Source organism: Coregonus lavaretus (genome assembly GCF_964263955.1).
Source record: "Coregonus lavaretus genome assembly, chromosome: 3".
Taxonomy (NCBI): domain Eukaryota; kingdom Metazoa; phylum Chordata; class Actinopteri; order Salmoniformes; family Salmonidae; genus Coregonus; species Coregonus lavaretus.
Window position 1 is genome coordinate 71,685,719 of NC_139990.1, and position 72,089 is coordinate 71,757,807.

A 72,089-nucleotide genomic window follows, 5' to 3' on the forward strand; every position below is an offset into this window, starting at 1 on the left:
CAATCCTGTGATGCGATATGAGGTGTAAATCTGTTTGAAACCTGATTAATTGCATGTGGGGGACACGTTGATAAACTTTACAGTGCTGTAAATCATTGATTTTCTGGTCAGTTTATCTCGAAGCGCTTATACCCCATTGCCAGTACATTATGTAATTGAGGGAGACCTTTCCAACTGAAAACCATTTAGAATTATGACCTTTTTCTCATGACTATTTCTCACTCCCTACCTTTGTTTCTCCCTGTGTCTTCCTCATGTCCTTCTCCCCTCCCCCTCATTTATCCTCTCCTCCTCTCATTGCCTTCCTCTTTTTCTCATCCTTCTCTTTTAAAGGTTCCTGAGGTGTGTGTTTGTGAAGTTGGGTCCAGTCAGTCCCCCGTCCTCCAGGAAGCCCCGCTGGCCGCAGAAGTTCAGGGGGAGGGCAGCCAAGGCAGGGCTGCAGTCCTGGGCAGGGGGGCCTGATGGATGGAAACCATTAAGGGTGCAGGGCACCTCCGGGCCTGGGTCAGAGAAGGCCAGGCTGAGTCTTAACAGAGAACCCCATTAGATAAATATGTTTAACCTGACAAGAGAGGGCGAGTGTAACCTCCCTTATCCTACCAGACCACAAGCATGTGAACCAAAAACCCCACGTCAACGGTAATACAAGTCAACCCGCTCACAGACATGTGTAAGGGTAGGAGACCATAGGCAATGGGGGTGAAGGGGTGTGTTTGGTTATGGTCTGTGGTCTGTGGTTGGCAGGTGCCAGTCAGGCCAGAAGAAGCCGATCCCTGAGAGGGAAGATATCACCATAGCCTGGTCGGGCTGACAGCTCCATGGTTCCTTATTGAAAAATCAATGTCCATTTGTGCGTCCAGCTCACCTGGCCGCCTGCCAGCTCGCTTGAAGTCACCTAATGTAGCCTGATCCTGTTACCTGATTCCTGATTCGCTGAGCCAAAGTGACTTTGCAGCTGAAGTCATTGTTTTTCCTGGGAGCGACAGGCACTAGCTGTGGCTAGCCACTCTCTGTGTTGTTGTGCACAGTCCACACTATAGCAACGGCCCTCCTGACATGTAGTGATTAGGATTACCTTGTTGTTGTTGTTGTATCATCCTTCAGTAAAGCCCTCATTCCTACTGTAGCAGTCCTGTGTCGAAAAAGTATGTTTTCTTTCAAATACTTTAGGCACACTTGATTTAACTAGCCCACCGTGCTGGATGGGCAGGATTTGCACTTTGGGGACTATTCTATTGAATCCATTGTGCCAGGAAGGCGACTGAAAATCAAGCACATCTAAAGTATTTATAAGAAAACAAATACTATTTCAACCCAGGTAAATGTAAATCAAGCACAACTAAAGTATTTAAAGAAACTCCAGGTTTGAGGCATAGTCATTATTGGTAAATATTCCATTGTGAATTTTGCCTTAGGCAATGGGATAGTAAACTCTTCATCCCTCATTGGATTACATTTGATTAAGTATTCTATTATTATAGAATTATAATAATATAATGTGAATGAATAGGTATACCCTATTAGCTACAGCAGCACTGCTTGATCCAAGGTAGATGAAACATCCAACAATAAAACCTAGATCCAAATGAAAATACTAATAACTCAGAATGGGTGAAGCTATTCCAAGTAGCAATTACAAGATCCAGAAATGCAATCCTCTGGTTTACAGTATATTGTGTTCCTCTCCACTCAAATAAATTAGATTTGAATGAAGAGTTTGGAAGTACTTTGCTGATTTACCTTTACTGCATGGTGAACTCATCGGATGAAGGGGTGGGGGAGGGGTGTGTGTGTGTGGGGGGGGGGGGGGGGGTGAAGGAGTAGGAGGAGGATGGGTTGTGATTGACTCATTGGGCAAGGGGGGGGGGGGGAGAGAGAGTAGGAGGAGGGATTGATGATAGGGTAGCATTATGAGGGAAAGAGCTGGGAAAGGGTAGGGGGACAGAACTCACACCTTAGACTAGGAGTTGAGTGAGTAGTCATGCTGTACTTCGCTCCGCAGGTAATATGACACATTACATTACAATGGAACGATTTGATTAGTGTAATGTTAGCTAGCTACATAGTTGTATTTGTATCAAAGATAAAGGTGTAGTATAGAGAAACTATCGAGGTTAGCTAGCCAGCTACATTCGTTCGCAGCGACGCCGTTTTTCAAACAAAGTCAACACCGCAGCCATTGCTAGCTAGCCAACACTACCAGCTAGCAGTACTGTAGCAACTAAATACAATATAATTTTAGCCAGCTACATTCGTTCGCAGCGACGCCGTTTTTCAAACAAAGTCAACACAGCAGCCATTGCTAGCAAGCCAACACTACCAGCTAGCAGTACTGTAGCAGCTAAATACAATATAATTTTAGTCAATGAGAATTTTGCAACATAAAGCTTCCCTTTCTGAACATTCGAGATGTGTAGTCCACTTGTGTAGCTAGCATGACTGACTTTGTGCTAGCTAGCCAACGTTTAATTATTGCTGCGTTATGAAAGGAACTAGACACGGACACAAATTATCTGATAGTGTGTTAACACACTATTGGTAGTTTGTTGTAACCAAGTATTGGTGCTAAACCATGTGTTATTGGATGCTAGCATGCTAGTTAGCTATGGCGTCATAGGATACGGTGCCCTGGGCGGTTTTCATGGAAGAATACTGTACCAAGTTAGCTAGCTGAATAAAGTAAGTTAGAGTCTATTCCTAGAAACATTGAACCGCTGTAGTTTACAACAATTATAATTTCTAAAGTGGAAGTTGGGAGAGTTATATTCGGGTGTTTCAGTGAAACAATTATTGTTTCTGAGGTGGAAGTTGGGAGAGTTATATTTGGGAGTTGTGGTGAGGGAGGCCCCGCTCTCTCCTTTCCCAGATGTTTAGTTCATTTCATTCCGATCTCCTCTGCATTATTGTAGCCATTTGCTGCAGCCTGTCAACTATGCCTCTGCCTATCCCTGTTCTCTCCTCTCCGCACAGGCTACACAAACGCCTCACACCGCGTGGCTGCTGCCTCTCTAACCTGGTGGTCCCTGCACGCACCACCCACCTGGAGTTCCAGGTCTCAGGCAGCCTCTGGAACTGCCGTTCTGCTGCCAACAAGGCAGAGTTCATCCCAGCCTATGCTACCCTCCAGTCCCTCGACTTCTTGGCGCTGACGGAAACATGGATTACCACTGAAAACACTGCTACTCCTACTGCTCTCTCCTCGTCTGACCATGTGTTCTCGCATACCCCGAGAGCATCTGGTCAGCGGGGTGGTGGCACAGGAATCCTCATCTCTCCCAAGTGGACATTCTCAATTTTTCCCCTAACCAATCTGTCTATCTCCTCATTTGAATTCCATGCTGTCACAGTCACTAGCCCATTTAAGCTTAATATCCTTGTCATCTATCACCCTCCAGGTTCCCTTGGAGAGTTCATCAATGAGCTTGACGCCTTGATAAGTTCCTTTCCTGAGGATGGCTCACCCCTCACAGTTCTGGGGGATTTCAACCTCCCTACGTCTACATTTGACTCATTTCTCTCTGCCTCCTTCTTTCCACTCCTCTCCTCTTTTGACCTCACCCTCTCACCGTCCCCCCCTACTCACAAGGCAGGCAATACGCTTGACCTCATCTTTACTAGATGCTGTTCTTCTACTAATCTCACTGCAACTCCCCTCCATGTCTCCGACCACTACTTTGTATCCTTTTCTCTCTCGCTCTCCTCCAACACTACTCACTCTGCCCCTACACAGATGGTAATGCGCCGCCGCAACCTTCGCTCTCTCTCTCCCGCTACTCTCTCCTCTTCCATCCTATCATCTCTTCCCTCTGCTCAATCCTTCTCCCTCCAATCTCCTGATTCTGCCTCCTCAACCCTCCTCTCCTCCCTTTCTGCATCCTTTGACTCTCTATGTCCCCTATCCTCCCGGCCGGCTCGGTCCTCCCCTCCAGCTCCGTGGCTTGATGACTCATTGCGAGCTCACAGAACAGAGCTCCGGGCAGCTGAGCAGAAATGGAAGAAAACTAGACTCCCTGCGGACCTGGCATCTTTTCACTCCCTCCTCTCTACATTTTCTTCATCTGTTTCTGCTGCTAAGGCCATTTTCTACCACTCTAAATTCCAAGCATCTGCCTCTTACCCTAGGAAACTCTTTGCCACATTCTCCTCCCTGCTGAATCCTCCTCCCCCCCCCCCCTCCTCCCTCTCTGTGGATGACTTCGTCAACCACTTTGAAAAGAAGGTTGACGACATCCGATCCTCGTTTGTTAAGTCAAATGACACTGCTGGTCCTGCTCACACTGCCCTACCCTATGCTTTGACTTCTTTCTCCCCTCTCTCTCCAGATAAAATCTTGCGACTTGTGACTGCAGGCCACCCAACAACCTGCCCGCTTGACCCTATCCCCTCCTCTCTTCTCCAGACCATCTCCGGTGACCTTCTCCCCTACCTCACCTCGCTGATCAACTCATCCTTGACCGCTGGCTATGTCCCTTCCGTCTTCAAGAGAGCGAGAGTTGCACCCCTTCTCAAAAAACCAACACTCGATCCCTCTGATGTCAACAACTACAGACCAGTATCCCTTCTTTCTTTTCTTTCCAAAACTATTGAGCGTGCCGTCTTTAGCCAACTCTCTTGCTATCTCTCTCAGAATGACCTTCTTGATCCAAACCAGTCAGGTTTCAAGACTGGTCATTCAACTGAGACTGCTCTTCTCTGTGTCACGGAGGCTCTCCGCACTGCTAAAGCTAACTCTCTCTCCTCTGCTCTTGTCCTTCTAGACCTGTCTGCTGCCTTTGATACTGTGAACCATCAGATCCTCCTCTCCACCCTCTCCGAGCTGGGCATCTCCGGCGCGGCTCACTCTTGGATTGCATCCTACCTGACCGGTCGCTCCTACCAAGTGGCGTGGCGAGAAGCTGTCTCCGCACCACGTGCTCTCACCACTGGTGTCCCCCAGGGCTCAGTTCTAGGCCCTCTCCTATTCTCGCTATACACCAAGTCACTTGGCTCTGTCATATCCTCACATGGCCTCTCCTATCATTGCTACGCTGACGATACACAACTAATCTTCTCCTTTCCCCCTTCTGATAACCAGGTGGCGAATCGCATCTCTGCATGTCTGGCAGACATATCAGTATGGATGACGGATCACCACCTCAAGCTGAACCTTGGCAAGACGGAGCTGCTCTTCCTCCCGGGGAAGGACTGCCCGTTCCATGATCTCGCCATCACGGTTGACAACTCCGTTGTGTCCTCCTCCCAGAGTGCGAAGAGCCTTGGCGTGACCCTGGACAACACCCTGTCGTTCTCCGCTAACATCAAGGCGGTGACCCGATCCTGTAGGTTCATGCTCTACAACATTCGGAGAGTACGACCCTGCCTTACACAGGAAGCGGCACAGGTCCTAATCCAGGCACTTGTCATCTCCCGTCTGGATTACTGCAACTCGCTGTTGGCTGGGCTCCCTGCCTGTGCCATTAAACCCCTACAACTCATCCAGAATGCCGCAGCCCGTCTGGTGTTCAACCTTCCCAAGTTCTCTCACGTCACCCCGCTCCTCCGCACACTCCACTGGCTTCCAGTTGAAGCTCGCATCTGTTACAAGACCATGTGTCACGGTTCAGACAGACGACCAGAGGACCACAATTGCGTCACACCAGAAAGTTTATTAAACTTAAGGGAAAAGGGAAGTAGGGAGTGAATGAAGGCTCCAGGGGTAACAGGGATCCCGTCCAATGTGCTGGGTCTGTGCCCCCCCCAGTGGCAGCGATGCGTCCTATGAAGCCGGTGGTGGGTGGTCCAGAAGTCCTGGGGGGGGGGAGACACAGACACAACAGGGCGGAATGAAACCAGGCAGCAGTACAGTTCAAGGGAAATCCAAAATACGTAGTAGCAAGGCAGAAGGCTGGTCAGAGTTACCGGGATTGAAGAGTAGTCAGGAGTCGTAATGGCAGAAGCAGGTCTGGATCTCCTGGGGCAGACGAGTATCCAAAAATCAGGCAGGTCCGGGGTCACAAAACCAGGGTGAGACAGAAGCGCGAGCAAACAGGTTCCGGGTGTGAGCTTTGCAGACGATCTGACACCGGAGAGCTGAAAGACAGGGCCTTAAATACTGGGAGAGGTAGTGGGTAATGCAGCGCAGCTGGCAGAGTAATTAGAGCAGAGCAGAGCAGGGACAGGTGGAGCTAGTTAGGCTGAGTAGAGAGAGTGGTGAGCAGAGTGGAAGAAAATTAAGGTGGTAACCCGGTGGAGTGAGAGGCTCATGACAGAACCCCCCCCCCAAGGGACGGCCCCAGAAGTCCCAAGAGCAACACCACGCCGGGCGGGAGGAGGGGAGCCGGAGGAGGGCTAGAACTCCTCCGAACGGTCCGAGTGAACGTCCTCATCCTCGGAGGAAGCCGGAGGGCCGTGGTCGGGAGATGGGACAGGTCCCGAGACAGGATCAGGCACAGGACAGGAAGCCGAGCGGGCAGGACGGTTAGGGACCCCTCTGGGGCGGCCCCTACGGATTGCAGGTTGATCAGGATGCCGTTGGTGGAAAGCGGTGATGAGAGTCCTATCCACAATCCGACTAGCTGGCACCCAGGTCCTTTCCTCAGGTCCATAGCCCTCCCAGTCAATGAGGTACTGGAGACCCCTACCCCTCCGTCTGGACCGAAGCAGGCGGCGGACGGTGTAAACCAGACCACCATCGACGAGCCGTGGAGGAGGAGGACAAGGCGCAGCAGGGACCAGCGGACTCTCATGGATGGGCTTAATCTTAGACACATGGAAAGTGGGGTGCACCCTCAGGGAATTAGGCAGTTGGAGCCGGACAGCAGTTGGGCTAATCACTCTTATGATAGGGAATGGGCCAATGAACCGAGGTGCCAGCTTCTGCGACTCCACCCTGAGTGGCAGGTTCTTCGATGACAACCACACCCTTTGACCAACATGGTAGGTGGGAGCAGGAATTCTCCGACGGTTGGCCCCGGTAGTGTAGCTGGCAACGGATCTGAGGAGTGTGGCTCGGGCTTGTGACCAGGTGCGGCGACATCGACGGGCAAAAGCAAGTGCAGATGGGCAAGTAACCTCCTCTTCCTGGCTGGCAAATAGAGGAGGCTGGTATCCATAAACACATTGGAAAGGGGACATACCGATGGCAGAGCAGGTCAGAGAATTGTGTGCGTACTCCACCCATGTCAATTGCTGCGACCAGGAGTCGGGGTTGCGTGAAGTCATGCATCGCAGTGCCTTCTCGAGCTCCTGATTAGCCCGCTCTGACTGCCCATTGGATTGGGGATGGAATCCGGAAGTCAGACTGACTGTGGCTCCCAGCAGGTGACAGAACTCCTTCCAAAAAGCGGAGGAGAATTGTGGACCACGGTCAGAAACTACATCCTTTGGCAGTCCGTGGATCCGGAAGACGTGTTCCAGGACCACCTGGGCGGTCTCCTTGGCGGTTGGGAGCTTGGGGAGGGGAATGAAGTGTGCCATCTTGCTGAAACGGTCAACTATGGTGAGAATGACGGTCATGCCACTTGAAGGGGGCAGCCCCGTGACAAAGTCAAGGGCGATGTGAGACCAGGGACGTCTGGGCACAGGCAGGGGCTGCAGCAATCCGGCTGGGGGCTGGCAGGACGACTTGTGTTGGTTGCAGATGGGGCAGGCTTGGACGAATTCCCGTACATCCTTCCTCAGAGAGGGCCACCAGAACCTCTGGGCGAGCAGGTTGTAAGTGCGGGTGGAGCCAGGGTGACAAGCTAGGCGGGAGTCATGTCCCCACTGAACGACCTGGGACCTCAGGTCTTCGGGGACAAAAAGGCGGTCAGCTGGGCAAGTGCTGGGACCTGGCTGGTTACGGAGAGCCTCCAGCACCTGTTCCTCAACAGCCCAGGTCAGAGCTGCAACGATGCAGGGACTTGGCAGAATCGACACAGGGTCCTTGGAGGGGGTGTCATCCTTCTGGAATTGACGGGAGAGGGCGTCTGGCTTGGTGTTGCGTGATCCAGGCCGGTATGACAGAGTGAAATTAAACCTGGTGAAGAACAGGGCCCAGCGGGACTGCCTGGAGTTCAACCGTTTGGCCGTGCGGATGTACTCCAAGTTCTTATGATCGGTCCAAACGAGAAATGGAATGGTGGACCCCTCCAGCCAGTGACGCCACTCCTCCAAGGCAAGCTTCACAGCCAGCAGCTCACGGTTCCCTATGTCGTAATTGCACTCAGAGGGGGACAACCGACGTGAGAAAAAGGCACAGGGATGGAGCTTCCTATCCTCCGCAGCCCACTGAGAAATCACAGCACCAACTCCCACATCCGAGGCGTCCACCTCCACAATGAATTGCCGGTCCACATCAGGCATCTGGAGGATGGGAGCGGAGGTGAACCTCACCTTGAGGGTACTGAAGGCTTTGTCGGCTGCTGGGGTCCAGGTGAAGGGTTGCTTGGTGCTGGTTAGAGCAGTGAGAGGGGCAGCAACGGTACTGTAGTTCCGGATAAACTTTCTATAGAAGTTAGCAAACCCCAGAAACTGTTGCAGCTTCTTTCTGTTCTCCGGAACTGGCCATGAAGTGACTGCTGATACTTTGGCAGGATCCATTTGGATACTTCCCTCTGCCACTATGTACCCCAGGAAGGCCACTGTCTTGACGTGAAACTCACATTTCTCTGCCTTGGCGTAGAGGGAATTCTCCAGAAGACGATGAAGGACTTGCTGGACATGGCGGGTGTGTTCAGACAGGTTTCTGGAGTAGATTAAGATGTCATCCAGGTAAACGAAGACAAACTTGTTTAACATGTCCCGCAGTACATCATTCACTAGAGCCTGGAACACAGCAGGAGCATTGGTGAGACCAAAAGGCATAACCAGATACTCGTAGTGGCCTGTTGGTGTATTGAATGCGGTTTTCCATTCATCTCCCTCCCGGATCCGCACTAGGTGGTAAGCGTTTCTGAGATCCAACTTGGTAAAAACAGTGGCTCCCTGGAGCAACTCAAAAGCAGAGGTGAGCAGAGGCAGAGGGTAACGGTTTTTCACTGTGATGTCGTTGAGTCCCCTGTAGTCGATGCAGGGGCGAAGAGATCCGTCCTTCTTCCCCACAAAGAAGAAGCCAGCACCAGCAGGAGATGAAGATGAACGGATTAATCCTGCGGACAGAGAGCCATTGATGTAGTCCTCCATGGACTTTCTTTCAGGAGCAGACAACGAATAAAGACGACCCTTTGGAGGGGCTGTTCCAGGGAGGAGGTCGATGGCACAGTCGTACGGTCGGTGAGGGGGCAGAGATGTGGCTCTTGCTTTGTTAAACACCTCTCTGAGACCATGGTAGCATTCTGGGACATTGGAGAGGTCAGGAGCGGAGTTAGTAGGTACTGGCCGAGGGGGTAGTGCGGCAGCAAGCAGGCAGGTTCGGTGGCAGTCCTCTCCCCACTCCCTGATCACCCCGGTCACCCAGTCGAGCTGAGGGTTGTGCCGGCGGAGCCATGGGTAACCCAGGATGAGGGGTTGGCCTGGAGAGGGGAGCAGGTGAAACTGGATAGTTTCTTGATGGTTTCCGGACAGACCCATCGAGACCGGGGCCGTGACATGAGTGACCGATCCGAGTAAGTGTCCGTCCAGTGCCCGGGCAGGAATAGGAGGTGTCAAACGGAGGTTCTCCAGTCCCAGTTGGCGTGCCAGCTTGATGTCCATTATGTTGGCTTCGGCGCCAGAATCCACCAGAGCAGCCAGGGTGTGAGTTGAGTCAGAGAGGCGGAGGTGAACTTGCAGCAGGGGTTTGCGGTCGGAGGACTGGATGGTCATAGAACTCAACCGGACTCCCCCTATGCCCGGTGAGCTTCGGCCCTTTAAAGGGCAGGTTACCACACGATGTCCATCACCTCCACAATAGAGGCAGAGGTTTGAGGTGAAGCGTCGCTGGCGCTCTGCAGGAGTGAGAGAGGCTCGCCCAATCTCCATAGGCTCAGACTGATCAAGCTGACCTGGGTGAGTGGCAGTAGATGACAGGAGCCCAGTCGGATCTCTCCGAATGCCGGTAGTAGGTGGACCTTGGCGCCCCCTCTCACGACGACGGGTCTGTATCCTTCTGTCGATCCTGACAGTCAGTGCGATGGCTTCATCAAGAGTGGAAGGCAGTTCATGGGAGACCAACTCGTCCTTGATATAGTCAGCCAAACTATGGAAGAACGCGTCCACCAACGATGGTGTGTTCCAAGAACTTCGTCTAGCCAGGGTTCGGAAGTCGATGGAATGGTCTGCGACTGTACGTCTGCCTTGTCGAATACTGAACAGTTCACGAGACGCCTCTGCGGTTGGTGAATCCAGGTCAAACACCTTCAGCATCTCCTCAGCAAACAGGTCGAAGGTTGCACATGCGGGGGTTTGACGTTCGAACTCTGCTGTTCCCCAGAGTCGAGCTCGGCCCGTCAGGTGAGTGATGGCATACCCAACTTTAGCCCCCTCCGTGGCGAAGGTCCTTGGCTGCAAGGAGAACTGAAGTCGGCAGCTAGTCAGGAATGGCCGGACCTGGGTTGAATCGCCGTTGAACCGCTCGGGGTTTCCAATCTTGGGTTCCGGAGCAGCGGCTGCAATGACCGGGGCAGGTAACTCGGGGGCAGGGCTGGTGGGCAGACTGGCTGGGGTCAGGTTGGTGAGGAGTTGAATGATCATGGCGAGTTGTTGTTGCTGCTGCTGGAACTGCTGCTCATGCTCATCGGTTTCCATGTCGGGGAAAGTGTGCGCTGAGTCCATAATGGTCAGATCGTACTGTCACGGTTCAGACAGACGACCAGAGGACCACAATTGCGTCACACCAGAAAGTTTATTAAACTTAAGGGAAAAGGGAAGTAGGGAGTGAATGAAGGCTCCAGGGGTAACAGGGATCCCGTCCAATGTGCTGGGTCTGTGCCCCCCCCAGTGGCAGCGATGCGTCCTATGAAGCCGGTGGTGGGTGGTCCAGAAGTCCTGGGGGGGGGGAGACACAGACACAACAGGGCGGAATGAAACCAGGCAGCAGTACAGTTCAAGGGAAATCCAAAATACGTAGTAGCAAGGCAGAAGGCTGGTCAGAGTTACCGGGATTGAAGAGTAGTCAGGAGTCGTAATGGCAGAAGCAGGTCTGGATCTCCTGGGGCAGACGAGTATCCAAAAATCAGGCAGGTCCGGGGTCACAAAACCAGGGTGAGACAGAAGCGCGAGCAAACAGGTTCCGGGTGTGAGCTTTGCAGACGATCTGACACCGGAGAGCTGAAAGACAGGGCCTTAAATACTGGGAGAGGTAGTGGGTAATGCAGCGCAGCTGGCAGAGTAATTAGAGCAGAGCAGAGCAGGGACAGGTGGAGCTAGTTAGGCTGAGTAGAGAGAGTGGTGAGCAGAGTGGAAGAAAATTAAGGTGGTAACCCGGTGGAGTGAGAGGCTCATGACACCATGGTGCTTGCCTATGGAGCTGTGAGGGGAACGGCACCTCCGTACCTTCAGGCTCTGATCAGTCCCTACACCCAAACGAGGGCATTGCGTTCATCCACCTCTGGCCTGCTGGCTCCCCTTCCTCTGCGGAAGCATAGTTCCCGCTCAGCCCAGTCAAAACTGTTCGCTGCTCTGGCACCCCAATGGTGGAACAAGCTCCCTCACGACGCCAGGACAGCGGAGTCACTCACCACCTTCCGGAGACATTTGAAACCCCACCTCTTTAAGGAATACCTGGGATAGGATAAAGTAATCCTTCTACCCCCCCCCCACCCCCCAAAAAACATAATAATAATAATAAATAAAAAATAACATTGTAAAGTGGTTATCCCACTGGCTATAAGGTGAATGCACCAATTTGTATGTCGCTCTGGATAAGAGCGTCTGCTAAATGACGTAAATGTAATGTAAACGTTAGACCAGCTCTAAGCCCCCTTCCCTCCCCTTCTCCTCCCCATCACTGTACACTGTGCATGGCTAACCATAAGAGCCACGAGCAGCTACAGGAGAGGGTATGTGTGTTTGTGTGCGTGCGTACATGCGCTCTGCACTGATCCTCTGGAGTTTACTTAGCATTCATCATCAGGATGACGTAGATGCCCGTCTGTATGGAAATGACATACGTTCAACATGTCAGAGTCACACAATTGTTTTGTAAATGTCCCCCCTCGGAGCGTCCGGTTGGTCTCCTCTGCCCGGCACAGTCAGACTCTCCCCTGCTGCTTTCCTGCCAGGGAGCCTCGCTGCGGGAGGCAGCTCTGGGTGTATAATGCAATTTGATAGATTAAAAGAAAACATTAAAGCACTACCTTATTGAATTTGAATGCACGTACGGCTCCGGATCTCACTGGCCACTCTCTTTTATTGGCTGGGATAAAGGGGATCACGTCATCTTTCCCTCCCCTAGCCCCCCCAGACAAACCTTGGCAGGAGGACGTCCTGCAGGACACAGATTTATTTAGACACCCCATTACATCACTCCCCCCTCCCACCGAATGCCTCCCTCGCGCCACTCTAACCTTGGGCACTGGAGAGAGAGAGAGAGAGAGAGAGAGAGAGAGAGAGAGAGAGAGAGAGAGAGAGAGAGAGAGAGAGAGAGGAGAGAGAGAGAGAGAGAGAGAGAGAGAGAGAGAGAGAGAGAGAGAGAGAGAGAGAGAGAGAGAGAGAGAGAGAGAGAGAGAGAGAGAGAGAGAGAGAGAGAGAGTGAGAGAGAGAGAGAGAGAGAGAGAGAGAGAGAGAGAGAGGAGAGAGAGAGAGAGAGAGTGTAAGAGAGGGAGAGAAAGAAAGAGATGAAGAAAGTGAGATCCATGGAAAGGAGGTGCTTTCGTTTCTACAGTCTGCCATCAGCCCAGACTGCTGGTGCTCTGAGGGGCATTGACCAGACCTGGTTGAATAGTCCAGCGCTGGGTAGGAGAGAGGTGGCGGGAGGATGGAGGGAGGGGACAGAGACAAGAGGAGTGACTCCCCACTGGGTAAAAACTGATGGAATCAACATATTTAATAAATAAAAAAGTACATATATAGGGCCATTTAAGGTGTGCCGCAGAATTTTATATCCCATCAAGGTGTGCCACGGTTTAGGCTAAAATGTCCCTATTAATGTATTTATTTAAAGCTTTTTTTTATTTATTAAATAGGGTTTATTCGAAATATTGTCATCGTTTTTATAGTTCCTTAATCATGATGGTTAATTTGTGTTTACCCCTTTAAGAGCATCCTGCGAATCTAGCCACTGTGTAGACTAAAGATGCAACAAAGAACTTCTTAAACATCATCAACGGACAGCTCAATGGATAAATGAAAAGAGAAACTCTAAACAGAGAGGAAGAGGAAGAGAGGCCCAACTCTGTGGTCCTCTGTAGCTCAATTGGTAGAGCATGGCGCTTGTAACGCCAGGGTAGTGGGTTCGATCCCCAGGACCACCCATACGAAAAAAAAGAAAGAAAAAAAATGTATGCACACATGACTGTAAGTCGCTTTGGATAAAAGCGTCTGCTAAATGGCATATTATAATATAACTCGGCGGACACCCCTGATCTATGGTAACCTCTACAATCTGTAAAATCCTACTCAAATTTGACTTTTCAGATATATCTGAAAGTCTTGCTTGGACATCGTGACATCTTCTTCTTCGATGAGGTTTACGGCGGTTGGCATCCAATAAATGTTGCATTACCGCCACCTACTACACTGGAGTATAACCCTCTTATACTTTGCTTGAAAAAGTAACTAAACAAATACCCTACCATCTAACACTACACTCACTAAATAAAAACTAAAATTAAACGTTTTATCAGAAAATTTATAAAAAACACCACCCTACTCCACTACAATCTATTTAGTCCTACTTCAGGCCAACAGCCTGAAAGGATGGGACACCACCACTTAACACACCCTGTAACTCTTTTGACGTCAAGTCTCGCACACCTAAATACCTCTCTGCAGCTGCCACCACAACCTCAATTTTCTGCGACTTACGTTCCATCCCTGCAGTACAGTTGATAACCATTGATATAAATGCTAAAAATCATCCAATCTTACTGAAACATGTATCACTTGTTGGCCTATTCCTCTGTACTGGTACAGATCTACTATTCACACCACTCCTCTCAGGATCCCTCCCCCTTGACCCATCTTCCTCTACTTTCTTCACTGCCTCAGCATATTACAACTCCTGCACTACTCTAACCCTGGAAACCTCAACCTGCGTCTCTCGTACCGGACATTTCTGATCCCCAGCCCCATGGGCACACTTACAATTAACACATATCACTACTTTCCCCAATGCTACACATTCCTTTGTCTCATGCCCTTCTGCACACTTCTCACACCTAGGAACCTCCCTCCTATACACCGCTACCCCAGTAATCACTCCTTTTAATGGCGCCCTTTTCTTGAGAGCAAAACAATTCACATCTCTTGTCCCCATTCGTTTAACATGGAGCGCCTGCTCCCTCTGACCAGCAGAAACACAAACAATTATCACCAGACCACTTCTGGTTACCTTCACCGATTCTACAGCACCCAACTCTGTTTTCACCCACCCTGAAACCACAAATGGATCAGCCAAAAGACAAGGGTACACTTTTTCCAAAAACTTCTTACTTACACTCCTACTGTCAAAGACTCATCTTTATCCTGACCCTCACTGCAAGCCTCGGGCTCCGAGAACTTCACCACACCTTCCACCTCCGATACTGAGCCCTCATTCACTTCCATTTCTCCTCCTGTCTTCAACTCACTCCGCTTACACTTTCTACCATTCTTCTTTTAACAAACCATCTCCCTTTTTCTTCCATTTTTAAACGACTCAAGCTCACCCTCTTCCTACCTATCTCTCTTAGATCTCCTCTGACTCTCTTTTTCCCTCCAACATCATGACATCACAGATGTTCAGTGTCTTTCTCTTACTTGCAGTGACCTCCCAGCTAGCTCATAGAGCTTGGTGAGAGAGTGGTTGTCCTATGGTCATTTTGCATAAACCTTCCCACAACTTTCTGGGAACGGTGCAGCATAGTTGCTTGGCTTAGGAACATTCTCAGCACGTTTAAGGAACTTGACAAAAAAAAAAGTTTATTTCTTGGTATTTCATTACTTTAACAGAACTTTTCATAAAAGTTAAAACATGGTTACATTTAATTTCAATAATGTTCTAGGAAAGTTCTCCAACTGGTTTGACATTGGGAATGTTCTCAAATAGTTCAGAAACAACATTCTTCTGTGGGAATTTCAGTATAAAAAAAATCTGAAGGTTTCCTCATGGTTCTATTTAAAGTTGTGTTCTCAATACATTCAGGGAAAGTTTTTTTATTTTACCTGGTAAATTGACTGAGAACACATTCTAATTTACAGCAACAACCTGGGGAATAGAATGAGCCATTTGGAAGCTGTGGATGATTCAGTGGCCATGATGGTCAGATTGGGAATTTAGCCAGGACACAGGGGTTAACACCCCTACTCTTACGACAAGTCCCATAGGATCTTTATTGACCACAGAGAGTCAGCATTTTAACATCCCATTGAAAAGACAACACCCTACACAGGGCAATGTCCCCAATCACTGCCCTGGGGTATTGAGATATATTTTTTAGACCAGAGGAAAGTGTGCCTCCTACTGGCCCTCCAACACCACTTCCAGCAGCATCTGGTCTCCCATCCAGGGACAGACCAGGACCCCCTCTGCTTAGCTTCAGAGGTAAGCCAGCAGTGGGATGCTGGGTGGTATGCCGCTGGGTGGTATGCTGCTGGTGAGTTCTTCTGTGGGAATTTCAGTACTTCAGCATAACGTTTTCTACAGGTTTCCTCATGGTTCTATTTAAAGTCATGTTCTCAGAACATTAAGAAAACTTTCCATATAAACTACAAGAAAACATTAGTAACGTTCAAAGTACATTCTGCGAATGTTATTTAAAAACATACGCGTTCTGTTCTCAGCTTCATTAAAACGAACTTTAACCTCTATCTTGTTAAGTGTGTTTAGGTGTGTTGGCCACACTTGATCTTAATCAGTGTTTGTTTCCTTTGAAATGGGGTCTGTTTGAATAGACTAAAATAAACAGCTTTGTATGAGCTAGCTGCATCCTGGTGGCGCAGTGGATTAATTCCATGGATAGAGAACAGAAGATCATAAGTTGGAATCTCACTGATGCCGTGCCACAATAAAAAAGAAATGTGTTTGCATTTTTTATGCCTAAGTAAATGAATTTCCATCTGACGTATCTGTGCTTGGAGTTCAAAACAGTTAACCCAAACTAAGCTAGCAGTGTTATTAAAAGTCTTATTGAAACATTCAGTGACAGTCTTTAGGAAGTTATTCAAAAACCTCCAAATAACCTTTACATTTTGTTGAAAACATTCACAACATTTAGAGAATGTTCTCAGAACGTTATTTAATTACTTTCAAATAACCTACAGTATACTTTCCATTTTCAAAATGTTAATAAAACCTCCCAGGAAAACTTTCAGGGAACCATAGTAAAATGTTCTCAGAACTCAAAAGGGGTGATGATATTAAAAAACTATAATTTTGATCGGAAATGTGCAAATTGTCCAAACAGATCCACAAGGTAGATGGATTCTATTAAATATGTTATTGGACCACAAACAGATTTGGCTGATTAATCTATACGGTCCGAATAATGATGATCAACGCTTCTTTGAAAATATACAGTATATAATAATTTATCAAGCCCACAAGCAATACAAGACTCTATTATTATGGTGGGAGATCGTATGGCTTTAAATACCTCAATGGACCGTTAAGGAAATCACACTACAAACTATCACACTCATGTACTTAAGGAAATCACGGAAATCATGGATATATTGGAACTAGTGGATATATGGAGGCTTAAATATCCTGACCTAGTGAGATATACATGGCGGAGGCTCAATCAAGCTAGTGTTGATAGGGGACAGAATGTGGTCGGACCATCAAATCATTCAAATATACATTACTCTAACAGAATTTCCACGTGGGCGAGGACATTGGAAATTTTATCAAAGCCTACTGGATGACAACTTGTTTTTAACCAGGACAGAATAATTTATAACGGACTTTTTCCGACATATCAGCAGATCCCCTTATTGTATGGGACACTTTTAAATGTGTCTTTAGAGGCCATGCAATTCAATACTCATCTTTAAAACAAAAGTAATTTAGGACAAAATAGTTCATATTAACAAAGGAAATAGAGGGACTAACAGTACAGATAGACAGCAATAAAAACTGTACCATAGAGGCACAGCATAAGTTAGAGGAAATACAAAAATAAATGGAGGAACTTATTCAAGAAAGATCAAGTGTAATATATTATAAAAATAAAGCAAACAGGATGGAATATAGGGAAACATTTTTTTTACTTCGACATAGAAATGCTACCAGAAATAATTGACTGAAACTTGTTACAAATGACGGAGTCACCCATGATTCAACAAACAATATTTTGAAAGAGGAAGCAAAGTACTTTAAGCATATTTTTTTGTTTCAGTCTCCTCCATCTCCACTAACCAAAATTAATTGTAAGGATTTTTTTTCTATTAATAATGTAAAATTAACAGCTGTATAGAAAGACTCATGTGAAGGCCAAATTACAGAGAAGGAACTTCTTGGTGCATTTAAAGACTTTAAGACTGGGAAAACTCCAGGGCTGGATGGCATACCAGTTGAGGTATACCAAACATTTTTTGATGTACTTATAGGACCATACATTTTATCCACTCCTATAAAAATTGTAGATTATCAGATACTCAACAAGAAAGTCTGGTTTCATTATTACTGAAACAGGACCCAAGTGGTAAATATAAAGATCCATTCCATTAAAAAGATTTGAGGACCCTTAAACTTCAGTGTTGTGATGCAAGAATTCCAGCAAAATGCATAGCGCATAGAATTAAAAAGGTATTGTCGAATATTATTCATTCTAATCAGACAGGTTTTTTACATGGACGATACATTGCCACTGTGTTCTTGGGGACCTTCAATGCTGCAGAATCTTTTTGGTACCCTTCCCCAGATCTGTGCCTCGACACAATCCTATCTCAGAGCTCTATGGACAATTCCTTCAACCTCATGGCTTGGTTTTTGCTCTGACATGCACTGTCAACTGTGGGACCTTATATAGACAGGTGTGTGCCTTTCTAAATCATGTCCAATCAATTGAATTTACCACAGATGGACTCCAATCAAGTTGCAGAAACATATCAAGGATGATCAATGAAAACAGGATGCACCTGAGCTCAATTTCGAGTCTCATAGCAAAGGGTCTGAATACCTATGTAAAATAGGTAATTCTGTTTTTTAATACATTTGCAAAGATTTCTAAAACGTGTTTTTGCTTTGTCATTATGGGGTATTGTGTGTAGATTGATGAGGAAAAGGCTGTAACGTAACAAAATGTGGAAACAGGGAAAGGGTCTGAATACTTTTTGAATGCACTGTAGTAACCCTAGCTGTAAAATAGTAAATAATGGCTACTTCTCAGACAGTATTAAACTGTCAAGAGGAGTAAAACAAGGTTGTCAAATATCGGCTTATCTATTTATTATGTCCATCAAAATATTAGCTACTATAGTCAAATCCAACAATAATATCAAGGGGCTAGAAATCCTGGGCTTAAAAACAAAGGTGTCATTGTACGCTGATTATTCATGTTTTCTTTAAATCCACAATTTGGATCCCTCCACAGCCTCATAGAGGATCTACAGTGCCTTGCAAAAGTATTCATCCCCCTTGGCGTTTTTCCTATATTGTTGCATTACAACCTGTCATTGAAATTGATTTTTTTTGGGATTTCATGTAATGGACATACACAAAATAGTCCAAATTGGTGAAGTGAAATAAAAAAAATAACTTGTTTCAAAAAATTATACAAAATAAATAACGGAAAAATGGTGCATGCATATGTATTCACCCCCTTTGCTATGAAGCCCCTAAATAAGATCTGGTGCAACCAATTACCTTCAGAAGTCACATAATTAGTTAAATAAAGTCCACCTGTGTGCAATCTAAGTGTCACATGATCTGTCACATGATCTCAGTATATATACACCTGTTCTGAAAGGCCCCAGAGTCTGCAACAACACTGCGACTTGTGACTGCAGGCCGCCCAACAACCTGCCCGCTTGACCCCATCCCCTCCTCCCTTCTCCAGACCATCTCCGGTGACCTTCTCCCCTACCTCACCTCGCTGATCAACTCATCCTTGACCGCTGGCCATGTCCCTTCCGTCTTCAAGAGAGCGAGAGTTACTCCCCTTCTCAAAAAACCAACACTCGACCCCACTGATGTCAACAACTACAGACCAGTATCCCTTCTTTCTTTTCTTTCCAAAACTATTGAGCGTGCCGTCTTTAGCCAACTCTCTTGCTATCTCTCTCAGAATGACCTTCTTGATCCAAACCAATCAGGTTTCAGGACTGGTCATTCAACTGAGACTGCTCTTCTCTGTGTCACAGAGACTCTCCGCACTGCTAAAGCTAACTCTCTCTCCTCTGCTCTTGTCCTTCTAGACCTGTCTGCTGCCTTTGATACTGTGAACCATCAGATCCTCCTCTCCACCCTCTCCGAAATGGGCATCTCCGGCGCGGCTCACTCCTGGATTGCGTCCTACCTGACCGGTCGCTCCTACCAAGTGGCGTGGCGGGAAGCTGTCTCCGCACCACGTGCTCTCACCACTGGTGTCCCCCAGGGATCGGTTTTGGGCCCTCTCCTTTTCTCCCTATACACCAAGTCACTTGGCTCTGTCATATCCTCACATGGCCTTTCCTATCATTGCTACGCTGACGATACACAACTAATCTTCTCCTTTCCCCCTTCTGATAACCAGGTGGCGAATCGCATCTCTGCATGTCTGGCAGACATATCAGTATGGATGACGGATCACCACCTCAAGCTGAACCCTGGCAAGACGGAGCTGCTCTTCCTCCCGGGGAAGGACTGCCCGTTCCATGATCTCGCCATCACGGTAGACAACTCCGCTGTGTCCTCCTCCCAGAGTGCGAAGAGCCTAGGCGTGACCCTGGACAACACCCTGTCGTTCTCCGCCAACATCAAGGCGGTGACCCGCTCCTGCAGGTTCATGCTCTACAACATTCGGAGAGTGCGACCCTGCCTTACACAGGAAGCGGCGCAGGTCCTGGTCCAGGCACTTGTCATCTCCCGTCTGGACTACTGCAACTCGCTGTTGGCTGGGCTCCCTGCCTGTGCCATTAAACCCCTACAACTCATCCAGAATGCCGCAGCCCGTCTGGTGTTCAACCTTCCCAAGTTCTCTCACGTCACCCCCCTCCTCCGCACACTCCACTGGCTTCCAATTGAAGCTCGCATCCGCTACAAGACCATGGTGCTTGCCTTTGGAGCAGTGAGGGGAACGGCACCCCTGTACCTTCAGGCTCTGATCAGTCCCTACACCCAAACGAGGACATTGCGTTCATCCACCTCTGGCCTGCTGGCTCCCCTTCCTCTGCGGAAGCACAGCTCCCGCTCAGCCCAGTCAAAACTGTTCGCTGCTCTGGCACCCCAATGGTGGAACAAGCTCCCTCACGACGCCAGGACAGCGGAGTCACTCACCACCTTCCGGAGACATTTGAAACCCCACCTCTTTAAGGAATACCTGGGATAGGCTAAAGTATTCCTTCTAACCCCCCCCCCAAATTGTAAAGTGGTTATCCCACTGGCTATAGGGTGAACGCACCAATTTGTGAGTCGCTCTGGCTAAGAGCGTCTGCTAAATGACGTTAATGTGCCCTTGAGCAAGGCACTTAACCCTAATTGCTCCTGTAAGTCGCTCTGGTTAAGAGCGTCTGCTAAATGACTAAAATGTAAATGTAAATGTAAGCAAGGGGCACCACCAAGCAAGCGGCACCATGAAGACCAAGGAGCTCTCCAAACAGGTCAGGGACAAAGTTGTGAAGAAGTACAGATCAGGGTTGGGTTATAAAAAAATATCAGAAACTCTGAACATCCCACGGACCACCATTAAATCTAAATTATTAAAAAATGGAAAGAATATGGCACCACAACAAACCTGCCAAGAGAGGGCCGCCCACCAAAACTCATGGACCAGGTAAGGAGGGCATTAATCAGAGAGGCAACAAAGAGACCAAATATAACGCTGAAGGTCCACAGCAGAGATTGGAGTATCTGTCTATAGGACCACTTTAAGCCATACACTCCACAGAGCTGGGCTTTACGGAAGAGTGGCCAGAAAAAAAGCCATTGCTTAAAGAAGAAAATAAACAAACACGTTTGGTGTTTGCCAAAAGGGGTACTCTTATCAGATGAGCTAAAATTGAGTTTTTTGGCCATCAAGGAAAACGCTATGTCTGGCACAAACCTAACACCTCTCATCACCCCGAGAACACCATCCCCACAGTGAATCATGGTGGTGGCAGCATCATGCTGTGTTGATGTTTTTCATCAGCAGGGACTGGGAAACTGGTCAGAATTGAAGGAATGATGGATGGTGCTAAATACAGGGAAATTCTTGAGGGATGCCTGTTTCAGTCTTCCAGAGATTTGAGACTGGGACGGAGGTTCACCTTCCAACAGGACAATGACCCTAAGCATACTGCGAAAGCAACACTCAAGTGGTTTAAGGGGAAACATTTAAATGTCTTGGAATGGCCTAGTCAAAGCCCAGACCTCAATCCAATTGAGAATCTGTGGTATGACTTAAAGATTGCTGTACACCAGCGGAACCCATCCAACTTGAAGGAGCTGGAGCAGTTTTGGCTTGAGGAATGGGCAAAAATCCCAGTGGCTAGATGTGCCAAGCTTATAGAGACTTACCCCAAGAGACTTGCAGCTGTGACTTGCAGCTGTAATTGCTGCAAAAGGTGGATCTACAAAATTTTGACTTTAGGGGGGGGGGGGGGAGGGGGCATGCTCAAGTTTTCTGTATTTTTTTTCTTATTTCTTGTTTGTTTCACACTAATATTTTACATCTTCAAAGTGGTAGGCATGTTGTGTAAATCAAATTATACAAACCCCCCAAAAATCAATTTTAATTCCAGGTTGTAAGCCAACAAAATAGGAAAAATGCCAAGGGGGGTGAATACTTTCACAAGCCACTGTAGTCACAGTACACACCAACACTCTACTCATTAAACTTTGGCAGGGAAAAAGTCTGGAAGAGCAGCTCCAGCTGGTATCCACCAGGCCCAGATGATTTTTTATTGTTTGGGTGGAAGGGAGAGAATACAGTATAAATTAGGGTGGATAGATCAGGGTGAAGCCCATCTCTAGCCAGTAGTTTATCCATGATGTCAGGACAAAGACATCTTCACAAAGACCTCTCAACTGTTTTATTGTGTCGATGGCGTTCTTTTATCTAGAGCATATGCTTTTACATATCCCTTTCCACTCCTCACGTCATCTCTCTCTCTCTCTCCCTCCCTCCCCCTCTCCCTCCATCTCTATCTGTGTTGTTGTGAAGTGCGGGCCGGAGAGCTGGCTGAAGGTTAGAGTGATGAGTACACATCAGGAAACCTGAGATGGGAGCAGATACGATTGTATGCTACTGTTTCCCGCAAAGAGGCTCTTTCCTCCAGTAGACCTCAGAGGGGGGCAGGGTGGAGGTGGAGGTTTTATTACGTTAAAGACATTAGATCACCGGTCTTATCTATATCAGTGCAAAAACACTCCATGCCACAGCAGAAAGATAAGAAAAAACTGTTAGGGAGAGAGAGAGATTAGGTGGAAATTGAGCTGCACCGTATTAGAGACATATTTCCCTCAGATTACTAAGACCCACAAAGAATTCGAAAACAAACCCAATTTTGATAAACTCCCATTTCTATTGGGTGAAATACCACAGTGTGCCATCACAGCAGCAAGATTTGTGACCTGTTACCACAAGAAAAGGGCAACCAGTGAAGACCAAACGCCATTGTAAATACAACCCATATTTATGTTAATTTATTTTCCCTTTTGTACTTTAACTATTTGCACATAATATGACATTTGAAATGTCTTTATTATTTTTGAACTTTTGTGAGTGTAATGTTTACTGTAAAAAGAAATATGTTTATTTCACTTTTGTTTATTATCTATTTCACTTGCTTTAGCAATGTCAACATATGTTTCCCATGCCAATGAAGCCCTTTAATAGCAGACTTCAAAAAGGCATTTGATAAAGTACGACTGGGGTTTATATATAAATGCCTGGAGCATTTCAATTTTGGACAATCTCTTATAAATTGGGTTAAAACCATGTATAGTAACCCTAGGTGTAAAATAGTAAATAATGGCTATTTCTCAGAAAGTGTTAAACTGTCAAGAGGAGTGAAACAAGGTTGTCCATTATCGGCATATCTATTTATTATTGCCATCGAGATGTTAGCTATTAAAATCAAATCCAACAATAATATCAAGGGATTAAAAATCCAGGGCTCAAAAACATAGGTTTCATTGTATGCTGATGATTCATGTTTTCTTTTCAATCCACAACTTGAATCCCTCCACAGCCTCATAGAGGATCTAGATACATTTTCTAACCTCTCTGGATTACAACCAAATTATGATAAATGTACTATATTACGTATTGGATCACTAAAAAATACAATTTTTACATTACCATGTAGTTTACCAATAAAATGGTCTGATGGTGATGTGGATATACTCGGAATACATATCCCAAATTAAATAAATGATCTCACTCCAATACATTTTAATAGAAAGTTAGCAAAAATAGATAAGATCTTGCTACCATGGAAAGGTAAATACCTGTCAATTTGTGGAAAAATCACCCTGATTAACTCTTTAGTATTATCCCAGTTTACCTATTTGCTTATGGTCTTGCCTACGCCTAGCGAACAGTTTTTTAAATTATATGAGAAAAAAAGATTCCATTTTATTTGGAACGGCAAACCAGACAAAATTAAACGGGCCTATGAATTCGGAGGACAGAAATTATTAAATATTAAAGCATTAGACCTATCACTAAAAGCTTCAGTCATTCAAAAGTTATACTTACATCTGAACTGGTTCTCTAGCAAATTAGTAAGATTGTCTCACCCAATGTTCAAGAATGGCCCTTTTCCCTTTATTCAGATTACAACCTCTCACTTTAAGTTATTTGAAATGGAAATAATCCCCCAAATATCACTATTTCTAAAACAAGCCATAGAAAGTTGGTTGCAATTTCAATGTAATCCTCCAGAAACGACAGAACAAATAATGCAACAAATATTGTGGTTAAACTCAAATATACTAATTGATTAAAAAAAAAATATATGTATAATCTTCGTAAATGATATTATCGGTAGGACTGGTGGAGTTATGTCGCACATGCAGCTAACAAAAACATATGGAAATGTCCGCTCTACCCAAAATTACAACCAAATAATTGCAGCATTACCACAAAAATGGAAAAGGAAAGTGGAAGGGGGAAAAAGTAAAGAACTTGTCTGTCGGCCTTGCATTAAAGAATATAATTGGTTAAAGAAAATTGTGATAAACAAAAAAGTATACCAGTTTCATTTAAGGACCAAAGGATTGACAGCCGTCCCATATAGATTGCAAAATAGTTGGGAAGATATTTTTGACGTATCGATTCCATGGCATAGTGTTTATGAATTGATATGCAAAACGACGCCGGATTCAAAACGTATAATTTTTCAATTTAAATTATTATATAGTAAAATTCTTGCTACCAATATAATGTTATTTATACGGGGGATACAATCTTCCCAGCTCTGCAGATTTGTCTGCGAAGAGACAGAATCATTAGATCATTTGTTTTGGTACTGTCCATTTGTAGCTTGTTTTTGGACACAGGTCCAGGAATAGCTAAAGGATTGCAATATTTACCTGGAGCTAACCCTGCAGATAGCAATACTGGGTGATCTGAAAAGTCATAGTCAATCGATCAATAATATAATAATACTTTTAGCAAAAATGTTTATTTTCAATTTATGATCTGTAGAAACAATGAGAATAGAAAGGTTCAGAACTTTTGTAAAACATCACAGTACAGTTGAAAAATATATGGCAAATACAAATCCAATATGGATGGTGTTAAGAGATAGATGGGAGGTGTTGAATGGAGCTGAAGGATGGGACTAATAACAACAACTAATAACAACAAGATAACTAATGTAAAGCATACTGTGTCCATAATAAGTATATAGGTTATAGGTTGAGAGCTTTTGTGAAAGAGCACAGTTAGAAAAATATGGCATATAGAAGCAAACCAGATGGACATCATGAAAATGATCAGAAGAAGTTCAGGAGTAAAAACAAACAAAATATAATTACTGTAGAATTTGACTGTGTCCATAAAATGTATATAATATGTATGGGCTGGAAGTAGAGGCCTAAGCGTTGTTGTTCACTCGTTTACTCCAATTGGGGAAGGGGTGGTGGGGTTGGAAAGTAATGAAGGGAAATATAATTTAAAAAATGATATGTGTGTGTGTATGGATGTATGTATGTATGTATGTATGTATGTATGTATGTATGTATGTATGTATGTATGTATGTATGTATGTATGTATGTATGTATGTATGTATGTATGTATGTATGTATGTACAGTGGAGGAAAAAAGTATTTAGTCAGCCACCAATTGTGCAAGTTCTCCCACTTAAAAAGATGAGAGAGGCCTGTAATTTTCATCATAGGTACACGTCAACTATGACAGATAAATTGAGGAAAAAAAATCCAGAAAATCACATTGTAGGATTTGTAATGAATTTATTTGCAAATTATGGTGGAAAATAAGTATTTGGTCACCTACAAACAAGCAAGATTTCTGGCTCTGACAGACCTGTAACTTCTTCTTTAAGAGGCTCCTCTGTCCTCCACTCGTTACCTGTATTAATGGCACCTGTTTGAACTTGTTATCAGTATAAAAGACACCGGTCCACAACCTCAAACAGTCACACTCCAAACTCCACTATGGCCAAGACCAAAGAGCTGCCAAAGGACACCAGAAACAAAATTGTAGACCTGCACCAGGCTGGGAAGACTGAATCTGCAATAGGTAAGCAGCTTGGTTTGAAGAAATCAACTGTGGGAGCAATTATTAGGAAATGGAAGACATACAAGACCACTGATAATCTCCCTCGATCTGAGGCTCCACGCAAGATCTCACCCCGTGGGGTCAAAATGATCACAAGAACGGTGAGCAAAAATCCCAGAACCACACAGGGGGACCTAGTGAATGACCTGCAGAGAGCTGGGACCAAAGTAACAAATCCTACCATCAGTAACACACTACGCCACCAGGGACTCAAATCCTGCAGTGCCAGACGTGTCCCCCTGCTTAAGCCAGTACATGTCCAGGCCCGTCTGAAGTTTGCTAGAGTGCATTTGGATGATCCAGAAGAGGATTGGGAGAATGTCATTTGGTCAGATGAAACCAAAACATAACTTTTTGGTAAAAACTCAACTCGCCGTGTTTGGAGGACAAAGAATGCTGAGTTGCATCCAAAGAACACCATACCTACTGTGAAGCATAGGGGTGGAAACATCATGCTTTGGGGCTGTTTTTCTGCAAAGGGACCAGGACGACTGATCCGTGTAAAGGAAAGAATGAATGGGGCCATGTATCGTGAGATTTTGAGTGAAAACCTCCTTCCATCAGCAAGGGCATTGAAGATGAAACGTGGCTGGGTCTTTCAGCATGACAATGATCCCAAACACACCGCCCGGGCAACGAAGGAGTGGCTTCGTAAGAAGCATTTCAAGGTCCTGGAGTGGCCTAGCCAGTCTCCAGATCTCAACCCCATAGAAAATCTTTGGAGGGAGTTGAAAGTCCGTGTTGCCCAGCGACAGCCCCAAAACATCACTGCTCTAGAGGAGATCTGCATGGAGGAACGGGCCAAAATTCCAGCAACAGTGTGTGAAAACCATGTGAAGACTTACAGAAAACGTTTGACCTGTGTCATTGCCAACAAAGGGTATATAACAAAGTATTGAGAAACTTTTGTTATTGACCAAATACATATTTTCCACCATAATTTGCAAATAAATTCATAAAAAATCCTACAATGTGATTTTCGGGATTTTTTTTCCTCATTTTGTCTGTCATAGTTGACGTGTACCTATGATGAAAATTACAGGCCTCTCTCATCTTTTTAAGTGGGAGAACTTGCACAATTGGTGGCTGACTAAATACTTTTTTTCCCCACTGTATGTATGTGTGTGTGTATGTATGTGTGTGTATGTATGTGTATATGTATGTATGTATGTATGTGTATGTGTATGTGTATGTGTATGTGTATGTGTATGTGTATGTGTATGTGTATGTGTATGTGTATGTGTATGTGTATGTATATGTATGTATATATATATATATATATATATATATATATATATATATATATATATATATATATATATATATATATACATATATATTTGCGAGAAAAAAAAACATATGGGGGATTGGAAGTGATGCAGACAATTACATTGATGGAAGTTACAATATAAAATAATAAAAATAGAGCCCCTTAAATTGAAATAGAGAGAGAGAGAGAGAGAGAGAGAGAGAGAGAGAGAGAGAGAGAGAGAGAGAGAGAGAGAGAGAGAGAGAGAGAGAGAGAGAGAGAGAGAGAGAGAGAGAGAGAGAGATTGAGAGTCAGAGAGAGAGAGAGAGAGAGAGAGAGAGAGAGTGAGAGAGAGAGAGTGAGAGTGAGAGTGAGAGAGGGAGAGAAAGAAAGAAAGATGAAGAAAGTGAGATCCATGGAAAGGAGGTGCTTTCATTTCTACAGTCTGCCATCAGCCCAGACTGCTGGTGCTCTGAGGGGCATTGACCAGACCTGGATGAATAATTCAGCTCCTGGTGAGTTGGTCTCTGGAGGGATCCTGGGTCGGCGAGGAGAGCTCAGCTCCACTTGATGGTAAATGTGCAGCAGTGGGACAATCAAGAGGTCTTTAAAAAGGCCCTGTGCACTTAACTCACAGGAGCCTCTCCATGTTGACCCCAGCCAAGATCAATACAGAGCCTGGGCCAGATGTTGTCCAATAACACGCCAGGGTCTAGGCGGAAGGCAAGGAGGGGGCTGTTATTTAGGAGGAGGACTCTAGAGAGCCTGGTCTGTGGGATTGCATTTATGCATGTACTCAAGGGTGAGTGGATCCATTGTGGAAGGAATACTGTAGAGCACGTGTTAAACTCATTCCATGGAAGGCCGAGTGTCTGCAGGTTTTCCCTCCTCCCTTGTACTTGATGATGAATTAAGGTCACTAATTAGTAAAGAACTCCCCTCACCTGGTTGTCTAGGTCTTAATTGAATGGAAAAAACAAAAACCTGTAGACACTAGGCCCTCCATGGAATGAGTTTGACACCCCTGCTGTAGAGGAGTTGGTTGTTGTTGCTGTTTGACCCGCTCAGAATCACGTTGGATCAAACCTTTTACTGAAAGCGTGACTCATGAAAGCAGACACTCATCCTGAGTGAGAGAGAGAACAAAATGATTCAAACAATTGCAATTTATTGCTTTGAACTCGAGACATCTTGCATGTTCGAGAAAATTCCGAAAGCATGGTTGTGTGTTTTCTTTGGTCTAATGCTGCCATCTTCTGGTTATATTTGGAACAATCATGCCAAGATGATGCATGATAGTACTTTACTGTATGTGTGATATAGTTTGATCTGTTGAGTTGAGAAACATCACTAAATGGGAGATTATATGTGAGTAATCTGTCTTGGGAAACAAGTCCAGACAAAGGTTTTTATTGTGTTTAGAGTGTGAGTGAGTGAGTGAGTGAGTGAGTGAGTGAGTGAGTGAGTGAGTGAGTGAGTGAGTGAGTGAGTGAGTGAGAGTGAGTGAGTAAGTGAGTGAGTGAGTGAGTGATAGAGTTTTCACACTATCGTGCTGGACTGTACAGTGCTGGCTCAGATATTTTCTTTTAAAATTGTCCTTTCCAGCACCATTCCAACAACTATAGTGGATGTGTAACCAGGCCATCACAGTACAGATCAGCTCTGCTCGGCTCAGTAGTGTAGAAAGGGTAATAGTGTGTTAGTGTTGGGCCTGTTGGTATCTCTCTCTCCACGTCACATACTGCTAACTGGCACTCACCCACCAGACCAGTGTGTGTCATCTCTCATCATTAGTCCACTTCTCTCCAGAAACACAACACTGGGAGCAAATGAAATGCAGCGCAAACAATCAGCCCTGGACTGGACTGGCTGTTTCTCCCAATCTGGCCCTGGCTCTCCGGCCGACCCCTGGCTCTATGCAGGCATCCAGGGCCTATTGACTAACAGCAGCAAGGCGTCTCCCAGTCTATACAAAGCTGATTTGATCTCTGTCTCCTCTTCGTCAGCGAGCCATATTGTAGAGCCTTGAACAATGCATCCGAGGTGCTGCTAACCGCAAACATGGAGCTCAGTTGGGGCTTTCAGAGAGGGCTTCCAATTACAAACACCAACTAAGTTATACTAATTCTCTCCCTCTCTCTTGTGCTCGCTCGCATGCATGCGCACTCGCACAGACACACAGACACACAGACACACAGACACAAACACACAGACACACACACAAACTTCGACATGCCAAATTGCTCAGGATGCTAGTTCATTTGTGTTGTATTGTTCTTCAGATGTTGCTCCAGGCACTGTGAGTTAAGATGAGACACCGTTCTTCTGGCACGCTGATAGTTTACTAAAAGCTACGCTTTCCACTCCACTAGTTTAGTACACCAAACTTGGGAGACATCATTCTTAGCCATAATTAAAGGCAAATGTAACAACCCACTGGGCACAGGCGTCAGTCAGTTCAACGTCTAGTTTTGATTTACATTTGGTTGAGTTGTCAACTAACGTGAATTCAATGTGAAATCAACAAAAAATGTCACCATGTCATTGGATTTATGTTAAAAGATGGGTGAAAAAAAGGCCATAAGGTACATTGCAAGATGACACCAACAATCATTTAACAGCAACACATGCAATACCTTTCTGAATATGCCTCTGATGGTGCAGTAACATCCACTTTGAAACAAATACATATATTTCACTGCGATGTAGTACAGGTTAACGTTTTAATTCCTAGATTAGAACACTAGCTGTAGAAGAAAATCTGAAATTCCCTTACGTTGATGACTTTTTGAAAATCCAATCAGTTATCCATGTTGATTCAACGTCATCACATTTAATTGTTTGTTGAAATGATGTGGAAACAACGTTGATTCAACCAGTTTTTCCCCAGTGGGAAGTGGTACAACGTAGAGGCTGCTACACTCATATGAGAGTCCACAACGCACAATCGCATAAGCAGTTTAACACAAACAGAGATCAAAGAGTAAAGAGGAGAGATGTTAGTCTCTGATTTGTGCCATACAGGAGGGCCAGCAAGGGGATTATTTCTGATCTGGAGCCAAATGCTGTTCATCTCATATGCTACATATGTTAAGTGACACAAATGGTACCAATATTGCATTTAGGCCTTTACCAGCAGACCTTTTATATCCACATTCATTCCTACGGTACTCTTTAACCACCACACTGGTACGACTATTATGGCCAGTGTCGTAGCAAGCAGCCGATATTACACTACTGCTCATCCAATATTCAATTTGCCCACTTTGCAGTTCTACCCTCCTTCAGCATTTGAAATAGATACACATGTGCACCATGGCGTTTCCTTCTTGCTTACATTGGTTAAATTGTTAAGATTGACCAAAATGATAACTTCATTAAATGTTTGACTAGCTGCCACAGCACAGAGTAGGCAGAAGGAGGCAGGCAGACTGGTCGTTTCAGCTGTAGGAGAAAGTGATTGGAAGTGCCAAGGACAACACAGGCAATGACTGTGACAGACTTGATTGTGGAGCTGAGGGATGATGCAGCTCAGAGCTCAGTGCATTTGGCTACGGAGCGAGTGACAGAGTGCCGCTACCCTCGACCGCCTCAATGTCAATGATGCAGAACACGGACAACCAGAAGTCGTAGAAGTGTAAATCGATTTGACATAGAGCTGCATGTGTTGCCTTTTGCTCTTAAGAATAGGGCTTTGTTCAATGTCTCTCATACACCGTATAATACATTGCTGAACCACTGCGTATTCCAAAATAGAAGGGCACAGAGGAGGGAGAGGAGGGGGTACGATTCAAAATGAGGTGTGCTTTAAGAGGTCATGTCAACATAAACCTGGATTTCCAAAGAGCTTTAGAACTAATTTCATGCAAACATGAAAAATATGCAAGAGAGCCTACATGGGCTAAACAATAGAAATCGATGTTCCGCATTCTAAATGCAAAACACAGCACAGCTTAGTAGTTTATTCTGAACAAGAAGCTTACTGGACTAAATTCACAATACAAAAAGATACTCCAACTAATTGAAATAACAGCTTGTAAGCGTTCCAGAAAATGCATTATGCACTCTTGTTAAAAATAACCCCTCTGAGTAAGGCTGGTGAGAGTGGCCAATAATGAAATCACATCCCTGGGGTGTTTGGCTTTAGCATGTCCCTCATGAGCAATCAATAGAAATTGAAACTTTTCCTGAGTCTCTTGCCATACGCCTGAGATGGAGGGCAAGCTCACCTCACAAAAGCCATATAAATAAATCAGTTGTATGGCAGAGGAAAGTAGCTCTGTCTGTCTCACTCTCATACAGATACACACACACATGCACACACATATACTCATGCGCATGAACCCCCATGCATGCATGCATGCATGCATGCATACACACCTCCACACACATACACAGACGCATCCACACACACACACATACACACAAACACTGGTAAATTAACATAAATGACAGCACGTTAGCGTGTAGTACACTTGGGAAATTAATGCTAATAGAAACTCAGCCCCTCTCTCTTGTCTTAGATCCTGTCTTACCTGGATAGATCTTCTAACACAGGGGCCTACAAAATATCAATCAGTGTGTCTTAGCTGTGAAGTGCTCTTTCACGGATAAAGAGCTTGTGCATGAAACCTCTGGAAATACACTTGAGCTTGACTTGTAAAATGCTGTCGCACTGAGCAAATCCCTGATCAAATCCCTTAGAGACATTTGGATGGCAGAGAGATGGAGGCATGGTGGGAGGTCAACATCTCTATGTCAACAAGGAGGAAGGGATCTCTCACATCCTCCACCTCGCCACCTTTTGAAAATGTATTGGAGAAGAAAGTCCGAGGGGAGGGACCTTAGACCTTCTCCTCCAATATGGTTGGGAGGGAGGCGAAGAGAAAATATGTGAGGAATCGAGCAAATCGAAATTAAGATAGCATTCTCAATTATCTTTCCTTGCATCCTTGTGGCCTCTCCCCTCTTCATCTCTTTGCCTCCAAACATACTATTCTTGGATGTAAAGAAATGTTTTTTCTTTTATATATATATAACTTTCCAGAAAGATCTCTGATTTGGCAATTTATTATCTTTTAGCTACCAAAACACCCCGTTTTTCTTTTACTCCTCTGTGACCAGAGAATAAGGAGTATGTCCCAATAATCTCTCCTTCTTCCTGAAGTGTGCTCTCTGTCACTACTCCCCACAAATTGAAAAGCATTAGATTGGTGTAGGCATTGGCTAGAGGGAGTTTCTTATGACATGTCATTTCCTGTCAAATCCATTAAGGGAAGTGCACACTTCGAAAGAAAGGAGAGATTATTGGGATGCATCCTAGGAGTGAAGAGGAACGAGTGAACAAGGAAAGTGAATGTGCTTTCCCACTGGAGGGATTTAGACTGAGACAAACTTGCCATTCCGTGTGGCTCAGTTGGTAGAGCACGGCACTTGCAATGCCAGGGTTGTGGGTTCAGTTCCCAAGGGGGAAGTACGAACAAATATAAAAATGTATGCACTCACTACTGTAAAATTGCTGTGGCTAAGAGCGTCTGCTTAATAACATCTTATCCAACTAGGCTAGGTTGCGTGAAGTTGAAGGTACTTAAGACAGGTGTCAAATAACGCAGTAAATTGATGGGTTTATGTTTCACCATCAGTCTGCTACTGTACAGTTACACTACCAGTACATTTCTGTAGCACCACCGTACATTAGCCATAACTGTGCACCTGTCACAAAAGAGGATGTTCTTGAAACAGCAGGGTCTGGTTATAGTAACAACAGTCTTACCATGTTGCTGTAATTTGTGGGGTGTATATTTTATTCAATTACCATGTATGCATCATCGAACAATAGATGATGAGGGCAAATGAATGAAAGCATAATTAATAGCCAACAACATGAATTTGCCCCACAAAATGACAATATGAATTAGCTGTTTCTAGTGATCACCAAAGAGCATATTTTCCCTGGAGGCAAACACTTCTGATTGTGAATAAAGGCTTTGAAGAATTGAAATCAGAGGTGGAGCAATGATGGAACCATTTTCAAGGTAACAAGTTTCCTTTGATGTCTCTTGTCTTATAGGCTACTGTAGTAGGCCTACAATACAGAGATGATTGCAAATTACAGTGATGTGTCTCACTTCACCATGGAGAAAATAATTCTCAACCAACAGTTCTATGAACTGAATTGAACATTTTCTGTTTTTGTTGCACACACCATTTCTGGTTTGTTAAAAGAAATAGATCCCTCTTCCAGTAACATTTTACAGGCATATCTGAGACTACTCAAAGGAAGACAATATGGTTTTGGGTGTTGTAGGATGTATGTCCATCAGTAGCCTATAATAAAAACATTGGTTGGCCTAGCCTATAAATAAAACCCTATTTCTCTTAAAGATATCTATTAATTACATTGTTATATCGTGATCCAGTGAGTTCTCATGTTGCGTGAACATTCAAGTATGATGTTGCATATACTGCAGGTACAGTACATTAGAAGTAAGTTTGTTCTTTGAAGTGATTGAGTGATCTTGAGCCAACCCTTAGAGAGCATCACCCTGTGGTGTCGTAGGCAAGGTGGCAGTGGCAGGATAGCAACCCCCCCCCCCCCCCCCCCCACACACACACACACACACACACACATACAGTGAGAAACCACAGGGAGAAGTATGCTCACCTGCATTGAGGAAGTAAAAAAGGTCATTGGATGTTAGCACATGCACCACTGAGCAGATTTTGTCATATCGGATCTGATATAGTGCAGTAAACTAGGCTACTCTACAACTTCTAATACATCTCACTTTCTAAACTCATGGGACGGACACATTTCCCTCTAAAATGCGTGTATGCAGCATATTACTGACTGTTGGACACTTTCACATAAAATATGAATCACCTTAATAATAAATGAAACCTCTCAGAGATTGCACTATGAAAAATGTGGCCAAGCATTTTCGATTTCCAATAACACGTTTTTGTCTTAAACATAGATGTTTTTTCTTTTTAATTTATGTTGTCCTGCTTATTCATTCTGTATCATTTTGTTAATTTGCTTACCTGGTTAAATAGGCCTATACCTTGCATGTCCATTCAATTATATAGAGATGATACCATAAGACAATGTATATTTCATCATCTTGGATATTAAAACAAATGAATGTTTTAACAGTTATGCTAATGTTCTGTAGGTAGACCGACTGATGTGTTCAGGTTGCACATTTTGGGTCTGGAGTTCCTGCATCATGCTGTATTGTGTTGCTCTGGCTTAGTAACACAAGACAAAGTATTTTGTCAACAGGATATCATTTTAATTCAAGGTCTCATCTATTATTTTTATTTGTCATTTAGCAGACGCTCTTATCCAGAGCGACTTACATGAGCAATTAGGGTTAAGTGCCTTACTCAAGGGCACATCAACAGATTTTTCACCTAGTCCGCTCGGGGATTAGAACCAGCAACCTTTCGGTTACTGGCACAACGCTCTTAACCACTAAGCTACCTGCCGCCCCACTATCTCTTCCTTCATAGACAGGTGCGGGGACGACCGACTTGGGCTACATCTCGTTTTGAAATTGATGGAGCCATATAGTTTCGCTGAGTGCTTGGAATATGCAAATGCTTTTCTCCTGTACATCTCTCCCTTCCATATAGATATCATTAGCAGAGTAGAAAGCACTACCCCGCCCAGTGTCAGTAGACAAAGCCCTGCTATCACGCACCTATCCAGGTGTGCCCCTACCCTGGCACTTTCGATTTCCAGCCTCTCCATCTCCCTCGCAGACACGCTCTCCGGGTCCACTTTGACCTCGCGAGGGACTGCATACGATATAATCACTAACGAGATCCCGGTGACTAGGAAAGTGACCGCGCTTATAAAACCGTAATCTACAGATGCCCCCGAACTTTCTGATGCGAGATCATCATCTGACATTAGGGATAACTCATGCAAACCCTCGGGACAGTCATTAGGCCTACACCCGGAATTGTGGATACTTTCCCCACTTTTCCCAGGGCTTGCCAGACGCAAATTCACATTCTCGTCGACATAGGTGAAAGATGTCTCTAATTCCTCGTAGCAGCACACTCTGACCTTCTCCACCGCAGGGTGACTGTGTTTAAAATCCGGACTTCCGTTATGGGGAACCGTCCTTGGTGCTGAATTACACAGTCCTTCGCAGCCCGGAGCTGAGATAGAGAGCGCCCCTCCCGCTGAACTGCTCGCTTTGCGAACATGCACCGGATTGGAATCCCAGTCAAGGACGCAGGGAGGATCGGGTTGTCTGCCTCTTCCGTCCTTATCTATATAAAGCAGCTCTACAGAAGCCATTCGATTCTTTCCGCTGGTTCACTTCAATTATTTCCCCACAGCGTTCTCAGTCCGCAGCATCCCTGATGAGAAATAATTGACAAATCAGATGTCACATAGGGCCTGATTATTAAAAACTAGCAAATTATTGCATGGAGAAAACGGCAGCCACCTGTGCGTAATTTGTGGCGCTTCAAGCCCATTTTGGGCACGTATGCTCATGATGTTATCAGAAATACTTAGCCTAAAAAATTGACAAAGTTAGTCTAATCATTTTGTTTGGGTTTAAATAAATTGCTCCATGTATACAAAGCGATTAAAGTGACAGATTAGCCTTATCCAATTAGTGCGCAATCCCCGTAAACCCACAGATTATCTCTAATTCTTTTTCAAACATAATGTCTATCATATTATGGAAGAACACACTCTTCACTACACCTAGTCATGATAACTGTCCATAACGGTATCATAGGGCACATACAATTTCCAATAGGTTGTTATGGAGAGAAATAATTGCAGTAGGCTGTTTTGTGTGGGAAAGAGGGATGGGTTTGAAGTAGATAAAATGCTTTCCACGCCTTGCAATATGCTTCTTCAGAATATCGCTGTGAAATATTGAAGATTAATTAAATAACGTGATAGATTTGGCGATGTGTAGTTGGAGCATACATAGCATAGTCTTTCCTATAGCCACAGTGCATCTGCTTAGTGTGCTCAGCTAATATAAACTACTGTATTTCAGGAAATAAATAATACAAAAGCACTTACTTCTTCAGCATTCATTATGTCGAATGTTCTTCATATGTCAGAATACTTTGTATAGAAGAATCATAATAGATCGATGATTAAATGCCTTTAACGAAAATGTAGCCTACATGATGTTAGAATCCTCGTCTGCTTGAGAGGAAAGATTTTCGCTGTAGTCCCTCCCTCCCACGCAAGGTTTAAGCTGCCTCGCTATGGTGCTGAAATGAGCTGGCTACCCCCCGTACCCTTGAACAGATGCAGATTACTCCAGCGTGCAGTCAAATAAACACACACCAGAGAGGCTTGAATTCTTATGGACCTCTGCATTTGAAGTCCAATAATTTCCCGCTAAAGTATCAACCTTATGGGAATTCGATATCGTTTATTTTATCAAATGGCCATTAACGTTACTAGAGCTGTGTTAATATTCTGCTCAAGATGTATACTTTGTGCAACGTTAGATGCTTGGTTGCAAGTGAAAAAAACCATGCACAGGCCTAAACCATAGCCAGCCTACAGTGAATTGTCAACTAAACCACATGTGGGAAAGGGAAAGCGAGCACCTAGTCAGTTGTAAAACTGAATGCATTCAACAAAAAATGAATCAGAGAGGTGCGGGGGTCTGCCTTAATCGAGATCCACGTCATCGGCGGCCGGGGAGCAGTAGTTGTTGGGGGTTAACTGCCTTGCTCAGGAGCAGAATGACAGGATTTTACATTGTCGGCCCGGGGATTCTCGATGCAGCAACCTTTCGGTTATTGGCCCAACGCTCCTACCCACCATCTGTGCCCTGGCCCCATGGAAGATTAGTGGTCACTATGTCAAAGGCATTATTTAATCCAGGTTTAATCTAGAGATCTAGCCCAGAAAATCTTAGTAAATATCATTCATTCACATATTCTGAGTCCATCCCCATATTTGTAAAGCTGTAAAGCAATCCACAAGATACAGCACAATGATTTTCCTGAATGGCAACACTTTGCAATTCAATTGATGCCGTTGTCACATCCACCTGCATATTTGTTAGTAAAACCCTATGCCTTTATGCAGCTGTGTCCCATGCACATGTTGCCAGCAGCAGACCAGTGGCAGTATAGGGTGAAGGACTTTGGCCCATGGCCCAATAAACTCCCATTTAACAGATGAGGCTGGAGGAGAGAGGAGGGTGATTCATCTAGCCAGTTGTTCCAGCAGAGCTTGGGAAGCAATACTGCCCAGTCATGACTTGATGTATCATGACCCTGCATTATGAGAGTGGCCAGGCTGCTGTCTATTCCAAGGATTAACAGAGCGAAGACTTACAGACCATCAGTTGTTATCTGCTACAACTAGGCTACACCACTCTGCCAAGGACAAAAGCCCTGCATGCGGCAAAGACAGCGACCCAGAGGCCAGTACATCTTCATAGAGTGTCTCATGCCACTGGCACATCCAAAGGGAGAATGGGCTGTAGATTATAAACATGGCTATGCCACTCCTTAAGGGTCTGTATTGTCTTTAGGGGATAACAAATGTATGTCTTTCATGTCCTCAGAGGCAATTCATTTTGCAGCAATCACAATACAGACAAAATCACATATTAAAAAACAACAACATCAAAATAGCAAAGGATATTTATAAGCAAGTATGCTGGATGTACAAATAATATGTATGGACTATAACAGTCATGATGCTTTTGATAAAACACCATACTTATTATTGCAGCATAGATGGGTTGTGGTGTTTATTTATCTGTTGTGGTACGGAGGTGCGGGCATTGTACTGTACATAAATAGAACATAAGTCCTAAGTCTAAAACCTAAGCACTAAACATTAACCAGCTAATGTAAACAGTAAACAGCTTCTCACTGTACATGCCCATGTCATGTGATGATACAGTGCCTTGCAAAAGTATTCAGCCCCCTTGGCGTTTTTCCTATTTTGTTGCATTACAACCTGTAATTTAAATGGATTGTTATTTGGATTTCATGTAATCGACATACACAAAATAGTCAAAATTGGTGAAGTGAAATGAAAAAAAATAACTTGTTTCAAAAAATTCTAAAAAATAAATAATGGGAAAGTGGTGCGTGCATATGTATTCACCCTCTTTGATATGAAGCCCCTAAATAAGATATGGTGCAATCTAAGTGTCACATGATCTCAGTATATATACATCTGTTCTGAAAGGCCCCAGAGTCTGCAACAACACTAAGCAAGGGGCACCACCAAGCAACCGGCACCATGAAGACCAAGGAGCTCTCCAAACAGGTCAGGGACAAAGTTGTGGAGAAGTACAGATCAGGGTTGGGTTATAAATCAATATCCGAAACTTTGAACATCCCACGGAGCACCATTAAATCCATTATTAAAAAATGGAAAGAATATGGCACCACAACAAACCCGCCAAGAGAGGGCCGCCCACCAAAACTCATAGACCAGGCAAGGAGGGCATTAATCAGAGAGGCAACAAAGATACCAAAGATAACCCTGAAGGAGCTGCAAAGCTCCACAGCGGAGATTGGAGTATCTGTCCATAGGACCACTTTAAGCCGTACACTCCACAGAGCTGGGCTTTACGTAAGAGTGGCCAGAAAAAAGCCATTGCTTAAAGAAAAAAATAAGCAAACATGTTTGGTGTTTGCCAAAAGCCATGTGGGAGACTCCCCAAACATATGGAAGAAGGTACTCTGGTCAGATGAGACTACAATTTAGCTTTTTGTCCATCAAGGAAAACGCTATGTCTGGCACAAACCTAATACCTCTCATCACCCCAAGAACACCATCCCCACAGTGAAGCATGGTGGTGGCAGCATCATGCTGTGGGGATGTTTTCCATCGGCAGGGACTGGAAACTGGTCAGAATTGAAGGAATGATGGATGGCGCTAAAATTCAGTAAAAGGAAATTCTTGAGGGAAACCTGTTTCAGTCTTCCAGAGATTTGAGACTGGGACAGAGGTTCACCTTCCAGCAGGACAATGACTCTAAGCATACTGCTAAAGCAACACTTGAGTGGTTTAAGGGAAAACATTTAAATATATTGGAATGGCCTAGTCAAAGCCCAGACCTCAATCCAATTGAGAATTTGTGATATGACTAAAAGATTGCTGTACACCAGCAGAACCCATCCAACTTGAAGGAGCTGGAGCAGTTTTGCCTTGAGGAATGGGCAAAAATCCCAGTGGCTAGATGTGCCAAGCTTATAGAGACATACCCCAAGAGACTTGGGGGGGTGAATAGTTATGCACGCTCAAGTTTGTTTCACAATAAAAAAAAAATTACATCTTCAAAGTGGTAGGCATGTTGTGTAAATAAAATGATACAAACCCCAAAAAAATCAATTTTAATTCCAGGTTGTAAGGCAACAAAATAGGAAAAATGCCAAGGGGGGTGAATACTTTCGCAAGGCACTGTATATGATTAGATTAATATATTTTTACTTATTTCAATGACATTGATGAGCAATTTCCAGTGTACGGAAGGAAATATGATCAAGCATCAGCCTCTGGGCATCTAACGGCCATAGCTTGGTGGATTATTAATAAGCAGGTCGCTCAGTGGCGTATGCCTTAGAGATTGTTTTGGAGAGTTGGCACGCAAACCCTAGCTGCATTTGAGAGGAGGACAAGGCAGGGTGGCTAGAGCATTACGATAAAATAAAATGGTTCAGGGACTCTATTAGAGAAATAAAAAGAGGGAGTATAATAGAGAGAAAGGGAGTACATTTACATTTTTGTCATTTAGCAGACGCTCTTATCCAGAGCGACTTACAGTTAGTGAGTGCATACATATTTTTTTTCATACTGGCCCCCCGTGGGAATCTAACCCACAACCCTGGCGTTGCAAGCGCCATGCTCTACCAACTGAGCTACACGGGGCCCATCATCCAGACCGTGTTAATACACAGCAACTAGCCATGGTCACCTTTCCTTCTAACAGTACAGAAATATACACATGTACTGCACATCCTGTGGACAATCATCCTTTCTCCTACTCTGTCGATTGGAGTAGTAGAGAGAAGTGAAAGACAGGACTAAAAGGTTGGGCGTCTGAGAGGGGATGTGGAGGTTGATAACAGTTAGACAGGGTCAGTAAATATTCAGTAGTTGGCACTGAAGGTTCATTGAATGGTCTTCCAAATTGGAACAAGGTCTTGCCCTGACATGGATACTATGGGTTATGTTGTAACTTCTCATAATGTAGTGCTGTTTTCTCTCCTCTGAATATCAATCAGCTTTTTTATGCCTTTCAGAAGGAATACACCTCAAAAGATGGAAGCAAAAACAGGAAGGCAAGGCTGTGTGTGTGTGTGTGTGTGTGTGTGTGTGTGTGTGCCCCAGATTGGCAGTTTAAAGAAGACATTCATCTTTTAATGAAAAGATAAAGAGATAATAAAAATATTTTTTGCAACAATCATTAACTCCTGCTGCTCATTCGATTAAACTTCTAGGCAGGGATAATTGATTATTATTTTCCATCTACCCACACTCTCTACATTATAAATATTTTAATGCTATCATCTAAGGCCTCTACCATAGCGTGGCTTGCTTTGCATACTAATTTATCTGATAGCTTTTACGTGCAATTCTATGACTTGCCCCTAAATGTCTGTGCAACTGAAATATTAGTCCTATCTCTTCGTGACATTTAGACAATTTTACTGTATCTAATTATAACACTATTACAGCATACAGTTGCAAATCTTGTTTTAGAGTGAGTAATATTTGCTATTATCGTGATCAAACCATGTTATGGGGATTTAGTGTTAGTGTCATATAAACAGCTCTTTGGTGTTTTTGTATGCAGAGCATAGTTGTGCAGGAAAGCTGTTTATTATGGAAAACACACAGGTTTGAAGCAGGGATAGGTTTTGTTCATTAGTCAAATGAAATAAGCTTGACTTCAGGCCAAATGTCATTCATTTTTGGAGACAAAACATGCCAAACCTTAAGAAGTAACCACGGCGAATATAAAACAAACCTATATTTTTTTGTTGTGAAGTTTAGCTTGACATTTTTACTAGAAAATGAATGTTCTCACAAAATCCATTGTAATAAATAATTCATGGAATTAGCATAAAATATAATTACATCACAGTCAAAGCTTTTATGAAATAGATATTCATAAATTCATGGACTCCTACCTGACAACCCTGCAATACCTTAGTCAGATACACATTCACATTTCAGTTTAAGATGAATGACAATCCATCACAGCCAGTCAACTATGACCCCAACATTTTAATTATATTTCAGACTACTCGCTCAGCAAAAACACGCAGGAGATTATTTAGCCTAAAGGAATACCCCCCTCCTGAGAGAATGCAGCAGTTCAGAAATTCAAATATGTTTGGTGATAACAGTAGAAACTTGTCCAAATGGTGAAAAACAAAGGGAACAAAAGCATTTTTTGCCTCTTCCTCTATAATAACATTACCATTTCGCAAGAGTGCAGTTGACTTCATACCCAAACAGTTTGGGGATTCAATTGACAGTTTGACTATTTTTGAAAATACACTGACTGTACAAAACATTAGGAACACCTTCCTAATATTGTGTTGTACCCCTTTTGCCCTCAGAACAGCCTCAATTCTTTGTGGCATGGACTACAAGGTGTCGAAAGCATTCCACAGGGATGCTGGCCCATGTTGACTCCAAGTTGGCTGGATGTCCTTTGGGTGGTGTACCATTCTTGATACACGAGGGAAACTGTTGAGCATGAAAAACCCAGCTAAAAAATATTACTTTAACCTGTCTTATCCCCTTCATTCAGTCCATGCCCTGACGAATTAAGGTTGTTCTGAGGGAAAACGTGTGGGGGGGTGGAGGTGCAACCCAGTATTAGGAAGGTGTTCTTAATATTTTGTACACTCAGTGTATATCCTAACACAAGACCGTATAACAATGTGTCTGCTTTAGCCCCCTTGAGTATGACTGGGTCTGTTAAGAGTCCTGATTCCAGATTGTTTTTCATATCTCTTTAGGTATTCCTTGACCAAAACGAAAGCACAAAATTGTGGTGGGTGCGTTTCCCCAAGTCCTTCTATTTGCAATTTGTCCACAAGATGGCAGTGAAAGCCCATTGTAATAATACTTGGGAGAGTACCTACAGAATCACGCCCATGTGATCATGAGAACACTTGATCAAGTCACATTTGTTTTGTAAGTGGTGTCCATGATCATTATTTAGGTGGTGTGGTATATTTAAGCAATAATGCCCGAGGGGGTGTGGTATATGGCCAATATACCACGGCTAAGGGCTGTTCTTATGCACGACGCAACCCTGAGGTGCCTTATTGCTATTATAAACTGGTTACCAACGTAATTAGAGCATTAAAAATTAATGTTTTGTCATGCCCGTGGTATACCACGGCTGTCAGCCAATCAGTATTCAGGGCTCGAACCACCCAGTTTCTAATAATATATGAACTATAACTATTCTCTTACAATCACAGTGAGGTTCTAGAATGGGATATATTTTTTAATTGTTTTCACATTAATTGTCATTTTTGCTGTAACAGCACCCAACACACCACCCACGACAGACTGGAAACAACAATTACCTTGCTCCAGGGCACGACAGCAGTAACCTGACATATTGATGACAGCAACCCTTTGGTTGACGTCAACCCAGAGATTTATCACATCAGCCTTGGGATTCGAGGCCCCAAATCAACCCTTCAATCTGTATCGATAACAGATTAGACTGAGGTAATCTTGAACCCTTATAGTGAAGGTATTGTGCTTAGGGTGTCCAATTGTAATTACACTTCTCTCTCCATCTGTACTTTGAAAAATGTGTGATCTTAATCTCCTGAACTCTGCCTGTGAGGACGGATATACTTCTGTCACATTGTGATGATATTCTGATATTCTGCTACACCAAAATATTTATCACACTACTGAGACGGTATGGGTCGATAGAGCCATGACAATAAAGTAATGAATGACACACAGGAGCAGATGGGTCACAGCAGACAAGACTGTTAATTAATTGATGCATTATCAGCGTTCACTGTTTCAGCCATTCAACACAGATGCACTGTTTGATTATATTAGGCCCTTTTTTTAGTCCTCATTTGGACTAATCTTCCAAGAGTCCTTAAACATTAAAATACAATTTATAATACGATCACATTTTCACATATAACAACACACTGTTACAAACAGACATAATACACTGACATATTGACCAGATAAATACTCTAACAGTCTGAAAAGATAGATTGATTCCTTCATCTATCATAGTCCTGCACAACCTTCCGAGGTATTATATTTAAATTGTTCTATAGTATTGTTTGAATTTATATCTTGAAATGTTTCTGGTTTGCTCAGATAAATTATTCAATTTCTTTATTGCTCTGAATCAAAATGTTATTTTGCCTATTTCTCTTGTCTGTCTGGATAACACATAGATGGTGGACAATATATTTCTAGTATTTACTGAATGTCTGTTTCTTGCCAACTGAATACTGTTTGAATGGAGTTTGGCCGTTTTAAATGGTGTACATTGTGAAATAAAATGAGCATGTTTTTTTTTCAATTATCTTGTTAATTGATGACCAACCAAGAGCATTGTGCATGACTACAACATAAGAACCATATCTCCACCTTTAAACAATCCTTGCTGCTTTGTTCTGTGCAATCTGCAGCCTCCTAATTACACTTTCTGATGCATTTCCCCAGACCCCAGAACAGTAGTTCACCTGACACCCAATTAATGCTTGGGTTGCTTGCTTAAGAATCTTTCCCGGTAAATATTTAGCTATCCTTCTGATCATGCATGCAGTTCAATCCTTTATTATTATTATTATTTTTTTTTTTACATAGATGAGTTAACTTTTATATAACGGGTTCATGTTTTCTGTGTACTATTTCATCCAATTATGTGCTATCCATTTTGTGTCATATGTTACGAATTTTGCAATTCGTATGATAGGCTATCATGCGAATTTTGCAATTTGTGTGATATGTTACAAATCCAATTCGTGGAATATGTTACAAACTCCTTGTGCTTAAAACCCCCTAGAGTTGATTGATGAACTGGTGCGTCAATCTCAGTAACATAATAAAAAGATCCCCATCAAAATCTGTCAGTTTAAACTAGAGATATCTGTTTTTTTTTTGCATTGGATAGCTCTCAATCCACCGCATTCTCCTATGTTGCAATTCCACATCTGTGGTGAAAGGTTGCCGAGCTAGAGCATGACACGAACACGTCTGTGACGTCTGAACGGTTTGACTTACAAACTATTATAACCTCTCTATGGAAAGGGGAGACTCTCACGAATAAAATGGTGGTAACCAGTACCGGTTTAAAAAAAAATGTGGAAGTATTGTAGTGTCGAGTCAATGTTGCTAATTATGCTGTTAAACAAAGGAGTCCGCTTATACTGAGCTTTGATCATACGTTTTATTCATATCACAAGATTTCAGCATAAGTTTACAGATGTCTAGAGCATCCGGAGAGCAGAGTCCCAAAATAATATGTCTGCTCTAATGTTCTTTGTTCAAACCCAGTACTTATAATATTCCCCAAAATATGGGTGGCTCCCTCTACTGTCCAATCACCTGTCTACAACACACACTCCCTCTGTTCTATGGGGTGTCACCCTAAAACAACTCCCTCTGAAACTGAATAAACATCCTCTCAGGTTCCACTTGAAAACATTAGCAAAGTCATAATTCTTAATACACTACAGTATGAAGGTAGTTTTGTGCCTACCCAAAAAAGGGGTTAAATATGAGCTTTCCTATATCTCCTAGATATTGGACAGAACCTTCAAAAACTTGTTTCTTATGATTTCTTTTTTGACTGTCTTTTTTGCCCTTTATGAATGTGTTATTCAATGTGTTTCTATGGGCTATAGTAGTAAAGGCCAAATTCAATATTTTATCAAGTAATTTTTTTATGTATTTTAAATCAAGAGTCTCTGTTAATAGGTATGCTATCAGTCGTAACACACCCTAACTCGAGTCGTTCTACCCTTGTAGTTTTTTGCTAATCCTACTTCAAAACGTTCTTCAAAATCTACATTTGCTGACAGTACGGATATATTGTTAGTTTCAAAGCTATTTCTTGCCTGATAAGCTCTGAGTAAAACTACCCTGCATGATATAGTACACAGATTCAGGAAAGGCTGGACATACAGCAATATGAACAGCAATGTCCTCTACATACAGTTGAAGTCGGAAGTTTACATACACTTAGGTTGGAGTCATTAAAACTTGTTTTTCAACCACTCCACACATTTCTTGTTAGCAAACTATAGTTTTGGCAAGTTGGTTAGGACATCTACTTTGTGCGTGACACAAGTAATTTCACTTATAACTCACTGTATCACAATTCCAGTGGGTCAGAAATTTACATACACTAAGTTGACTGTGCCTTTAAACAGCTTGGAAAATTCCAGAAAATGATGTAATGGCTGTAGAAGCTTCTGATAGGCTAATTGACATAATTTGAGGTAGTTCAGCTGGTATTGTACATTAAAGAGGTGTGTCCCCAGCTGGAGGAGTAAATCAATGTAAAACTAACAGTCTATTTTCTGTCTACTGTAAGCTGTTTTTTAAAACAATTGAAATGATCTACTAGTGTTTGATTAGTTATAGTTGACCAACAGCATGTTGTAAAAAAATATACCCTCATTGACTTGGTTAAATTAGTGAAATCACTCAATATCAATATGGTAATTCCACTGTAAAAAGTGGGATGACACTGTTGTTCATCTGAAGTGCTTTTTATGATTGGTTGATGAGTACATTTACATGCTCTGATACAAAATTACACATTGGTTCGTTCAACCTATTCAGTGCAATTTGTCGGAAATCAAATATTGAATTTGACAGATAATGTGATTTTCTAAATGTAATTGATGCTTCTAAATTGCTTACACTTCATTCGCATTGCATAGCGATGGATGCAATGTAGCGGCTGTAAGGGTTGGGGTGAGGTGTGACCCAGGTGCGGTGCAGGATAGACAGTAGGCAAGGATGGTGAAACAAGGATCTTTACTGGTGGTCCAAAAGCCAGGATACAAAACAACAGACTATACACGAAAACAAATGAGGAGCACATAGGTCTCCAAAAACAGGCTGACAGCAAACAATACGAAATACTAATTCTGACTGGAAAAACACAATGACACAGGGAGAACACTTCTCGAGTACCTGTAACTCCGTCACGTGATCCGACACTGATACATACTGCTTGACATCAAGGAACTAGCAGAGAAAACTGGGCAAGGGAACACAGGGAAGTGAGGGCATAAATACACAGGTGAATCAGATAGCCACAGGTGACACCAATAGGCAGATAATTAGTCCCGACTGTGAGTGAGGAGGTGCCTATGGTTGTCGGAGGATGACACCTAGTGGGTCGCTCCGGAACTGCGACCCACACCTGTAACAAGCGGCGGAAGCATATCAGAAGAGTTGGAAGCGTAGCCTAATGGGGGCGTGGCTTTCACTTTGTTATTTTTGGCCACCTGTGAGAGTGAATGCCATTTCAGGTATTGTGTTCTGTTTTTTTTAATGATTATATGTTCACTGATTCTTAAATGATATCTGCATAAGTACTGTGATACTAAAAAGCCTGGAAAGGCTTCCACTGATGAAATGGCCACCATTTGGTTACAATATTCTAATCAGGTAATGTGAAAGTCTTATGTTAAAAAGTGTTTGGAGTCATTTATTCATGCAATGGAACCAACTTAATATCTTGATTAACAGGAAATGGATTGAATTGCTTGTAACCCAATTGAAGAAATTTGGGTAGGTTATTCCAAAGTGAAAAATCTACTTTGTATAACATGAAAAAATGGGTTGTATATACACTGCTCAAAAAAATAAAGGGAACACTTAAACAACACAATGTAACTCCAAGTCAATCACACTTCTGTGAAATCAAATTGTCCACTTAGGAAGCAACACTGATTGACAATACATTTCACATGCTGTTGTGTAAATGGAATAGACAACAGGTGGAAATTATAGGCAATTAGCAAGACACCCCCAATAAAGGACTGCTTTGCAGGTGGTGACCACAGACCACTTCTCAGTTTCTATGCTTCCTGGCTGATGTTTTGGTCACTTTTGAATGCTGGCGGTGCTTTCCCTCTAGTGGTAGCATGAGACGGAGTCTACAACCCACACAAGTGGCTCAGGTAGTGCAGCTCATCCAGGATGGCACATCAATGCGAGCTGTGGCAAGAAGGTTTGCTGTGTCTGTCAGCGTAGTGTCCAGAGCATGGAGGCGCTACCAGGAGACAGGCCATTACATCAGGAGACGTGGAGGAGGCCGTAGGAGGGCAACAACCCAGCAGCAGGACTGCTACCTCCGCCTTTGTGCAAGGAGGAGCAGGAGGAGCACTGCCAGAGCCCTGCAAAATGACCTCCAGCAGGCCACAAATGTGCATGTGTCTGCTCAAACGGTCAGAAACAGACTCCATGAGGGTGGTATGAGGGCCCGACGTCCACAGGTGTGGGTTGTGCTTACAGCCCAACACCGTGCAGGACGTTTGGCATTTGCCAGAGAACACCAAGATTGGCAAATTCGCCACTGGCGCCCTGTGCTCTTCACAGATGAAAGCAGGTTCACACTGAGCACGTGACAGATGTGACAGAGTCTGGAGACGCCGTGGAGAACGTTCTGCTGCCTGCAACATCCTCTAGCATGACCGGTTTGGCGGTGGGTCAGTCATGGTGTGGGGTGGCATTTCTTTGGGGGGCCGCACAGCCCTCCATGTGCTCGCCAGAGGTAGCCTGACTGCCATTAGGTACCGAGATGAGATCCTCAGACCCCTTGGGAGACCATATGCTGGTGCGGTTGGCCCTGGGTTCCTCCTAATGCAAGACAATGCTAGACCTCATGTGGCTGGAGTGTGTCAGCAGTTCCTGCAAGAGGAAGGCATTGATGCTATGGACTGGCCCGCCCGTTCCCCAGACCTGAATCCAATTGAGCACATCTGGGACATCATGTCTCGCTCCATCCACCAACGCCACGTTGCACCACAGACTGTCCAGGAGTTGGCGGATGCTTTAGTCCAGGTCTGGGAGGAGATCCCTCAGGAGACCATCCGCCACCTCATCAGGAGCATGCCCAGGCATTGTAGGGAGGTCATACAGGCACGTGGAGGCCACACACACTACTGAGCCTCATTTTGACTTGTTTTAAGGACATTACATCAAAGTTGGATCAGCCTGTAGTGTGGCTTTCCACTTTAATTTTGAGGGTGACTCCAAATCCAGACCTCCATGGGTTGATAAATTTGATTTCCATTGATAATTCTTGTGTGATTTTGTTGTCAGCACATTCAACTATTTAAGAAAAAAGTATTTAATAAGATTATTTCATTCATTCAGATCTAGGATGTGTTATTTTAGTGTTCCCTTTATTTTTTTGAGCAGTGTATATTAGTTTGTATCTATGTTATTTTTTAGGTTTAACCAGAGGGCAAAAGTAAATTCAGTGTTGAAAAATATAGATAGGGCCAGCAGCACACCACCCTGCATCCCACTGCTGGCTTGCCTCTGAAGCTAAGCAGGGTTGGTCCTGGATGGGAGACCATATGCTGCTGGAAGTGGTGTTGGAGGGCCAGTAGGATGCACTATTTCCTCTGGTCTAAGAAAAAATATCCCAGGGTGCTGTCTTTTGGATGGGAGGTTAAATGGGTGTCCTGACTCTCTATGGTCACTAAAGATCCCATGGCACTTATTGTCAGAGTAGGGGTGTTAACCCCAGTGTCCTGGCTAAATTCCCAATCTGGCCTTCATACCATCATGGCCACCTACCACCTAACCATCCCCAGCTTCCAATTTGCTCATGCATCTCCCCTGTAACTATTCCCCAGGTCGTTTCTGTAAATGAGAATGTAAACTTACCTGGTAAAATAAGGGTGAAATAAAATTGTTTTTATCTGAATGTTCTGAGAACTTGACTTTAAATAGAACCATCAGGAAATGTTTATGTTGAAGTTCTGAAATTCCCACAGAAGAACATTCCCAATGTCAAACCAGTTGGTGAACATTGCCAACATTTGAATTAAATGTAACTATGTTTTAACTTTTATGAAAAGTTATGTTAAAGTAATGAAATGACTTTACTTTTTTTTTTTTTTTCAAGTTCCTTAAACGTGCTGAGCCAAGCAACTATCGTGTACCGTTCCCAGAAAGTTGTGGGAAGGTTTTATGCCAAATAACCATAGGACAACCACTCTCTCACCAGGCTCTATGAAACATATGGTTCTCAGAACGTTATGTGCTAGCTGGGAGGTCACTGCAAGTAAGAGAAAGACGCTGAACATGTGTGATGTAATGATGTCCAAGCAAGACTTTCAGATAGCCAATATATCTGAAAAGTCAAATTTCAGTAGTATTTTACAGATTTACAACTTGAAATATAGGTTTGGTAATAATCAAATATAACAGTTGGCATTGAATAATATATTTGATCTCAACAAATGTAGTTTTCTAAAATTGAGAAACCCTAACTCATTTATTGTTTTAGGTTTATTTAAAGAGTACATTTTTACATTGTACATGTTTTAAGTCCATTGCTAAAATTGAAGTCCTTGCTCTATCATGCACGCATACACTGCTCTTCTGTTGGCTACAACCACACTACCAGAACAGCTGGTAGAGAGTGGAGCCACAGTCAAAACGCTATTTAGAGCTCTGTGGTAATGACAAGGCTGTCTTCTCAGACTGGAGCAGAGTGCGCCATGTCAGACCTCTTTACTCTACCTCTTTGCTTTTACTCTCAGTTTGCCTAACTTCGTGCATAAAGAGGACTAAAAAATGGGTAAACAGGACTAAAATCCAAACCTGGTCTTCGTATTAATCGAATATATTTTGATCGATTGTATATAATATATTTCTTTCATAACCTCATGAAATTAGTTTACTTTCTATTTTGGAAAAGTAAAAAAACAAATACTTTATTGAAGAATGACTTGGTTTTGGAACTAATATACTTTTTAAGGGTGTAGTCTTGAGGCTGGAACCTTGCATTTATTTTAAATGTAAAGTCTATGTCTGAAATGAATTACTCCTCCAAGTGAAGTGGACAGAACTAAACCATGGAGAAGGTTACTTCAATTCCAGATAACCAGACACTTGGTCCATGGACTGATTATAGCATGGAATACAAAGTGGTCAGCATATTATTTGTGATCCTCATCTGTGGGATCGGAATAGTTGGAAACGTTATGGTGATACTAGTTGTTCTTACAACCAAACACATGCGGACACCCACCAACTGTTACCTGGTGAGTTTGGCGGTGGCCGACCTGATGGTTCTGACCGCGGCGGGACTGCCGAATATTACAGAGAGTTTGTATGGAGGAGGCTGGGTGTACGGATACGTCGGGTGTCTTAGCATAACTTATTTCCAGTACTTGGGCATCAACGCGTCTTCATGTTCCATCACCGCTTTCACCATTGAGCGGTACATAGCCATCTGCCACCCCATAAAAGCGCAGTTTATGTGCACTCTGTCAAGAGCAAAGAAAATCATAGTGGTCGTTTGGGCTTTTACCTCGCTCTACTGCGTCATGTGGATATATCTCTCTGACATGAACGAGTTGATTTACGACAATATTACCATGTTCTCATGCGAATACAAAGTGTCCAGAAATCTTTACCTGCCAATCTACTTCACTGACTTTGCCGTGTTCTATGTGGTGCCCCTCGTGCTAGCCACTGTTCTGTATGGATTTATCGCTAGAATTCTTTTCCTCAACCCCTTGCCAGCAGACCCCAAGGAAAATACTAAAAAGTGGAAAAAAGAATCATGCCAAGGAAATAGGACGATGAGCACCAACAATTCATCATTTAGCACAACTGCCCGCTCTCGCAGGCAGGTAAGTAGCCACTCTACTGTTTTAAAGTTTGTTATCTTGTAACAGTGTATCTACAGCATAATAACTACAGTGTGTTTGTGTGTGTGTGTGTGTGTGTGTGTGTGTGTGTGCGCGCGCCTCGGGAATAAAGTGAGGAGAAACAAATTAATGATTAAAAAAACTCCAGTATAATTAGATAATGAATTCAACAGTTTCATAATTGCACTGGTATGATATGGCGTGCACCTGGTGAAGTTGGGGTGTTCAATCCAAGCATATACTGTACACTCTTATAAAAATGGGACAACTGAATGAATAACCCTTTTAGGTTCTAGATAGCACCTTTTTTTCTAAAAGTGTATGGTAACATCCTAGAGAACACAGACGTCAAGTCAACGTCTATTCTACGTTGGTTCATGGTAATTTCATTGAAATGACGTGGAAACAACGTTGATTCAAACAGTGGGTAATCATTGTAAGTAGGTTACAGTGTGCAGCAGGAGCAAGTCAACATGCAACAAACCGTATTAATATAGACTCATAAAGCCTCACCACTATGCTGACAGCACACGTCACTGAATAATGTAGTTTGTAACACATATAGAGCCTACACTGCACCTGAGACTGAGCATGCGAATGGGAGGGGTGAGAGTTCATCTGATGAAAGGGAGAGCTCCCCTATAAAGAGTGGATTTTCAGGTATTGTGGTGCCAACATCATGTTATGGGAATGCTTGTCACCAGCGGGGACTGGAGACGGAGTACCGGCAAAATAAATATTGGGGTACGTGTACTCCATACCGGTTGAACATGAGCCAACACAATATTTAAAACAAAGATGCCAAGAAACCTGCTATTACACTATTATTTATCATTAATGCATGTCACCCTCATGACAAATTAGTGAACGGACTAGAAAACTTGTGGAATACGCTCCAAAATGTGATGTGGTTCGACGATGACAGTGACATTTTGTGAAGGCAGAGATGAGTGGCTGAGAACGAGACGCGCGTGGACGGTGAGCGCATCTTCAGGTTACAAGTGTAGGCCTAATGAATCACAATCACAGAATGTAATTCCTTACACTTTTTGGTGTTTTGTAATAGATGTCTTTAAGGAATACCTGGGATAGGATAAAGTAATCCTTCTACCCCCCCTTACCCCACCCCAAAGAAAGAAAAAAAACATATTGTAAAGTGGTTATCCCACTGGCTATAAGGTGAATGCACCAATTTGTAAGTCGCTCTGGATAAGAACGTCTGCTAAATGACGTAAATGTAAATGTAAATGTAAATGTCTCTTTCTATTCATAAAATGGCCGGTGCACAGTGCACTGTATGGATGTGGGAATTATTTTAGAGTGGACGAATGTGCGCAGGTAGCCAGGCTTACAGGAGCCCTTTGAAGTAATTGTTTGACAATCAGATGAAAACAATCATGACTGGTTATGTTAATGCCACATTAACCTCTAAAAGTCTAAGCCCAATGCAATGGCTTAGACTTGTAGAGGTTAATGTCGCATTAACATAACCAGTCATTATTTTTTCATCTGATTGTCAAACAATTGCCAAACTGTTGGGACACTACAGACGTTTCGAGAGAAGACCGATTTTCGGGATGTCTCATGGTCCGACAAACACCGCTGTAGCTCGGCCACCTTCCACCGCAGATGAGGAAGGTCGACATTGGAGGATTGAGATGCAGCCCATGCAAAAAAACGGACAGATTTTGATGGGGATTTTTTTTCTTCTGTTACATAGATTAAAAGGTAATACATTTGAAAAGTTAAATGACACATTTTTACTATTAGGTCCACAGAGATCCTATTTAATGAATAGGGATTCTATATGTAATTATATCTGTAAGAAGTTAAATCTATAGTACTTTCACCCCTGATCAAAATGAAAGTAGCAAAGCCCAGGTAAAAAGTCAGAGGAAAACTGCCTCAGTCTTCAATTTTTTCAGTGGGACAATTACACACATTTAAATGCCAAAGACACACCAGAATGGCTTTCCAAGAGATGTTAAGTGTTCCTGAGTGGTCCAATCTCAGTCCTGAATGACATTTGCTTGAAAATCAGAGACAATGTTTGAATAGTGCTGTCCATCAATGACTGCCAACAAAATTTACTGAGTTTAAGCAATTTTAACAAAAACAATGATATACATGTATGTTGCCTGAAGAGTTGTGCGAAGTTGGTAGAATCTTATTCCAAGTTATTCACAGCTGTAATGGCTGCCAAAGGTGCTTCCACCAAGTATTAACTCTGGGGTGTGAAGACATACGCAATCAAGACATCTTCGTTTTTTTAGGTTACCTTGGTCGCGCATCCTCAGCCTTGTCTGGACATGGACCAAGCCAGCCTTGAGCTCTTTCTGTCTCAGTGGCATAGACAATAAAGACAGATGATGGATCTGTGCTCACTGCTAGGTCATGTAGCAAAACAAGTCAAGATAAGGCTCTGACATAACACACACGTCTCTAACTGGCCTTGCGTTGAATGGAAACCAGTGTAATCCATACCACTTACCAGGGCCTGATTGATTTACCTCAAAAGGTCAAAATTGAATAAGGAGAGCGATCAGGAATCTTCCCTCAACAATGATGATAGTTGCTCCCTGGCCTTATCCAATAAGAGACACATCACTGGTGTGAGACCTCACAATGGATGATGGCATCTAATTGCATTTGGAGTTTAATATAAACATTATCACATCATAATTATATTTGCAATTAAATTGCTCTCTAGGCGCTGTTGGTTTAGTTTTACAGATGCTGTTTTGTCAGTCTCTTCAGTCTGTGGTCGATATTAATTGTAAGAGGGTGCTCACCAACCCATTTCAACCACTTTTCTTTGCATAGCAGGAACATAACATTTTTCACACATTTTTTACAGGGGTCAAGCTGAAATCAATTTTTCCTTATGTCTTTTGATGAAAATGGCTCTTGATTTTCTTCCATGTGTTGTTGTCAGGTGACTAAGATGTTAGCTGTGGTGGTGGTGCTCTTTGCCCTCCTCTGGATGCCCTACCGGACGCTGGTGGTGGTCAACTCCTTCCTGGACAAGGCTTACCTGGACCTCTGGTTCCTGCTCTTCTGCCGCATCTGCATCTACCTGAACAGCGCTGTCAACCCTGTCATCTACAACGCCATGTCTCAGAAGTTTCGCACCTCCTTCAAGAAGCTGTGTCACTGCGGTCCGCAGCGAGTGGAGAAGCCAGCGTCCTACAGCGTGGCCCTGACCTACAGCGTCATCAAGGACACGACCAATGGAGAGAGCCCTGACCACTTCACTACTGAGATGGACGAGCTGACCACGCCCACACCCAGTGACCAGTTCCTGCCCAGCGCCAAGAGGATGTCATTCGAGGACCCCTCTCTGTCAGGCAGGGTTGCCCTTAGTAACTCCATGCAGGCAACAATGATTATCTGAAAGGATATTCTTATCCTTAAGCTCTAGTTTGTGAATTCAAAATGGTCTCCAGCAGCATACTTCTGAATCTATTCTATAACTCATTTTCTGCAGAGGAATTTATTTAATATTTGAGCGGTACAATGACAAACATTAAATACCAAAAATGTGTTGTTAATAGAAGAAGGAATGCTTCATTTCTTTATCTAGCATGGGGAAAATATATTCTCCCCTCTCTCTGTAGCCATCTTAGCACAAAGCACCCAATTATAGGCATTGTTCAAATCAGTCCTTAACATTGTGTGACATAAGCAGTTAATTTGCAAGGTAATAATCATACTACTTTCACATACTGAGCAACAGTTGCCATCTCTGTAAAGTGTTTTCCTACAAGAGAAATATAACAAGGGAAAGATGTTATCCCTCTTTTTATCTGGAAAGGTCTAGATCAGGTACTCAGTGTGTGCGTGTGTGTGTGTGCGTGTGTGCATGTACATGCGCGTGTGTGTGTTTAAAAGATAAGTTCACTCTACAGGAGGAGTCAAACCGTCTGGGCTAAGTTGTTTGATCCATCCTGCTACTTTGCATGTTTTAATAATAATCTAATAATATGCCATTTAGCAGACGCTTTTATCCAAAGCGACTTACAGTCATGCGTGCATACATTTTTGTGTATGGGTGGTCCCGGGGATCGAACCCACTACCTTGGCGTTACAAGCGCCGTGCTCTACCAGCTGAGCTACAGAGGACCACACAGAGAATGTGCACTGACCACATTTCAAAGGCAGAATTCAAAGGAGGCAGAGTATCAAAACCATCTCTGCTCTAAGGGTGTAAATATCACACATTGCTTTCAATTGAAACCTGTCTGTCAGGGAAATAGAGATGTGGTGGGGAAGAAGTTACTTTAAAGGTTACAGATGATGAAAAGGACAGATAGCAAAGCAATGACACGCCGGATCTGTCATTTGTTTGATTGCTCAATGACATTTGAGTTCGTAGTAACCTTAATGGCTAAAAGGTTCACCCGATATGGAACGTTCCGCAGGGGCTAGTGTAAAAAAATGCAGCATGGTTAAACATCATGTTGTTCTACCTGCAATGGACTACTGTGGTGTGGATTCAATCAAAAACTGTTGAAAGGTCCAGAGCCCATAGTGAGAAAGATCTTTGATGACTCAGACGCCTGGGTGGTTGATGGTTGTCTCTAGGTCAGGGGCCTGACATGACCAGACCAAACATTATGTTGACATCTGCAACAGCAGAGGCTGATGGTAGCATTTTGCCCTAATGGATCACCCCAAGCAAATCCCACAGAGCAAAGATTAGAGGATTCATCAATGCCAAAGTGTTGTACCTGGGAGATTTGAGGGAGGCTGGTGAGTCATGGTACAGCCATAAAGCATGGGCACAGTGTAAAAAAAAAACCAGAAACAAAAAGCATAAAAGGAACAAGAATTGATTGAAGTTAAGAAAAAAATAGGCAGTTCATTGTTGTTTATTTATTTTATACTGATGAAACTCCATCTATGTCCCTTTTTGGATGCTGTAAAAATGCTTGAAATTGATTGTGCGGTGCCATGTGAAATGAATGTTTTTCAATGTACGTTTCAGACCTGTTTTCAATTCATACTTATGTACCATTTAAATTGTGTCTGCCAGTAGAGCTGTTTTGTAATAACGTAGTTTGTTTTGTTCAGATTTATTGTTTGTTCCAATCAATGTATTTTACTATGGAGCGATTAATGTGGAGCTACACTCTTCTTCTTTGGTAACACTACAACTACAGTACGTTTCAAAGAATGTACCTGAAATAATGATCTTTCCCTCTTGCACTTTCATCTACTATCTCTGCTGTACAGTTTCCACCATAAAAGGGAGTGGTGCCTGGTAGCCAGTTTGCAGCATGGACACTGTAAAACGCATGATGTTGTGTTGTGATTAAAAAAAGAAATACATTTATGTACAGCATACAGTTTATCTTCAGTCAGCAATGTTGTGTAATCTGGTCTCTCTTGCTGGCAGTTCTCTGCATTGTAAAAACTGCTCTTGTGGTTTGGATGGTTTGTGTTTTGTATTGTTATTTGTCTATAATAAATTGATAATTGATCATGTAGTCCCGGGATTGATGTGTCATCATTTTTAATTAATCTCTGTATATTTTGGAGACACATCTTCACAGTATTTTCATCTATTCCATTAGGATGCAATCAAAACATATGGTTACTTTTGCAACTTCATCAAAAGTTAACATACTCACATAGTGATTTTATCCAGATGACTGCACAAATAAATATCATGAATTTTAACATGTATGGCAGTTAACAATATGGCAGTTTTCATCTGTGCTTATCACAGCACATTCAATTGGAATAATACATGGGATATTGGTGTGGAAAGCACCACTGAAAGCATCAGTTTAATTTAAAGGTCCACCCACGTTTCATTCAGTGCTCAAATGTATTGATCCATTCTCCACACACACCACATTCAATCATTGAGATCTGTGATGACAACTACATAGCAAATGATCCAAATGTTCTTCATAAATCATACATTGAGATATATTGAGACATCAAATGGGATGACAATATTGACCACATCAATCTTTAAACAGGTCCCCTGATTCAGCACTATCCGGAGGACCTGGAATAATCTGTGCCCTTGTGAGCGATGCACTCCATTTTCGGATAGTTGGGACTCCCACTAGACCTGTCAATGTAATGGTATTGTAAAGTAAATAGCCTAGCTCAAGTAGACATGAGGTTTACCAGACACACATGTATTATTTTATTATCGTACAAAGGATTGTTATGGTAGCAAATTTGCATAAAAATGCTTGCAAATGCTTTGTCTACTAACTTAAAACGGCTTTGTTCTTTATAGAAGCTATAAAAGCAGCCAGCTCAGTAGTAACTAAAAAGATGAGAAAGAATGAGTGAAGGTTGGGGTGAAAGGAAGGCAAGCAGAATAAAGATAAATATAATAGCCATTGCTATATCGTTCAATCACTCTCTATTTTTATTTTTCTCTCTCACTCTTTATTTTTCTCTCTCTCAAACAAACGCATGCACTCATACACACACACGCGACACACACACACACACACACACACACACACACACACACACACACACACACACACACACACACACACACACACACACACACACACACACACACACACAAAGACTTTGGGAATGAATGTGTGCATGGCCTGTTAACAGCATAAACTGGTCCCAAGGACATTCCCATTGGTAAGGAGTTTGGGTATCCAGATGTTTCCCAATTATATTCTCCTCTGAGTTCAAGGTCACTCTCACACACCTGTCACCCTCTGATAAAGAGCTCTGTAAATAACCAGAAAAATACCTGAATGACAATTTTCTCAATTAAATTATATTATTTATACAGATATGCACAACATGGCCTTTTGCGAACAGTGTCTATCATAGGATTTATGATGAGAAGCCCTAAGAATTTTTTTTTACACATTTTGAATAAATAATCAAATAAACACAGTCTTCCAAGGGACACGCAGTCAGTCATTTTTTTCTAGCCAATTATTTTCAAAATTGCTTGTCAATCCACAAACACACTATCATATCCATATAATGTAGCTCTCTCTAATACACAAAGCAAAAAATAAAATAAAATAAATAAAAACAAGCAAACATATGTCCCTTCAGCTCCTCTCACCCCTATCTCACCCTCTCCCTCCCTTTCACCCAGGGAGGGTTGGACAAATGAAGCCAGTGAAGCTGTGGAGCATAACACATTGACACTAACCTCAGCTAACATTTTATGTCCGGGGAGAGACACATTGATCTGGGCTAAAGCTCTGGGCCTCTGTGGGGGGGAAAATGAGATGTTGAGCTGGACTGAAGTGGCTGAAAAGAAGAGGAAGAGTAGAGAGAGGCTGAAGGAAGGAAGGACGAGTTACAGCACCAGGCTACTGGGCAGCATGGTTGATGAAATGGCCATGACTCTTTTTAGCCTCACTTATAACTGCATCTGTCCTCTGGCTGTGGGGTTGGAAATGCTGTGCACTTAACCCTCCCGTTGTCCTAGGGTCAAAATGACCCGCCACTGTGTTGAACCAACTTTATTTAATTTGTATATTTTTTGGATCATTTGTGAGAAGGAGGCAGTGATACTTTCTTTAAAGTCTCACTGCCTCCTTCTCACAAATGATCCCCAAAATATAAAAATTAAATAAAGTTGGTTCAACACAGTGGCGGGTCATTTTGACCCTAGGACAACGGGAGGGTTAAGTTTATTTTAGGATTTAGGATGAGGAGCTTCAGAGAAACGACGCGTCTCTGTCGAGTTACAATATGGTCAGCATTCACACACACAAACATACATGCACAGATAGCTGCCTAAATGGACACATTCAACTACTGTTTCACAGCAGTCTCTAGTGTAATGAAAAAATATTTGGACTGTTTGTGTTGATCTAATGAAAATTCAATACATTTGCCCATTGTCTGTGGAATGATGTTCGAATTGAAAGGAATCAGACAGTGTTAAGTGTAATTCAAACAGGAAATACATTTGCAATCAATTTGAGTGGTTTATGTTGATGAGAATGTGAAGTTTCACAACATAAATCCGACACCAATTCTCTATAGAGCTCTGACAATACTACATGGGTTTAATAATAATACTAGAGCTATTGAGATTGTTGAGGTGCAGGTGTGAAACACGTTAAAGGGGCAGTGCAGTCAAAAACATGATTTTCCTGTGTTTTATATATATTTCAACACAATAAGGTTGGAATATTACTGTGACATTTTTAGTGTAAGAGCTGTTTCAAAAGACCTGAAATTTCAGCTTGTTTTGCATGGGTGGGGTTTTGGACCACATGGCAACATCACCAGGTGGTATAAGTTAATAGACCAGTAACAAAGAGAGTTCTATGTCAATAACAGCTAGTTTTCTGGTTACAAATCCCTCCCATTAGGCTCCTCCAATTAGGCCCCTCACTCAGACCACTCCCAGACAGTCCTAGCAAAATAATTGCTTGAGAAATTGCTTTCTTTCTTTTTATTTCATTTTGACCATTTTGATTGAAAACAATTACAGTATTTACATTTTACGTCATTTAGCAGACGCTCTTATCCAGAGCGACTTACAGTTAGTGAATACATATTTTTATTTTTTTATTTTTTATACTGGCCTCCCGTGGGAAGCGAACCCACAAACCTGGCGTTGCAAACGCCATGCTCTATCAACTGAGCTACATCCCTGCCGGCCATTCCCTCCCCTACCCTGGACCAATTGTGCGCCGCCCATGAGTCTCCCGGTCGCGGCCGGCTGCGACAGAGCCTGGATTCGAACCAGGATCTCTAGTGGCACAGTTAGCACTGCAATGCAGTGCCTTAGACCACTGCGCCACTCAGGAGTATGGTACTTAATTGTTACCCAGAAATTATTTGATATTGAAATAAACATGGCTGCATTGGACCTTTAAATGGATGTGATTGATCTGTTTGTAAACACAATCCCTTCCCCTTCCTCCCCTCTATTTGGCCTACCCTCTACCTCCAAGTCTAGCTGATGGGGTAGAATAGATAACAATACACAGAATAACACAAAAATACCCTAACATGAACACTGTCTCAAACTCTTTCAATGCACTACATGTACCCCTTTTAAATATCTGGCTACTTTTCTCTCCTCACCAATACGGTTGGTTGGTCTGTTATGAATCTCCATACTGCCGTTCCTCTGTCCCTCCCCAGTGTGTGGCGCTGGGGGCTGAGCTTTCTCCTCCCTGAGGGTCTGGGGGCTGAGATTTGAACCTCCCTGGATCGAATGGAGATGTTGAAGATGTCAAATTTCCTACTAACATTCCAGTGCATCCCTGGCAATGCACCTCCAAACCTCAAAGAACTGCTCTCTTCTTTCCATAACCCAATCGGCAACCTCAGGTCGAGTACTTGCCTGCTCCTCCACGCCCCCAGGATCAAGCTCCACTCCATGGGGTATTAGGCTTTCAGCTCGACTGCCCCTAGCCTCTGGAATGCCCTCCCGGACAACCTGAAGGCACCATCGACTCTGGGCTCCTTTAAAACGGGCCTAAAAACCTTTCTCTTTGGGAAGGCCTTCTGTTGATAGCTGTGTTCCTTGTTGTCCTCGTCCCTTGTAGCGTCAGCTGTGTGTTTTGTCTCAGTGGGCCTGTCTAGTTGTGTCCTTTTTTTGTATTTTTTCTAGCACTTTGAGATTGTTTTTCTGTGAAAAGCGCACTTTAAATGCAATGTATTATTATTATTATTATTATTATTATTATTAAAGAATGAAAAACTCAACTGTGCTAAATCAAATTAAATCACATTTTATTTGTCACAGCTGGTGTAGACTTTACCGTGAAATGCTTGCTTACAAGCCCTTCTCAACGATGCAGAGTTTAAAATAGTAACACAAGAGGGGCTCTATTTTAACAAACCTAACGCAATCGTAAATCTAAGCGCAGGCGGTAGCGCTATAGTTTCAGGGGTGTGTCAGAAATATTTTTGCTATTTTCACTATCACAATTATTGGCGCACTTGCTGGCTCTGGCGCGAAAGGGCTGGGTTTTGTTGAATAAACAAGTTGTGGGTGTGTCGAGGCTTGGCCCTTCATTGACCAATCAGAACGTGTTCCATTGCGATAGATGTGGTTGCTTCAAGTTGTGTATTTACAGTCTTTTATGTATTGCCTTGGAATCAACTCCAATTCCAATGTAGTTTGTTAAATGGCTTACAGAAATGAAATAACAAAACGTAGACTATCTTTGCTAAATACGTTAACTTGAACCCATTTGCAGTACACATTGTTCTAAGGAATTACATGGCTTCAATGGCATTCACACTAATATATGGGCTACGCCTACTGTAGATTACATTATGGCTGAGCATGGACATGCCAAACATTGTCAATAAGCAAGATTCAATTCATTATTGATCAGGCCTAAAAAGAGAACGAATAATTCTAATAAAATTCTAAACCAAATGAAACAACAACTTGTTTTAAATAGGCTATGTCACGCTTACAGGCGCCATTATTTCTCCCCGTGAGCATATAATATTAAAACACTGCAGACTATGGAGGGTTTTACGCACATCCAAACTTTTCATAGTAGCTGGACAAAGATGTAATATAAAGAGAAAGGGAGAATGTCCACTCACAATTATACTGCTCCCAGATAGGCCTATGTTTTATGAACATAAAGGGAACCATCTTACAGATCAGATAGCATTCACACATCTACAGAAGTTGCATTGCAAGTGCACCACGGACACCATAAAACCAGGGAGCTGAATCATTCTAAAAAGTTTGGTTGTAATAAAATTAAACAAAAAACAAGCTATCCTTTTTTTTTTTACAACAACAATAAATACAGTTGAAGTCAGAAGTTTACATACACTTAGGTTGGAGTCATTAAAACTTGTTTTTCAACCACTCCACAAATGTCTTGTTAACAAACTATAGTTTTGGCAAGTCGGTTACGACATCTACTTTGTGCATGACACAAGTAATTTTTCCAACAATTGTTTACAGACAGATTATTTCACTTATAATTCACTGTATCACAATTCCAGTGGGTCAGAAGTTTACATACACTAAGTTGACTGTGCCTTTAAACAGCTTGGAAAATTCCAGAAAATGATGTCATGGCTTTAGAAGCTTCTGATAGGCTAATTGACATCATTTGAGTCAATTGGAGGTTTACCTGTGGATTTATTTCAAGGCCTACCTTGAAACTCAGTGCCTCTTTGCTTGACATCATGGGAAAATCAAAATAAATCAGCCAAGACCTCAGAAAAAAAATGGTAGACCTCCACAAGTCTGGTTCATCCTTGGGAGCAATTTCCAAACGCCTGAAGGTACCACGTTCATCTGTACAAACAATAGTATGCAAGTATAAACACCATGGGACCACGTAGCCATCATATTGCTCAGGAAGGAGACGCATTCTGTCTCCTACAGATGAACGTACTTTGGTGCGAAAAGTGCAAATCAATCCCAGAACAACCGCAAAGGACCTTGTGAAGATACTGGAGGAAACAGGTACAGAAGTATCTATATCCACAGTAAAACGAGTCCTATATCGACATAACCTGAAAGGCCGCTCAGCAAGGAAGAAGCCACTGCTCCAAAACCGCCATAAAAAAGCCAGACTACGGTTTGCAACTGCACATGGGGACAAAGATCATACTTTTTGGAGAAATGTCCTCTGGTCTGATGAGACAAAAATAGAACTGTTTAGCCATAATGACCATCGTTATGTTTGGAGGAAAAAGGGGGTTGCTTGCAAGCCAAAGAACACCATCCCAAACGTGAAGCACGGGGGTGGCAGAATCATGCTGTGGGGGTGCTTTGCTGCAGGAGGGACTGGTGCACTTCACAAAATAGATGGCATCATGAGGAAGGAAAATGATGTGGATATATTGAAGCAACATCTCAAGACATCAGTCAGGAAGTTAAAGCTTGGTCGCAAATGGGTCTTCCAAATGGACAATGACCCCAAGCATACTTCCAAAGATGTGGCAAAATGGCTTAAGGACAACAATGTCAAGGTATTGGAGTGGCCATCACAAAGCCCTGACCTCAATCCTATAGAAAATGTGTGGGCAGAACTGAAAAAGCATGTGCGAGCAAGGTTGCCTACAAACCTGACTCAGTTACACAAGCTCTGTCGGGAGGAATGGGCCAAAATTCACCTAACTTATTGTGGGAAGCTTGTGGAAGGCTACCCGAAACATTTGACCCAAGTTAAACAATTTAAAGGCAATGCTACCAAATACTAAATGAGTGTATGTAAACTTCTGACCCACTGGGAATGTGATGAAAGAAATAAAAGCTGAAATAAATCATTCTCTCTACTATTATTCTGACATTTCACATTCTTAAAATAAAGTGGTGATCCTAACTGACCTAAGACAGGGCATTTTTACTATGATTAAATGTCAGGAATTGTGAAAAACAGATTTTAAATGTATTTGGCTAAGCTGTATCTAAACTTCCGACTTCAAATGTACATGTAAAATGTAATGATATCATAGGATAAAAAAGAGATGGATTGCTGTTGAACCAGCGTTTGTTATAGTAGGCCTAAGGGAGGCTTGGGTTTTGAACATTATGAAACAAAAAACAAGCAATTTTTACAGGTTACAGATAACTTCTAAATACAAGGTTCACCGGTATTCACAGAGGTTCTCATCTCTCGTTTCATGATGGGCATGGACATGTAGCCTACATCATGGAGGGGGTTTTACGCACGTCCAAAACGGGACTGGCATGGCTAAAATAATGTGGGCCTGTCTACAATGCCAAATAAAAAGGAAACGTCAGCTCACTGTTTTACTCCTCTCAAACGTGATATTTTAATAAAGCTTTGGTGATTAAGATTTCTCAGGAGCCAAACCCTTTATCGACAGTCTTGACTACTTCGTGATTGCATTGGGCAGACAAAAAAATGAAACTTAATTGACAGGAGGGGAGGCTATGCTTGGTTTTTAATCAATTTAAACGAAATGGGGCAAAAAATGAGTTTTTTTTAATGTTTCTAACTTTGAAATATACAGGCATATTAGGCTACTCTTGTTCCATGCGCATATTATGGGCAGTGTGCGTCACAGCTGGATAGGCTGCGTTTCCGCTGTCAAAATTCTTGCCATAACCAACTGCATTACCACTAAAACCAGCTTTTGGTTGGTCTTAAATATCCCTATCAGCGCTGCCTGAAATTAGCACTTTGGATCATGTTTTTAAGGGCACACCTCAAATATTTCCACCCATCTGAGCGCAAGCGAGCAGATATAAGACAGGGAAATTACCGAACCTGGCGTTAGGGCTGGAAAATGCCAGTGCGCCAGTTTTTACATGGCGAAATTGCAAACTAAAGTGCGTTTGACACTAGCGCCGCCTTAACGCCAGCCGAAAATAGAGCCAGAGGAATAAAATAAAATGCACAAGAATGGAGCTATATACAGGGAGTACCAGTACCAGATCAATGTGCAGAGGTACGAGGTATTTGAGGTAGATATGTACATGAAGGCAGGGTAAAGTGACTAGGCATCAGGATAGATAATAATACGAGTAAAATAAAGAACAGGGTAGCAGCAGCAAATTATGTGTGTAAAAGTGTGTGTGTGTGTAATGTGTATGTATGTGTTCTTGTGTTGTGTTGGTATGTGTGTTTGTGTGTGTAATGTGTATGTATGTGTTCTTGTGTTGTGTTGGTATGTGTGTGTGTGTGCCTATGTAATGTATGTGAATGGGTGTGGATTTTGTGTGGGAGTGTCAATGTAGTGTGTGTGAGTGATTGTGTATGTGGTGTGTATACAATGCATTTGTAAAGTATTCAGACCCCTTTACTTTTTCCACATTTTGTTACATTAAAGCCTTATTCTAACATGGATTAAATTGTTTCTCCCCCCTCATCAATCTACCCCATAATGACAAAGCAGAAACAGGTTTTTGTACATTTTAGCAAATATTTCTAAAAACCTGTTTTCGCTTTGTCATTATGTGATATTGTGTGTAGATAGATGAGGGGAAAAAACAAACAATTTAATCAATTTTAGAATAAGGCTGTAACGTAACAAAATGTGGAAAAAGTAAAGGGGTCTGAATATTTTACGAATGCACTGTATATAGTCTATTGAGTGTGCTTTGGGGTCAGTGCAAGATAGAGTCAGTGCAGATAGTTTGGGTACCATTAATTTACTATTTAGCAGTCTGGCTTTTTAGCAGCCTTTTATGACTTGGGGGTAGAAGCTTTCTCAGAGCCTGTTGGTCCGAGAGCCGATGCTCCGGTACCGTTTGCTGGACGGTAGCAGAGTGAACAGTCTATGGCTTGGGTGGCTGGAGTCTTTAGCAATTATTTGGGCCTTCCTCTGACACGGCCTGATATAGAGGTCCTGGAAAGCAGGGAGTTCGGCCCCAGTGATGTACTGAGCTGTCCGCACCACCTTCTGTAGCGCTTTGTGGTCAAAGGCGGTGCAATTGCCATACCAATCAGTGATGCAGCCAGTCAAGATGCTCTCAAAGGCGCAGCTGTAGAGCTTTTTCAGGATCCGAGGGCCCATGACAAATCTTTTCAGCCTCCTGAGTGGGAAGAGGCGCTGCCGTGCCCTCTTCACAACTGTGCAGGTGTGTGTGGAGCATGTTAAGTCCTTAGTGATGTGGACGCCAAGGAACTTGAAGCTCTAGACCTGCTTCACAACAGCCCCATCGATGTGGATGGGGGCTTGCTCTCCCCTCTTTTTCCTATAGTCCATGATCAGCTCATTGGTCTTACTGATGTTGAGGGAGAGGTTGTTGTCCTGGCACCACACTGCTAAGTCTCTGACCTCCTCCCTGTATGCTGACTCATCGCAGTTGGTGATCAGGCCTACCACTGTCGTGTCGTCAGCAAACTTGATGATGGTGTTGGAGTCGTGGGTGAACAGGGAGTACAAGAGGGGACTAAGCACACACCCCTGAGGTGCCCCGTGTTGAGGTTCAGCTTGGCGGAGGTGTTGTTGCCTACCCTCACCACCTGGGGCCAGCCCGTCAGGAAGTCCAGGATCCAGTTGCAGAGGAAGGGGGTTCAGTCCCAGGGTCCCTAGCTTGGTGATGAGCTTAGATGGAACTATGGTGTTGAATGCTGAGCTGTAGTCTATGAACAGCATTCTCACATAGTTATTTCCCCTCTTGTCCAGGTGGGAGAGGGCAGTGTGAAGTGCAATTGAGATGCGTCATCTGTGGATCTGTTGGGGCGGTACGCGAATTGGAGTGGGTCCAGGGTGTCTGGGATGATGGTGTTGATGTGTGTCATGACCAGCCTTTCAAAGCACTTCATAATTACAGATGTAAGTGTTACAGGGTGATAGTCATTTAGGCAGGTTACCTTGGAGCTCTTGGGAACAGGGACAATGGTGGTCAGCTTGACACATGTTGGGATTACAGACTGGGACAAGGAGAGATTGAAAATGTCTGTGAAGACACTTTCCAGCTGGTCTGCGCATGCTTTGAGAACGCGCCCTGGTATTCTGTCTGGCCCGGCAGCCTTGTCATTGTTAAAAGGGAATTTCACCCTGGCTCTGTCACGGCATATAGTCATTACTATATTAACAACATTACGTTTTTATCATAAACATCACAATTACCCAAACCACAAGCTAGAACTAGCACATTTTCATTTCATTGGCAGAATCAGGAAGATTCAACTCCCTGTGTATTCATCTGTTTATAGTGAACCCCAAAGTCCGGCAGTCATAGCGAATGCTGATACTGCCCGCAACTTGAACAACGGTGTTGTTTAATTCGAACAACGAACACACAGTAAAATTTCTGAAAAGTTTGTTTTTCATTCATGTTTGTCATCATGCCCGTGTTGTGTTCTGTGCCTGGCTGTGCTAATTACAAACAAGCACAAAAATGAGATATCTTTCACCATTCTACCTACCAGAGATTCACCCCTATTCTGCCAGTGGCTTGCAGCTATCAATAATGATGCAGTGACTAAAGATTATCAGAGGGGCTTTTGGGCTGAACTGATTAGTAAGATACATTAGTAAGATACCTGGATAAGTTAGCTAGCTAGCTAATGTTACAGTCCTGTATTGAACTCTGAAAGCCAACACTTAGGAGCACACTCTTAAAGGGAGTGCACTCTTAAAGGGAGTGCTCCTAATCTCAGTTTGTTACCTGTATAAAAGACACCTGTACACAGAAGCAATCAATCAGATTCCAAACTCTCCACCATGGCCAAGACCAAAGAGCTCTCCAAGGATGTCAGGGACAAGATTGTAGACCTACCCAAGGCTGGAATGGGCTACAAGACCATCGCCAAGCAGCTTGGTGAGAAGGTGACAACAGTTGGTGCGATTATTCACAAATGGAAGAAACACAAAATAACTGTCAATCTCCCTCGGCCTGGGGCTCCATGCAAGATCTCATCTTGTGGAGTTGCAATGATCATGAGAACGGTGAGGAATCAGCCCAGAACTACACGGGAGGATCTTGTCAATGATCTCAAGGTAGCTGGGACCATTGTCACCAAGAAAACAATTGGTAACACACTACGCCGTGAAGGACTGAAATCCTGCAGTGCCTGCAAGGTCCCCCTGCTCAAGAAAGCACATATACAGGGCCGTCTGAAGTTTGCCAATGAACATCTGAATGATTCAGATGAGACCAAAATCGAGCTCTTTGGCATCAACTCAACTCGCCGTGTTTGGAGGAGGAGGATTGCTGCCTATGACCCCAAGAACACCATCCCCACCGTCAAACATGGAGGTGGAAACATTATGCTTTGGGGGTGTTTTTCTGCTAAGGGGACAGGACAACTTCACCGCATCAAAGGGACGATGGATGGGGACATCCAATCTTCAAATCTTGGGTGAGAATCTCCTTCCCTCAGCCAGGGCATTGAAAATGGGTCGTGGATGGGTATTCCAGCATGACAATGACCCAAAACACATGGCCAAGGCAACAAAGGAGTGGCTGAAGAAGAAGCACATTAAGGTCCTGGAGTGGCCTAGCCAGTCTCCAGACATTAATCCCATAGCAAATCTGTGGAGGGAGCTGATGGTTTGAGTTGCAAAATGTCAGCCTCGAAACCTTAATGACTTGGAGAAGATCTGCAAAGAGGAGTGGGACAAAATCCCTCCTGAGATGTGTGCAAACCTGGTGGCCAACTACAAGAAACGTCTGACCTCTGTGATTGCCAACAAGGGTTTTGCCACCAAGTACTAAGTCATGTTTTGCAGAGGGGTCAAATACTTATTTCTCTCATTAAAATGCAAATCAATTCATAACATTTTTGACATGCGTTTTTCTTGATTTTTTTGTTGTTATTCTGTCTCTCACTGTTCAAATAAACCTACCATTAAAATTATAGACTGATCATGTCTTTGTCAGTGGGCAAACGTACAAAATCAGCAGGGGATCAAATAATTTTTTCCCCCACTGTAGCTCCATGTACAGTAAAGATGGTATAAACATGAATTGGGTAGTGTTTGTATGTTTTTTTTTGTTGTTGTTTTTAAATTATTTTTGTATACTTTTTTTAGGGGGTAGATCAGCTTTAATATTGCAGATAGATTGTGGTTTATATCTATGTAATTGTCTGCATCATTTCCAATCCATCATTTCCAAACCCCATATCTACACTACCAGTCAAAAGTTTGGACACACCTACTCATTCAAGGATTTTTCTTTCTATTTCTTACTATTTTCTACATTGTAGAATAGTAGTGTAGACATCAAACCTATGAAATAACACATATGGAATCATGTAGTAACCAAAAAAGTGTTAAACAAATCAAAATGTATTTTAGATTTTAGATTCTTCAAAGTAGACACCCTTTGCCATGATGACAGCTTTGCACACTCTTGGCATTCTCTCAACCAGCTTCACCTGGAATGCTTTTCCAACAGTCTTGAAGGACTTCCCACATATGCTGAGCACTTGTTGACTGCTTTTCCTTCACTCTGTGGTCCAACACATCCCAAACCATCTCAATTGGGTTGAGATCACGTGATTGTGGAGGCCAGGTCATCTGATGCAGCACTCCATCACTCTCCTTCATGCTCAAATAGCCCTTACACAGCCTGGAGGGGTGTTTTAGGTCATTGTCCTGTTGAAAAACAAATGATAGTCCCCACCCAGTTGGGATGGCGTAATCGCTGCAGAATGCTGTGGTAGCCATGCTGGTTAAGTGTGCCTTGAATTCTAAATAAATCACTGACAGTGTCAACAGCAAAGCACCCCCACACCATCACACCTCCTCCTCCATGCTTCAAGGTGGGAACCACACATGTGGAGATCATCCGTTCACCTACTCTGCGTCTCACAAAGACATGGCGGTTGCAACCAAAAATCTCAAATTTGGACTCATCAGACCAAAAGACAGATTTCCACCGGTCTAATGTCCATTGCTCGTGTTTCTTGGCCCAAGCAAGTCTCTTCTTCTTATTGGTGTCCTTTAGAAGTGATTTATTTGCAGCAATTCGACCATGATGGCCTGATTCACACAGTCTCCTCTGAACAGTTGATGTTGAGATGTGTCTGTTACTAGAACTCTGTGAACCATTTATTTGGGCTGCAATTTCTGAGGCTGGTATCTATAATGAACTTATCCTCTGCAGCAGAGGTAACTCTGGGTCTTCCTTTCCTGTGGCGGTCCTCATGAGAGCCAGTTTCATCATAGCGCTTGATGGTGTTTGCGACTGCACTTGAAGAAACTTTCAAAGTTCTTGAAATGTTCTGTATTGACTGACCTTCGTGTCTTAAAGTAATGATGGACTGTAATTTCTCTTTGCTTATTTGAGCTGTTCTTGCCATAATATGGACTTGGTCTTTTACCAAATAGGACTATCTTCTGTATACCTACCTTGTCACATTACAACTGATTGGCTCAAACGCATTAAGAAGGAAAGAAATACCACAAATGTACTTTTAACAAGGCACACCTGTTAATTGAAATGCATTCCAGGTGACTACCTCATGAAGCTGGTTGAGAGAATGCCAAGAGTGTGCAAAGCTGTCATCAAGGCAAAGGGTGGCTACTTTGAAGAATCTCAAATCTCAAATATATTTTGATTTGTTTAACACTTTTTTGGTTACTACATGATTCTATAGGTGTTATTTCATAGTGTTGATGTCTTATGTATTGTGTTGACGTATTATTCTACAATGTAGAAAACAGTAAAAATAAAGAAAAACCCTTGAATGAGTAGATGTGTCCAAACTTTTGACTGGTACTTTACATATATAGTGCATTCGGAAAGTATTCAGACCCCTTGACCTTTTACACATTTTGTTACGTTAAATATATATATAAAAAAACTGAAATATCACATTTACACAAGTATTCAGACCCTTTGCTATGAGACTCGAAATTGATCTCAGGTGCATCCGGTTTCCATTGATCATTCTTGAGATGTTTCTACAACTTGATTGGAGTCGACCTGTGGTAAATTCAATTGATTGGACATGATTTGAAAAGGCACACACCTGTCTATATGAGGTCCCACAGTTGACAGTGCAAGTCAACTGTGGAAGAAGTTTGGAACCACCAAGACTCTTCCTAGAGCTGGCCGCCCAGCCAAACTGAGCAATCGGGGGAGAAGGGCCTTGGTCAGGGAGGTGACCAAGAACCTGATGGTCACTCTGACAGAGCTCCAGAGTTTTTTTGTGGAGATGGGAGAACCTTCCAGAAGGACAACTATCTCTACAGCACTCCACCAATCAGGCCTTTATGGTAGAGTGGCCAGACGGAAGCCACTCCTCAGTAAAAAGCACATGACAGCCCACTTGGAGTTTGCCAAAAGTCACCTAAAGGACTCTCAGATCATGAGAAACAAGATTCTCTGGTCTGATGAAAACAAGATTGATCTCTTTGGCCTAAATCCCAAGCTTCACATCTGGAGGAAACCTGACACCATCCCTACTGTGAAGCATGGTGGTGGTAGCATCATAATAATAATAATAATAATATGCCATTTAGCAGACGCTTTTATCCAAAGCGACTTACAGTCATGCGTGCATACATTTTTTTTTTTTGTGTATGGGTGGTCCCGGGGATCGAACCCACTACCTTGGCGTTACAGGCGCCGTGCTCTACCAGCTGAGCTACAGAGGACCACAAAATGCTATGGGGATGTTTTTCAGTGGCAGGGACTGAGAAACTGGTCAGGATCGAGGGAAAGATGAACGGAGCAAAGTACAGAGAGATCCTTGATGAAAACCTGCTCCAGAGCGCTCAGGACCTCAGACTGGGGCGAAGGTTCACCTTCCAACACGACAACAACCCTAAGCACACAGCAAAGAGAACGCAGGAGTGGCTTTGGGACAAGTCTCTGAATGTCCTTGAGCGGCCCAATCAGAGCTCGGTCTTGAACCCGATTGAACATCTCTGGAGAGACCTTGAAAATAGCTGTGCAGCGACACTCCCCAACCAACTTGACAGAGCTTGAGAGGATCTGCAGAGAAGAATGGGAGAAACTCCCCAAATACAGGTTTGATAAGTTTGTAGCGTCATACACAAGAAGCCTCGAGGCTGTAATCGCTGCCAAAGGTGCTTCAACAAAGTACTGATTAAAGGGTCTGAATACTTATGTAAATGTAATATTTCTGTTTTTTATTTGAAATACATTTGCAAAAATTTCTAAAAACCTATTTTTGCTTTGTCATTAAGGTTATTGTGTGTAGATTGATGAGGATATATCTAATAAAGGGAAAAAGTCCATTCTTACTAATCTACTAGAGAACCAGTTCGGATTTAAGTATAGTTTTTGTATGACTGAAACCTTTAGTGAGAGGTCTAATGCTTTAATATTTAATAATTTCTGCCCTCCGAATACATATTCATTATATAAATAGGCCTGTTTAATTTTGTCTGGCTTGCCGTTCCAAATAAAATGGATTTTGTTTTGCTCATATCATTTAAAAAACAAGTTGTTAGGTGTAGGCAGGGCCATAACCAAATAGATTATTTCCACAAATAGACAGGTATTTTCCTTTCCATGGTAGCAAGCTGTGATCTATTTTTGTTAACGTTCTATTGGATGAGCAAAAAGAAGAAACCCGCACACTGCTCTTGATACTATCACTGCTCTTTAATAAGCTTTACATATCGGCCT

The 72,089-nt window shown here is 43.1% G+C and overlaps 2 protein-coding genes across 2 annotated transcripts; one reads left to right on the forward strand and one right to left on the reverse strand.

Moving 5' to 3' along the window:
* Window positions 1-327: 327 nt before the first annotated feature.
* On the reverse strand, window positions 328-35,510 carry LOC311118219 (transmembrane protein 74-like; the record flags this gene model as incomplete). Its single annotated transcript, XM_084157603.1, has 3 exons — window positions 328-526; window positions 11,994-12,028; window positions 34,683-35,510. 3 exons carry the CDS (start codon window positions 35,508-35,510, stop codon window positions 328-330), a joined length of 1,062 nt encoding a protein of 353 aa, XP_084013729.1.
* Window positions 35,511-50,293: 14,783 nt separating this feature from the next.
* Window positions 50,294-54,488, forward strand: LOC311119060 (thyrotropin-releasing hormone receptor-like; the record flags this gene model as incomplete). The annotated part of the gene is made up of 2 exons (XM_084157704.1): window positions 50,294-51,076; window positions 54,030-54,488. The coding sequence occupies 2 exons, from the start codon at window positions 50,294-50,296 to the stop codon at window positions 54,486-54,488; spliced, it is 1,242 nt and encodes a 413-aa protein (XP_084013830.1).
* Between the last annotated feature and the right edge of the window lie 17,601 nt (window positions 54,489-72,089).